Source organism: Perognathus longimembris, chromosome 1 (genome assembly GCF_023159225.1).
Source record: "Perognathus longimembris pacificus isolate PPM17 chromosome 1, ASM2315922v1, whole genome shotgun sequence".
In the NCBI taxonomy this organism is placed as follows: Eukaryota; Metazoa; Chordata; class Mammalia; order Rodentia; family Heteromyidae; genus Perognathus; species Perognathus longimembris.
The window spans coordinates 22,267,892-22,339,980 of NC_063161.1; the positions used below are offsets into that span (position 1 = coordinate 22,267,892).

A 72,089-nucleotide genomic window follows, 5' to 3' on the forward strand; every position below is an offset into this window, starting at 1 on the left:
ATACTAGTTCTTAAGAAGGCTGAGATCTGAAGGATCAGGGTTCAAGGCTAGAAAGAGTGATAGACCCTATCTCAACCAGCCAAAGCAGTATTGGAGATATGGCTCAAGTCACAGAGTACCTGCTTAGCCAGCCTAGCAAGCCTGAGGCCATAAGTTCAAACCCCAATTCAACACACACACACACACACACACACACACACACACACACACACACACACTCTTAGACTTTGAATTCCTTTATGTTTAAAGTATGTGAGTTACTAATATATTCACAATTTTCTGTTGACTTTCACTCAGTCAGTAGTGGTTGTTGGGGGGGAGGCGTACTGAAGCTTAAATTCAGTCTCTTATCTCTTAGTAAGATTCTCTATTTCTGAGTCTTGATTCTGGCCCTGAGTTTTGACTGGTTAGTTTCAAAATTTAATCTCACTGTCTGTCCTGGAAGCTAGCACTAGGCTGTTACCTGCTTATTTTAAACTTTCCATTTTCCTAGGCTGACAGCTATATGTTACATTCAGCTACCTTCGATTAAGATGTGTAGTTTCACAGACTTTTCTCACCGGCTTGGAGCTGTGATCCTTCCAATATCAGCTTCTCATATAGTTTAGAATAACAAGATGCACTACTGTGCACAACTGTTGAGAAAGGTAGCTCGGGAACTTTTCTGCCCGGGCTGAACTCAAACCCCTGTCCTTTAGTTTTCAGCCTTTCAATTAGCTAGGATCACAGATATGAGCTATTAGTGCCTGGCCATCTTATTTGTTTTATGTAGAATAACTGTTCCTGAGCCCAGAGAATGCATATAAATTAATAGAATTGATCTAGTAGAAGGGACAATACTGAGGAGGAGGAGATAACTGGACATCATAGGCTTTGTCAAAATGAGAGTAATACCTGAAGCATTATTTAGAAAATATATTTTTAAAGGTTTGCATAGTCACAGAAGGAAAGTCCAAAAAATGTATTCTGCATAAAGTTTAGATGGCTTTAAGCATAAAATGTGGTTTCTTTGATGATTTTGCTCTTTCTCAGTTACAAGAAAAGCTATATGGGAAGTTTGACAATGAAAGGGACCTTACAAAATAGTCTTCAAATTGTTAGAAAAATCAACCTCAGAAATATAGTAGATTTCCAGCCAACACTGAAACGTCTCTGTAAGAATTTAGAGTGAAACTAAAACAGCCATGGTAGGGTATGATTTTTTACTATTTCATATTTTCACTATGCAGCTTTTCAGAAGCAGAAAGGATAAAATCATCAGTTGGACTCAATCATGGCTGATGTTTGACCATATTAATTAAACTGGAGAAGGGGAAAGAGAGAAGAAAGTGTCATAACTGTCTATCTACTATGAGGGTAAGGACAAAGGGAAGATGGGAGATGTAGTAGACAGTGAACACAATAAAGAGATCCATGGAATGATGAGTTTATGAGGTCAAAGACAGTGCTTGCAATGCCACATGAGCTGGATAGGAAAACAGTTGTGTGACTATACAGGGAACTTAAAACCAAGCCACTTGGACAGATGTGTTATGCACCTGGAGGGTTATGTCATTGGTCATGTGAACCAGATGTGTTCTGCAACTTTGCAAGCCACAAAGTTATCAATAACAAGAGGAAGTTCTCTCAAAGAAGTCCAGCAGACAGGAAAGTTACCGGCGAGGAAGTCACATGTAATGAGTTTCAGAGTGAAGAGAAGTTGCTTGGACAAGAAAATTTTGAGAAGAGAATCCCTTCTGTCGTTGATCTGAGTGAGGGGAGCAGCCATAATGTTAGAAAGACAGTAACAAAACAACAACAAAACTTTTTCTGGTGACTAGTGCCTAAAATCCTAAATCCTCAAGAGGTTAAGATTGGAGGATCCTGATTCAAAGGTAGAGTGTTTATGAGAAACTTGTATCTCCAATTAACCAGCAAAATGCTGGACATGGAGGTAAGGCTCAAGAAGTAGAGCACAAGACTTGAGCAAAAAAGCCAAGGAAGAGGGTGAGTTCTCGAATTCAAGCCCCAGGACCCCCCCTCCCCCCCACACACCCCTTTATCAGGAGATATAATTCTTTTCAGTAGAGGAGAATTTTCCTATGGAAACAGAAGTTGTGAGTTTGTAGATTGCAGCTCAGGCTTTAAAGCTCCTGGGACAAGACAATGTGATTCACAGGGATGGGCAACACAGTTCCTATGTGCTTATGGTGACACCAAAGGCCTGGAGATTTGGACTTCCTCTGGTAAGAAGAAAGCTTCTGTACTAGTTCATGACAAGAAAATAGCAAAACATCACAGGCAATGCTGTTATTACTTATAATCAATGCAACTATTATGATGTAGTGTTTTGGGCTCAGAGTAGAGCAGACAAGGTTATTCTCAGAGTGATGACCGTCTTGAATCATCATTGTCAAATAGGAAGAAACAACCATTAGCAAACAACTGTCACGTTTAAAGCTAATTCTGTAAAAACCAATTCAGTGTGCTATTTTTTTCATTTCATAGAGAATTATATCCAAAAGGTTTTTATAAAATGTTTTCAGGCTTAAAAGGTAAATAGCAATAAAAACTCAGTTATTAGAAAATGCAACTAGTCATAACAACTGATCCTTTGAGGCTTTTTTTTTTTTGTGTGTACTAACCAAGCTTGGGGCCTATTAAGAAAATTATCATGAGGCTAGAAGATAGTTTACCAAGGATAAAAGCCAGCCAGAATGGTAAGTCATGCTTTTTCAATGCTCAATGTTAATTAGGCCCTTATGAGACTGTCTCAAACTGGAGCCCTAACAGTTCAAAACAGTCAGTAAAATATTGGAGGACAACTAGACAAGACCAATGGAAATGACTTAGCTACTTATAAATTTTATAAGGAAAGTGAAAATCTTATTCATTTGGAAGAATAAAAGTTGGAGGAATTATTATTTCTGCTTTCAAATTCTCCAGTAATGAGTGGCTTGACTTTTAAATTGTCATGAACATAGGGTGCCCACATCATGTGTAGAGAGAGCACTGAAGCCTAAGGCAGGCCTCATTGAAATGCAAACAGTTCACCAAAGGATAGGATGACGATATTATTTCTGAAATAACCTTATAGGTTCATCTAAATTCCTGCAGATGCTTGGGGACTAGAAGATCCCGCCCCTTTGTCACCTGACAGTGTGCAGAGGACTGAATAATGAAAGGAGAAAGAAATGTTAGGTATTTCAAAGATGTTCTACATAACTATTTTTATTTTTAAATATCTGGAAGACTTCAAAAGCTACTGAGGTACACAGATTTTTTTAACCAGAATATGGCTACCTCCATCTCAAATGACCTCAGTGATATCTGGGGACATGAGCCCAGGAAAAAGCCAATGTGGTGAGCTGTTTCTTTGTGTTGCATGTAATATTTGCATCATGTTTCTTTGTGTTGCATCATGTAATAGTTGAGGTTTGTTTCCTCACAGTGAAAGTCTCTCTGAATAGTGAAATGCATTCTGCTTAAGAACTTGTGGAGAGCGTTCACAATGACATCTGACATAATTTAACTCAGTGTGGGACATTGCTGCTACCCAGTGTGGGCAGAGGAATTCAGGTTTAATCTGTCTTTTCAATCAATTACAGTGACATAGACATTAAGAATGCTGGGAAGAAATCTGTGATTTCAAGACAGCCTCTATGCTTTTTGAATGATCTTAGTAGGTGTCCCGCTGTATCCATTATCACTGTTCCCATTCCAAATAAAATTGATTCCAAGAAAAATAATACGTACTGAAAACAAGTCATTTGCAAACAAGACAGTTTGGTGGAGATAATGAATGATAATGCCCTGGATAGACTAGATGGACAAAGACTAGAAAGTGGAATAAAAGAAGCCTAAAGATAGGATTCCTCTCCAATCAGTTGGCCCCAAACCAAACTTAACTTCAAATTCAGTATAGTCATTCACTTCAGTCATGAAGGAAAGAGTCTTAATGCATAAAAACAAGAATCCTAGATTCATGTAAAATATATCAGAATATGAGATGCAAGCTAGTTTTCTTTTTTCTCTAGGACCTTTACATTTGTGAAAGTAAGAGATGGGAATGTAATATACATAGTTTTTCTCCCCATATCTTTACCTACTTGGTTTCTTTCACAAATCACACCAGGTATTAGGAGCCTAAAACAAAGCTTGCATTTGGGGGAAAACTTTTCCTCTTAGGTAATTTGATTTGTTTGGCTCTGATAAGAGTAAAAAGAGACCCCCCACACCAGTCCCAGAACACTTAAACTGCCACCCCTCCACCTCAAACACTTAAATTGTATTTATGCATTCTTTCTAGAAATAAGCCCTTTTCTTTTCAAATTTTCAGACAAAAGTTTCATTGTTCTCTGCTATCAAAGCATTCCAGAAATTAAAATAGTTTAGATATCTTTTTTAATATTACTTACACAAAGCTAAACAGGTAAGGCTTTTGCAACATTTATTAGATTTCAGTTAATATTAATAAAAATGAAGAAACAAGTTGAAGACATGAAAAATATACAGAAATTATTTCTTACTAGAATGCTAGTGAAATATCCATCTGTATATTGCTGTGTGTACTATGTTTCTGCTAGCTTGTTATAGATATGAATTTGAGTTAAATTTTTATAGGTGAGATATATTAAAGCCAACATTTTCCACTAGAAAAAATTGATAGTTATACATTGGTAGTTATAACTATGTTAACATAAATTCAAAAACTAGGGTTGGGTGGCTATAAAATAATTTGGAGATTTTGGAGACTGAGAAGCCTTTATGAAGGTTAGATTTTCCAAACAGAAAGCTGAGTGTTATAAATTCCACCTCCCACTGACCAGGATTCATATCCATTGGTCAGGGGACAAATACCCCTGGCTCTACACTCTCAGTCACGTTGTGCCACTCTACCAAGTCGGAGCCAAAGGTAAGTTTTTACACTTGCTTTTTCTTGGATTAGAGACTTTTTTCCTCCACTATAAAATAACCTTTAAAAAAATTTAACTTGCTTTAATAATCTCTTATTGAACTTTTATCCTACAGGATTGGTTTGATTTTGTTGTTGACATTTTTATATTAATATTGGAAGAGCAAACATTATGAATTACCTTAGGAGTTAATAACATAGGGCAAAAGAGTTGACATAAATAGTCATAGCAGATGCCAATAAAACTATAGTAGTTTCCAATATATGCCTTAAATCAAGAGCCCTGACATAAACCACAACTTAGTCAGTAAAAGACTGACACTACTGATTAATATGAATAGAAATATTATTGCAAGGAGAGGAAATAATATTTTGATATTTTAATTATTTCTAATATGTCTATTATATTTATAGATATATCTATGATTCTAAATTTAGAATTTGTAAATAGTTTTAAATAAGCCTAAGTTTTCAATGTATTCTAGAATGATGCAAAGTGGTCAACACATTTTCAACTAATATACCACTAGATACACAATAGTTATGTTGTAGTTCCTTCCTCCATACATTTTTAAATAAATGCACTTAAGTAGACAGTCTTCACATTTTTTTTTCACTACCTGATTGCTGGTAGCTCTAGAAGCTATTCCAAATACAAGTAACTCTGAGGTGTAGCTATTTATAATCAAATGGTTATAAATTTACAATCATTTATAGACTATAAAGTAAGATAAGGTTTCAGCAAGTGCATGATTTCTTTGAACAATGAAAGTTGTCAGGAAAGTACAAGGAAAGCACAGTTGTGGTTTAGTGGCCATGGTTAATGGCTCCCACTTGAATATAGAAGAATGGTTCATGGAAGATTTGCAAGTCACACTGTTTTATTAAGTCTGACTTGGTTAGTAATTGCCTACAACAGCTCTGCCATCCAGCAAAGATCTCTGAAATGGCAGGTGACATCAAGACCAAGTTTATCCAGTGTAAATTTTTTTAAAACGCATTTGAAGAAAGCATAGGAGGAGAGGAAAAAGAGCTCCTTGTCCTGCTTCTTATTCTCAGAGGAATTTCCTATCCTTCTGACTGAATCTGCCTCATAAAGACTTCCTTTCAACTTCCTGAAGGTCAGTTTGTCTGCCAATAAATTTAAGTTTAAGAGCAGCAGTTATAATGAAATCATTTTTATACTAATACCACAAATGGTGTTAGTATTTGAGCACATCCAAAATAGAAACTTTTAAAATGTATGTTTGATAAAACCATTTACAATATTTTGTCACTTGAGTATACCATCACTAGGTAACAGTTTTTAGCCATACCCACTTAAATGTTTATTTTGCTCCCAAACTAAAATGCATTCCGAGGAAAACACACAGAACAACTAAAACTGTAAGCTCTTGATTTAACACACAAGAGCTTGAAGTTACTGTGGGAAAAATCATTGTACTTATGTAAAGTTTAAAGAATCAATATAATCCTATGTGTGCAAATACTTTACTCAGGGAGCCTTGAAAAAGAGTAATCTTTTAGACCTCAGTGCTCCTGATTCCTGTTAAGAATTAAAATGAAATACCAAGGAGTAGAGGATTACATAATTTAAATTTTACTCCTATATTTAGGGAATTTTGCATGAAATCATTATATATAATGTATATATAGTACAGATATTGTAACATATATATTAAATATATTCTATACCCAAAGTAAAGGATTGAACAAAACTTGCTTATTTTGTTTTAGAAAAATCCTTAATCTTGAAAGTATAAGAAAGAGGTAGGAATATAGCTATATTACTAGTGAACTCTGTCTCAATATCCACTTCTTTGTTTTGTGGAGGTTTTTTGATTTTGGTTTTGGTTTATTTTTGCCAGTCCTGGGGCTTGAACTGTCCCTGGCTTCTTTTCTCACGGCTAGCACTCTACCACTTGAGCCATAGCACCACTTCTGCTTTTTCTATATATGTGGTTCTGAGGAATCGAATCCAGGGCTTCATGTATGCCAGGGAAGCACTTTACCACTAGTCCATATTCCCAGCCCAGTTCCCACTTCTTTAAAAGGTGGAATAGTTATAGCCGTCATAATACAATCACCACCTTTATCATTAAGTATATATTCCAGAGATAGTGAAAGGAACGTAATCCTAATGGAGTGGGAAGACCCTTAGATGATGAAAATGCTTTTGTGATTATGATAGTCTTTCTGTATCTCACTCTTTCCATTTTCTCCCCAATGTGGCATAGATTTCACTGCTATTAAAATATCCATTTTGGGCTGGGGATATAGCCTAGTGGCAAGAGTGCCTGCCTCGGATACACGAGGCCCTAGGTTCTATTTCCCAGCACCACATATACAGAAAACGGCCAGAAGCGGCGCTGTGGCTCAAGTGGCAGAGTGCTAGCCTTGAGCGGGAAGAAGCCAGGGACAGTGCTCAGGCCCTGAGTCCAAGGCCCAGGACTGGCCAAAAAAAAAAAAAAAAATATATATATATATATATATATATATATATCCATTTTAAAAATGTGAATATATAAATTTATTTGAACACCTCATACCAGTGACTTCAGAAGTCATCTAATAAATTATTCATGAAAAGAGAGTTACCAGCTTGAGTTCCTTGATGTTGACATTGATGTATTATGCCTATTTGGTGCAAGCCATTCCTGAGCTCTTGCCAATTAAATATGTATGCATTTTCATATTTTATAACTAGAAAAGTTTGAAAGATGAAGATATTAGCAAGACTTATTCTAGGACTTGTCATCTTTGATGCTGCTGTGACAGCCCCCACTCCAGAGTCCATCAACTATGATTCAGAATCCTATGACGCCACTCTAGAAGACCTAGATGACTTCTACAATTATGAAAACATACCTATTAATCAAGCAAAGGTAATGGATTCTACCCATTCTTTACACTTTCAACAGCATCAAATAAGGGATGATTGAAACTTGCTCTCATTTGAGATAGGTTTTTGCTTATTTCTAAATAGAGAGATTTTTTTGTCTCTGGATGTACAATCACCATTTATCCAGAACAGAGTAATCTTTTAGAAGCTAATGCTAAGGATGGTTTTTGGTTTCTACCAGTTTGCCTTATTTACTTCAAATATCTTCATCAAAATGGGGGAAAAATACAGGAATTTCTTTCCAGTTATAACAGGGAAGTTTAAAGAGAAGGCAATTAGCAAAAAAAAAAAGGAAAAAATACTACTTGTAGATTGAACAGAAAAGTTTGGGGTACAGATATATTACTAGAGTAAATTAAAAGAAAAAAACACAGAAAGGACAATGGTTTGGGCGCACTTTGCATCAGAATGGTTGATTGCCTTTCCAGCAGTAGTGTAAATGTGGTAAGAGTACACAATATTTCAGAACTTAGGCATTTCACACTTTTATATAACTAAAAGATAAGGTAATTTGCATGGATCAGTGATCAAGCAGACTCTGATATACTAAGGACCAATTAATATACTCTGTTGATAAAATTTAACTACAAACAACAAAAGCATAACATTGCCTTTAGAAGGTGATTAAAATTTTGGAGCAACTAATTTTGGCTGCAAAGAATAAGAAAATGTTTAGACAAATTACATAGCCAACTTATACAGAACTTAAATCTTTATCAAGAAAATTACAGTATAAAGATTCAATATTGTTTGTTAATCTGTGAAATGTGAAACATATTTCCTACTACAACAATTTGTACAAGTCACACTCTATCACCTTGACTCAGTTTCTCCTCAACTTCTCCATCTCTGCAAGTGTTTTTCCTTGTTTCAAGTAGTTTCAATGCCACAGAACATGCATATAGTTACAAACCAAATTAAATATGTTAAACAAAGAGAAATATGTTAGATGAAGGATCTAATGAGGATTACTATAAATCAGACATTTTGAATAAGGTTGAGCAGTGAATTGCAAGCTTATCTTTTGAGAAGACCCAATGTACAATAGAAGAACTATTAGGTTTTCCTACGCAAAATTATGAAAGAGATGCCCTTTATCTGCACTATTTTTAAACTCATTTCTTGCTGTCAGGATCCTTCTCATTGCCTGCAAACCCCTGGACATTCTCAAAAAAGGTACTGAAGTTCTTCTGGCCATCAAGAAACCTAAGCTGATAAACATTTATACAATGATAATTTAATGTAGAATGTTACCTCAGTATTTTCATATTCTATAGTAGCAAAATCCCTGTAAGGCATAGCATTGTATCCTGAAATGGCTCAGGTCTTACCCCATACAAACTAATTTTGCACCCAAATATTTCTTTTTTTTTTGGCCAGTCCTGGGCCCTGGACTCAGGGCCTGAGCACCTTCCCTGGCTTCTTCCCGCTCAAGGCTAGCACTCTACCACCTGAGCCACAGCGCCCCTTCTGGCCGTTTTCCATACATATGGTGCTGGGGAATCGAACCGAGAGCTTCATGTGTAGGAGGCAAGCGCTCTTGCCACTAGGCCATATTCCCAGCCCCACCCAAATATTTCTTAACAAACTAGGGCTCCTGACAACCACTAACAACTTCCTGTGGTAGACTGAAATATAGTAATTATTCCTTTATGATGAATTTATCATCAGAAACCTGGTTTTCAAAGAGATGTTATGAGTATAGATATGAATATACATAAGCACATGCTTTGATAAAAAATGATGCATTTTAAAGTATAAATTATATGTAATTAAAAACATTTCCAGGATTATTTCAAAAGCAAATATATAAACCAATACAATACTTTCATCATCTTTTTATGAAATTACAAATGGGAAAGAATACAGAGTAAATGACCATGCCTTTCTAATATTTAGCATCATGGATAAATTGGGATATCACTCTTCAAATATGGTTATATGTTATGGCACAGGTGAATTTTTTTAAAAGTGATATTAAATGGTGGGACTGGCCTAAATTATTGAGACATTTACATTAACATCTCGAGTAAGGGACAACATTTAAATCATTTGAGGAATTCCACACATAAGAACTTCTATGGAGGCTGGGGATATGGCCTAGTGGCAAGAGTGCTTGCCACATATACATGAGGCCCTGGGTTCGATTCCCCAGCACCACATATACAGAAAATGGCCAGAAGTGGCGCTGTGGCTCTAGTGGCAGAGTGCTAGCCTTGAGCAAGAAGAAGCCAGGGACAGTGCTCAGGCCCTGAGTCCAAGCCCCAGGACTAGCCAAAAAAAAAAAAAAAAAAAAAAAGAACTTCTGTGGAGTAAGCAACACAAGAGACGTCTAGATTCTAGAAACTAATAGTCAGCCACCACAGAGGAACTTCAGTCCTCCACAAGCAAGGAACATGGAGTTCTATATGACACCACAGCTCTGTCTTCACTGTGTGTGTGTGTGTGGTGTGTGTGTGTGTGTGTGTGTGTGTGTGTTTGTGTGTGTGTGGTATGCAATGATCCTGGGCTTGAACTCAGAGCCTAGGCAGTATCCCTGAGCCTCTTTGTGCTCACAGTTAGTACCCAACCACTTGAACCACGGCACATTGCCACTTCTGGCTTTTTCTGAGTAATTTACTGGAGATAGAGTCTTATGGACTTTTCTGCTTGGGCTGTCTTTGAACTGTGATCCTCAGATCTCAGCCTTCTGAGTAGCTAGAATGACAGGTGTGAACCACTGGGCCCCATTTCAGCCCTGGATTTTTTTAACCACAGAAAATTATGAGTTAAAAACCTAGCAACATGGCCAGGCAGTGTGATGCACATCTGTAATTCTATCTATTCAGGAGGAAGGGACTTAAAGATCATGGTATGAGAGCAGTCAAAATAAGACCTAAGTGTGACCTTGTTTAAGCAAAACAAAACAAACCTTGGGGCAAACACAAGTCTACTCTAGCTAATGATGGAGAACTATGACCCATTGCCTAACAAATACACAGGAGCTCTATCTAAAAACAAACAAAAGCAACAACAGTGCTACCCAGGCTGTGGCTCAAGTAGTAGAACACTTACCTACCCAACATGAGGTCTTGCATTCCAAATTCACTGCAGAATAAAAGGCAATTCATCTGATTTTTTAGTTCTAATATACTAAGGTCACAATAACATGGTTAAGCAGCAAGAGAAAATAAATACAACATACAGTAACAAACATTGCTGTGACAGCCGAACTTGAAATGTGCTACTACATGTTTGGCATTGTGAGTCTAGCAATTTTCCAGGCCAATAAGCCAAACACCTTCACAGACTCAATGTTGGGATCACAATTAAGTCCCATTGACTTCTTAGTGGCTGGAAGAAAGCTAGTAAACTATTTTTGTTTGGATATTTCCATGCAGTAATAGTATACTGCTTTATTTATAAGATTTCTGATAGCATTCCAGGTTAAAAGGTTTTATATCTAGCTTTCCAATCATAGTTCTGTATATTACCAAGTGAATAAGACACATGGGAATGACATCAAATGAAGTTTCTACTGGGTTCTTTTTAATTTAAAGGTAGGATAAGTAATGGATTATAGGCCACATGATCAAAATATGAACCTCTTAATTTCTGATGCACAACAGCTAACTTAAGCTAAGTTAGTTTTAGCCACATTACATATTAACTCGTTTGGTTGTTACAACAAAATTATCAAATGCTACTGTTATTTCATTGAGTAGATGAATATATTAAGGCAGTACAGTTAAGTACCTTACTTAATAATAAACAGCAATCATAGTCATAATGATACTATCTTCTCATAACTGAAAATGGCTTCCAACAGAGTAATAAAAGACTGCATTGTCTTCCTGTTTCTTTCTATGGTTTCCAAACTATCGTTTTAACTTGATATTGTTTTCAGTTGATGTAGATGCCAGAAATTTTTTGTGGGTAATGTGAACTACAGATAACTGACTTTGATATCTAATTATTGTAAGAAAGAACCTATTGAGTTACTTCCAAGAGCAATATAGATAGGCATTTTCCAATATTCATTTAAGTGCTAGACAAAAGATAAATACATGTATATATGTGTTTGTGGGATGTATGCTTGCATATCACATTGTTTGGGGAAACATTTCTCTATTTGTCCTAAAAGTTTTTTCAGAAAACAACACTTTTCAAAAGTTTTCTTTTTCTTAGCATGGCTTAATTCAAGGGTGTTTTGCTGGACATATGTATTTGGTGTTTTCTGTTTCTAATATTTAGTTTGGGAGTTGCAAATATTCCATTTCTCTTAGGTTGGAGGGGGCTTTTCCTGAACCTGGCCTGGACTTCAATTCCCCTAATTATGCCTCCCATATAGTTGAGATTAGAGGCATGAATCACACACAGTTTATTGGTTGAGGGGTTTCTTTATCTTTTTACCACAACTGACCACTATCATCCTAATCTCTACCTCTGGAATTAAAGTGGTAAGCCACCAAACAATCAGAGACTCACTGAAGAAAGAAATTCTGATAGTCTTTGCCAATGATTCTTCACGTGTATTGCATATTATTTATAAGATCACACATATATTCAATTAAACAATATTGGAAACACAAATACTATACTCACAGAATAACCAGGAGCTGCAATGTTTGTCAAGGTTATTCAGCTAATAAATTGTAGAGAAAAATTTAAACCACATTCTTTCAACACCAACAAAGATTAAGGGTAGTGAAAAGCCTCCTTGTTTTTGTTTTTGTTTTTTTTTTGCTTTTCTATAATCTTGACTTCTTTTAACTGTGTATAGTATAGAGGTTTCTATTCCTTGACATTAAGTAATGTAATTACTAGAAATCAGACAAACAAAAATTTTCAAGCATTTATAATCAACACAATATCCAGTTCTCGGTATGAACTGTCAAAGCACTTAAAGGAACAAGAAGTAACATAATACTTCTGAACTTTTAAAAGCACCTCTGTTAGAAAAGTGGGGATTGAGAAATCTTTTCAGACACATTTGTGCCTCACCTACCTCAAGGTTAACACAGAATAAAATACAGTCTTATTGCCTGATGTCCACAGTGGCACTCCTTTAGATAATGAGTAAAATACACTTGAGCCCTAGAATTCTGTTCAAATTCCATTGTGCTTAACTTGTCTGGTGCCATATGTTAAACCCATATGAGTGCATCCTTAGACAGTCTGAAAACCTTTTTCCCTTTTAATACCTCTAGAAGGCAATTGTTATAACAATCACAAGAAATAACATCAAGATTTATCTATACAATGGTGGAAAATGATTTTAGGAGATAGTTGGTTTCTTTTTTTAACAAATAACCTCAAACCTTTGTTGTTTTTTCTTTTTTTATTGTCAAAGTGTGATACAGAGGGGTTACAGGTTCATATGAAAGGCAATGAGTATATTTCTTGTTCTACTTTTTACCTCCTTCCTCATTTGCCCCCTCCCCCTTCCCCCTTCCTCTCTCCTCCCAAGAGTTGTGCAGTTGGTTTACACCAAATGGTTTCTAAGTGTTGTTTTTTGAATGGTTTGTCTTTTTGTTCTTTGTCTCTCGATTTTGGTATTCCCTCTCCCTTCCCCAGTTCTATTACCCCAAACCTTTGCTTATGATTAGACATGACATTTTGATTTACGTATGGTTTTCTAAAAATAAATGAAGGACTGATCTACAGTTTCAATATTTGCAGATGGTCTCGGCTTTCTGGTTAGGAATTGGTTGAGAGAGTCGGTACCCCACACATACAGCAACTTCTATATGTATTTGTCACACTAGAGCGTTGAGTGACACATACTCTAGAGTCAGAATCCCAACATGTAGGTTCAGTCTGTCACACCTACTACAAGTACTGTTGATTCACTCTGTACTACAATTCCTCTGAGCCTCAGCCTCTTATTATAATAAAGTTGTGAGAATTCATTTAAATATATTACCTTATTAATATAGAACTTGGGGCATAGTAAATATAGAAAGTCATCAACACAAATACATTTATGATAGAATTATTCAGATATGAGCCCCTGAAGTTTTTCTGTTGGTGATAACAGTTTCTTAATGGAAAAAATGGGATTTATGCTATGATGAAGACAAAACTTTATTGATCTCAGGTTTAAATTTGGTCTTTTGATAAAAATTAGAAATTAGGACAGATAAATTAGACCAAGCCCCTCTGTCCCTCAAAATTTTCAGAAAGCAGGCTAATACATAAGTAATTTAATACAAATTTGGAAGATAAAAATATGAAGAAAATATGTATGTAAGATTTATAGGTACCTATTTGGATGTAGGTCTATGAGTTTATTCACAAAGTACTTATTGCTGTAACGTTAAATTCTCAAATTAGGTATTAGTTGTAAATCTGATAGTTAACATGAGATATAGTTATTACACTTTTTTTTGTCAGTTGTGGGGTTTGAATTCAGGACCTGGGCACTATCCTTGAGCTTTTTCACTCAAGGGTAGTGCTCTACCACTTTAAGCCACACTGCCACTACTGGTTTTCTGGTAGTTAATCGGAGATAAGAGTCACATTATTACATCATGAGACAAATGAAATTTAATTATGGAAGACAGAAAAGGAGCAACAAAGGTTAGGAGCACACTAAGAAGCCAACATTCAGTTACAGAAAGCAAAATATATCTTGTATTCTATTACAGCTCAGATAGACACTTGTAATATTGACATTTTTCAAGGCAATGGTATTAAGTGTTAATGGACCCCTTTGGACATTTTCCCTTATGCCTTATCTAATTTCAGGATTAGTTGTGAAGCAGAAATGAGATTCAGACAAAATAGTTCAAATATTCCCTTTAAGGTATGTCTTAAGTGTGAAGCAACTCTAGGCTCTTCCATAGAAAAGTCCACAAGTACACAAACACAAAGAGTCAGAAGCCATATTCCTCCAGCCATATGCCTCAGAACAGAGACTATTCTAGTGAATCATAGAGTGGACAGTGACAAATCAGAATATGTTCTCTTGACAGGTCAGCAATTTCCCCAGAAAGGAAGATGAAACATCTTGGCCAATTCATTCTCCCACTCCTTAATCAATGTAGTCTTTCTCTCTTTCCTTCGGCAGGATGTCCCCTCTCATAGAATGATGTCTATTCAAGCCATCAGTTTTAGTCATGAAGCCTAGCATGGGTTTTCCTTTCAGTAATCTATTTTAGAACAGACATGCTCCCAACATTCTGAGACCCAGAACTATGCCAAGGATCATTGCCAAGTATTTGGAGTTTCCTTAGAGAAACACTAAAATAGATAAAAGAACACATTGATGAATTTATCTCAATCCAAGTCAATATCAGACATTTGATGTTCTACTCTAGATTCTGTGTTCTCCATGAAATTGTACCACAACACATCAATGAAAAGAAGAAAGTTCTGTGATATAATTAATTGCTAAACGAATGTCCTCTGATACACCTGTGGAAACACAAAAATGATATAAACTTGTAAATAACTCCTCGCCAATAGTTAAGTTTGTGAGGAAAGATTAAATACATCAGATTACCCCTTCTGGGGTTTGGTTATGGGTTGAATGTGTCGTGAAAGTGTTCATGTGGAAGTATGTAATGTGACATATAATAAACACCTGGGGCCTGGCTAGATAGAGTCTTAATGTTTGATTCAAGTTGAGTTATTTTGTCTGTTACTAGTCAAGTACCTGTTTCCAGGCACAGTTTCTTCCAATGCACAATAAATTTATGAGTTTAGTGCCAAGTCTTTTGTTACCTACACACTTAGAGAACAAAGTCTTACTTGCCTCACAACACTAAATTTAAAGGACAGACTAATTATGAATCTTCCCCAAATAGTTATGTTTATGAAAGAGCCTATTCTCAGAAATCAGTAGAGAGAGTTGCCAGAAACTCATGGCTCATCAAAACCTGAGTAAAATCAGAAAATGGAGAAAAAAGAATCTTAATCTCACACTATCCAAATGCTGTTTCATTGTCTTTGGCCTACAACATATATATTTAAGCACAATTTCTACAATCTCTCACCAGCAGTTAAATGATATCATCTTTTATCAATCTTAGAGCAACTCTTCCATAGGCATGTCCCATCATGAAAAACAGCCTGTCACAAGAGATTTAGTCAGATGTATAGGTAGTCTATTTCTTTCTAGAAAGCCAAACTTCTAGAAAGATGCCAAATGTTCAGTGGTTTACCACACACTGCACTTGATTTGGTCTAACCTAAAATTCAGAGTCATTTGGAAAAATTCTCTTCTCTCTAAGTAACATTTGAGATCTTGCCTCTCTGTCTAGGGCAATGTGCAACTCCACAATGGTGGCTTTTTCAGTCACCAGGTCTCATTTGAAGCTTCTTTGTTGTACTGTACATCCAAGCCTTTGATTTGCAAACTATGCTAAGTTCAGAGTTTTGAGTACTTGCTGTTGCATTGTGTGTGTGTGGTCAGGTGACAAACTGCTGGATAGCCTATGCCCAGTGCCTTCGCAATTGTTTTCTGCCATGGAACTCAAGAAGTCTACCTCCTGGGGTTTCACCATTACTTGTGCCTTCTTTTGTTATTTTTCCTGGCTCACAATCCTCCTCAGCAGAGGCTGATGTGGGAAGGATCCCTTTTCAACAATCTTCTCCTATTAGAAGGGTGATTTCTATTTTGCAACAAAGTCTTAGTAAAAAAACAACTCATAAAAGTCAACAACTTGTGATACTTTTTAATCCCTTGGAAAACAGTCCTTTCTGATAAGGTTGACTTATCTGGAGTCTTTTGTTGTTATGCCTCATTAAAGGCTGTATTAGAAGAGACAGTTTGTTTTGTGCTCACATGGGAAAGATTGATTTACAAAAAAAAAAAAACAACCCCACACCCACAAACTAAATTACTCCATCAAAAATAAAGGTCTAAAATATGGATGGTTCCAGATATGGTTTTCAGTCTAATTTGCGTTCAGTTGCTATGACTGCCTCCCACCTCCTTCCTGTATCTTCATGAAATTACTGATTTTAGATTACAATATATTTTCTAAATTGTCCTTCTGGCATCTGTAGGTGGGGAACAAGGACATGAAGGGGAAAGAGAAGATAATGATTCTGCTATTAGATATTGCTCTACAGCCTCTGCCAAAGTCTTCTTTATAATAATTGGACACATCCAATTAGAACTAGATGACTAACACATTAGTTCCCAGAGCTGAAGGAGATGTTGTGAGTCCAGTATTAAATAAACTAGGAGAAAACTGAAGAAGAAAAATCTTTTTTGGCAACGAAAGCTGGAATGTAGCCATTTTCAAAACAGGGAAGAAAATCGACAATGGAGTAAAGAAAAAAAAAACCACCATGATCCCAAAAGAGACAAAGATTAGAGAGTCTGACTAAATAAAAGTTAAATCAGTTATTATTTGTTCTGTAATGAATTTTCTTGAGTTATGAATAACCACATATAAAGAAAGATTGAAAACAACCTAATATGTAACCCTGATACAAGAGATCCTGTCAAGTGAATATCAAATATGATGTAATGATATTATGCTGCCAGCAAAGTATATTAACTGATTTTTATATTTCAATTACAGTGATTCATTATATAAGTTTGGACTTATATGAACAAATGTTAAAATTTAGAAATAGAAAGTCTTTTATAGTTTTCAATGCATTCAAATGTAGCAAACAGGATATTTCAGTACTATACCCAATAACCAAGATCATTGAATGACTGCTTATATAAGAGTAGCCAGGGAAGTTCCAGAAACAAACAGCAAAATAATGTGCATTCCTGTTATTCTAGTGTTATGACACTATGACACTATGTGCTTAATAAGTCAACCCATAGGAATGTTTTACCGTCAGGAAACTGATAAGGTTGGAGCAGTTGAGCGAGTCTGAGAACTCACCTCTCCAGGGTGGTATTTGCTGAGATCTCTCCTAATCACTACCTCTGGGATATGCACTTGTCAGTTCTGGTCTACACTCTTCTGTGGACATTGAATATACTCTTAGACATATTCTGTCCTGACATAAGCAACAGTCCTAGTGACAGGTAAAGAAAAGAGTAGGCATAAAATTTACTGCAAAGCAGTTAAACATGAGTCTTGCTAACGCTAACTAATGATATACATATATTTGAAGGAACAAGATGAAAATCATCTATAGGAATGACCTTTTCATGTTGTTAAAGCTTAGGAAAACATAAAACACAAAATAAACAGTCAATTCATAAGAAACTTAATGAAAAGGATAGATAGAAATGAAAAAGGATAGAGACAAACTGGAAAAATAAATTAAGGCTCAATTGAAGGAAAAAACTGAATTACATTTCTATTTGAGTGTTCTTGATTGTAGCTGAGAAAAAGAGGGCAGAGATGTTTTATGGCTCTTTTTATATTTAATATAGGTTTCCGTAGCATGAGCATAAAATCAGCCACATGGACAGACAGGTGTTCATGAGTCCTTGACATCATATTTTTCATATGATGTTTCACAAGTTCAAATGACAGTTTAAAGATGATTAAAAGAAGGGAAAAGACAAGCCCAAATAAATTCTTCTTAATAGTAAGAATAAATGTGTCTATAATACAAAGTCTCTCCAGGCACAGTACAATGGAGTTATAGTTTCTTCAAATTTATTGAATCAAAAAGGCTTTTTTCTTGCCCTGGTTTTAAAAGTTGCTTATTATATTTGCAAGCAAGCATGAACAAAACAGCTTCTGATAAACCCAAAAGCTATTTTGCCTCATTATATTGGATGACAAATGAGAATCTTACAACTTAACATCAAACCAGTGGAAAAACAGTTATCTATAAAAGCAAATATGGGCTGAAATTTCCCTACAAAGTTAAAGATTCAAGGCAATGCTTCTGGAATGTATTTCTCCCTTTAGGCTGCTTCTAGTCCATGAAACATCTGTTTCAATTTCCTCCCTTCCTGGAGCCTCCTTTTGGTTTCTCTGCAAATCCATTCCATCTGAATTGGCCTCATTCTGCCGCTCCCACCCCTTGCTCTGATGAGATTCATATGTCTCTCCATAGATTCACTTAGATTTCTCTGCCAGAGATCTGGCTAGGCTGTATCATATCTTTCTAGAGCATCAAATGCAAAATGATTTCCCTTCTTATTGATTTCATTCTTGAAATGTTTTAAAGGAGTTAGTATTCACGCATCCATTGAATCATTTCAGGAAAATGCTTATAGTTGAGCATAAAACCGTGACTTAAATGTATCTTAGATGAAAAAAAATTAAAAATTATGCTTTGTGAGTGTTTGTTATTCGCCTATTAGGCTATAATGTAATGATGTAAAGGTCAAAGACATAACTGAGTTTACCATCCAATAGATTTGGATATGCATAAAGCTCCTAGGTTTGTTGTTTCTTTGAAAGGATTTTTGTTTGTTTGTTTCTGATGTGATGTGTTCAAATGTATTCAAATCTATTAAATATGTTATAAAATAATAAGTGTCTTTAAACTCACATAGTTATTTAAAACAGTCAGAAAATATCCAGTCTAACTACCTATCCCACAGATTGTAGTGGTGGTTCATGCATCATTTGACATTAAGTAACTTAGAAAGCAATCTGTGTGGGTTTTGCTCTTGGAAAGTAAGCAAATAAAGCAGAGATGAAGTCCATATTAGAGAGGGTTTGTTCTGAATGCAAACAGTATTCTTACAAACAAAAGTTATAACATCAAATGTACAACTCAAAACAGAGAAGCAAACTTAATGTGAGAGAAGCATGACTTGAAAACGTATTTTTGCAATTTCCCAAATTCCTATTGGCAGAACTCAAAAAGGTCAATTTAAACATAGTTTGTTATTCAAATAATATTTGAATACATGAAAAGTTCATGAAATAATAAGTTCACTCAGTTTTCATGTTACTATATACATTATTTTAGAAGAAAAGGTACTTTCTGGTAAGATACCAAAGGATACTCTAAACTGTTGGTGAAGAGAATGCTTACATAGAAGGAATGAGAAATGAGAAAAACAAAACAAAACGAAAGAAACTACACGTCAGGCTGGCAATATGGCCTAGTGGCAAGAGTGCTTGCCTCATATACATGAAGCCCTGGGTTCAATTCCCCAGCACCACATATATAGGAAATGACCGGAAGTGGCGCTGTGGCTCAAGTGGCAGAGTGCTAGCCTTGAGCAAAAAGAAGCCAGGGACAATGTTCAGGCCCTGAGTCCAAGTGCCAGGACTAGCCAAAAAAAAAAAAAAAAAAAAAGAAAAGAAAAAAAAACTACACATCATTTTTCATCCATCTTTTTCTTCAAGGGAGTAGAATGACAGTTTAGGAGTGAAGGGCATTTTTGAGGTTTTACTTTGAAGCAGTATCGAATTAATCCGAATCATTCACAACAATAATTCAATTCTTGTAAATCTCTGCATCATTACAACGTTTAAACACTATGAAATGAAACAAAAAACATATAGGATGTTAAACGTCAAGAACAAGGAGAAAATTTCTAAGGTTTAAGAAACACAATTCATCCAAAGCAACATTTGATAGTTCACAGATCTGTTGTGCACTTGCACAAGCCAGCAGGCCAGACAGCCTGTTGAACACAAGAACACGAGTGACATCTTGTGGCAAAGAAGTTACACTTCACATTCCTGTCCGACACGGGCAAGTGGCTGGGAAGACTATCTGATGATTGATTTTTCTTTTGTGTTCAGATTGAAAGAGGGACGGTGATGCCATCTGGGAACAGAGAGCTCCTCCGTCTAGGCCCAGAGATGGGGGAGATCCAGGAGGAGGAAGATGATGAGGAATCCACCCCCAGGATGATCGATGGCTCTTTCCCACAGGAGCCAGAATTCACAGGGGTTCTAGGCCCACACACCAATGAAGGTCAGGCACCTCAAATATACATCATAGTTGAGTCTCCTTGGTCATCTCCCAAAGCTGCCAAGTTTCAACCACACAGTTGTCTTGTGTGATTCAGAATATACTCAGTTTAAAGCAGGAGCTACATACATGTATTTGCATTCAAATATAAAGCAGTTTTAACTATTTATCTTTGGCCTAATGGGGGGAAAATCAAAGACTCAATGATATGTGGTAGAAATCTTTGTGTGTTTATATGACTCAAAACCTTGGTGGTGATTCGGATTTCTAAAACAATGAGCATTGCAATAGGAAGATGAAATCTATGCCTTCATTCAAAGTGACAAAGTGATGACAGATGAGGGTGAGGAGATAATGGTATTTTTCACTGACTAAACATGCGCCACTTATGCCCCACCATACTGAGCCCTTCTACTATTAAATCGATCACAACCTCCTATGAGAGTGTTAATAAGACTTCTTTCATTATCCATGAGAAAACTAATTGAAGAGAGTAACTTACAAGGTGGATGTAGAGCTGGACTATTGTGATTCTGGACTGTGTATTTATTGGAAAGGCTTTCTTTCCTTATCAATAAAAAATCTCTAGAATTTACTTATTCTGCATTACTGCAACTTGACTCCTTTTGAAAAAATATCTTCATCTCTAGTCTTCTTCTTTTTGGGGGTGGGGTGGAGGCAGGTCCTGGGGCTTAAACTCATGACTGAGTCCCTGTAGCTAAGCTTTTTGCTTAAAGAAGTGTGTCCTGCCTTTTCATTTTGAAAATGGTTTTCATTCCTGTAACTGATTGTCCTACTTAATGCTGCCAATGAAACCTTTGTAGGCACATGATTAGTTCTTGATCACCAACTACAAGTGGGGCCCTTCTATCAAACTGAATGATATATATATATAATATATATATATTAAACAAACATACTATGTGCACTATTTTAACTATATAACAAAACAGTTACATCCATAATTGCATTTTGAAAACAGTTCTGAATCATTATAAAACAACAACCATGATATAACCACTCCAAAAGTTAAAGTTGATCTTTAGAATGTTATCAGGGCAGATTTAATCAAGATATTCCAATTTGATACTTACTAATTTTTTTAAATCTATGGTAAAATAAGAAATGTGCCGGGTGAGAGATTTTAATCTTCCTGACTATTGCTATCCACACTACTTCTAGAAAGATGCTGTTACTCACATTTATTACTCTTTTCACAATTATTACTCACAATTATTACTCACAATTATTTCCCTTTCCCTCTCAGACTTTCCCACCTGTCTCCTATGTACTTGCATAAGCACCACAGTGTATTGCGATGATCATGAACTGGATTCCATCCCTCCATTGCCCAAGAACACGGCTTACTTCTACTCCCGCTTTAACAGAATCCAAAAGATCGACAGGAATGACTTTGCAAGCCTGAGTATGGATGCTAGAATTGTGATGTTATTTCTTTATTGACTTCCCTGAGTGTTTTAGATTATAATGAGACAGGATATACCTCATAAATCAATTGATTTTCCTACTTGAACATTTGAGTTTGTTTGGATAGTGATAAGAATAAACAATGAATGGCCACGAAGAAACTTTTTTCAACTGAATATAAATCATAAACAATTATATGGACTATTTTCAACTAAATATAAATCACAAATAATTGTATACTAGTACTAGTATACTAGTATACTAGTATACTAGTACATGTTACAAATGACATTCAGAAGAAAATGCAATGGTCATATATTAACTGGGATTTAGCTGTTTTGAATAAGCTTCTATGAAAGTTTAGTGGCGTTATGATTGGTGAATATAAGCTTACATTTTGACTTTTTAGTTATTGCCGATTTAGAGTGTGAGTTAGCATTTTTGTATAGTATTTTAATTACTTGAAGATTTATTTTTATTGCCTGTATCTTTGGCTATTAGCAAATATTTCACATAGGAAAATATGTGTAATGGAAAAACAATCTAGATAAAGTTTATGAAAAGAGTGAAGACCAATTTTTTAAAAGACAATGTACCAATTTATTTGCTCATGCTATGATTTCTTATAAGCATATGAATACAAAGTAAACTTGGAACAAACAATTTTTTTATAAAATAGGTAATTACTTCACTAGCTGTCCAAAATTGGAGCAATACTTACTCTTATTTTCAACATGTATAAATTTTTATATTTATATTTTACAGAAGTAAATCCTCAATAAGAGTTCTTAGCTATTTTATGCATTTCTCCTTCTAGACAATTTAAAAAGGATTGATTTGACTTCCAATTTAATATCTGAGATTGATGAAGATGCATTCCGAAAGCTGCCTCAACTTCGAGAGCTTGTCCTGCGGGATAACCATATAAGACAGCTCCCAGAATTGCCAACCACTTTGACATTTATTGATATTAGTAACAATAGACTTGGAAGGAAAGGGATTAAGCAGGAAGCATTTAAAGTAAGTTTTAAGTTTGAGATGTCTTTTATCCTGTCCTTTCATTTGCTGTCCATTGCAAGTCTTTTTATTACTTTGAGCAGATTTAATTTAATGAAACTTTTAACCTCTAAAATAAACTTCTTATCCCACCATCATACTTTTGAAAAATTCTACATTCTGGAATCTTCTGAGGGTGCTCAAACACCCACCGACAGGGAGATTCTAGAGGTATATAAACCAGCAAATAGGATTTACCTAAAACTCTACTCCAGAAGAAAAATTGATGTGGTTAAAAGATAATTAAATGAGTAAGGTATGGGTGTTGTTTCAAGGACAGAAAGCTTCTAAATTAACCTATAAGATGTGTTGGCTTCAGTTAACCTTGATGATTTTGTTTTGTTGAAGATAGTAAGTGTGGTATTGGAGTACTTGCTTAAAAAAAAAGCCATAAACAAAACCAGTAACCAAATAACTTTGTCACACAATCTTACAACATTGGAGCTACTCTTCTAAATATACCTTATCTAAACAATTTCAAAGTGCTCTCAGTTCAAGGGCAGTCATAGGCCATGTTGCCACTGTTATCTGCCTGTGGGGGATAGAGGTGTCATCATAGCTGGAGAAAGGATGAAATCTTTAGGCATGGGTGGTGGCAAGTCACTGGTTTTGTGGGATGGTTGGACAGTAGACCAACTGTTGTCTAAATCTCTCCTGTCTTGTTATGCTGCCTTTTTCTTTGCTAAGTAAGTAAGTCTTTTGTGAAGGAACAATCTCTACACTATAAAGAAAACTCTGTACCTTACCCAAATCCAAATGCAGAATGCCCTCCATGGGAAATAACTTCCTTGGCTAAACAGAGAAAATCGTACTGAGAGATGGAGAAATCATGTTTTCTACATTTTAATAAAGAAATATTTGACAACAGCCAATGTTTTCCAAAATTGGGTTACATTATCTAGAAAACTTAGGAAAAAGGCCTAGACAGACACATAGTCTTTTTAAAGTAGTTGCAAGAAGATGCTTCAATTAAGTACTGCATTTGAAATACTTACAGGACATGTATGAACTCCACCATCTCTATCTGACGGATAACAACTTGGACCACATTCCTCTGCCACTCCCAGAAAACCTACGCGCCCTGCACCTCCAGGTAGGCTTCTAAACATATGGTGAGCCTGAAGCTCCAGGAAAAACACCACCAAACTGATGGATGTCTGGACATATGACCTGCATACCTGGGACAGATTTTCTGCTTCCTTCGCTTTCATTACTTCTATCTGATAACATAATATTTATACATGCATGGCATGATCTTGCTTATTTTATAGTAATAGCCATTCTTTCCATATTTTCAAGATCAAATGCACCTTTTGGATACACAGAGGTTCATAATGCAAGAAAAAGAAAAGTAAAAGGTTCACATAAGGAAAACATGTACAAGAATTAAAGATGAAAGAGAAATACAATAGAAAAAGATGAAATATTGGTACAGACTATAATATATTTGGATTTTGAAAACATGGATGGTAGATTACAAAACTCAGTCACAATGTGGTTTAATGATTCCATTTATATAAGTTCTGGAGAATAGAAAAGTCTATAGAAACAGAAAGTAGACTAATAGTTGTCAGGAGCTTGGGAAAGGAAGTGATAGTTACTGTTACTATACTTGGAGTTGCTTTAGTTGATACTGAAAATATTCTACATGTTATATTGTTGGAAATCCAGTTTCATTCACATTACACATTATTTTTTGTTGTTCGTGGGACTTGAACTCAGGACCTGGGTGCTACCTCTGAGCTTTCACTCTCAAGGCTAGTGTTCTCCACTTGGATCCACAGCAACTCTTCCAGTTTTCTGGTGGATAATTGGACAAAGAGTCCCATAGACTTTCCTGCCCAGGCTGGTTTGGAACTGCAATTCCTGATATTTTCTCCCTCCCTCTTTCATTTATCTTCAACCTAGTTAACTTGAATGGTAAATGTGAAGAGAGCTGTGTTCCTTACCAGTTCATGAGGATTTGAACTTCAGAGTCTCTCTTTTAGTCTTCTTTTGGTTCTCCCAGTCCCCTGCCTCCTTGTCTTTCATTCTCAGCCCAGTTGCTATCTCTTAAAGTAACTTCACAGCCTCTGTCCTTTCTTCATACTACTCGGAGTTTTTGGAAGTACTTCTTTTATTCAGTTGGTTTTCTGATATACTCATTTTATATTCCCATGACTAACTTATAAGCCCCGTAAAGACAGGAATATGCTTTTGTATGCTCCTTCATTTATATATGATTAGCATGTAATAATCACATGGTGCAAAGTCTTGATTGAGGAATGAAAAGAGAGTTGAAGCAAAATAGGTCACACACAGTCAATACTGAGGATATGATATATCTTGTCTTATAATTTTTTTATGTTTTTTAGAATAACAACATTTTGGAGATGCATGAAGATACCTTTTGTAATACTAAAAATGTAACTTATATTCGTAAGGCATTAGAGGACATTCGATTGGATGGAAACCCTATCAATCTCAGCAAAACGCCACAAGCATATATATGCCTACCTCGTCTGCCTATCGGGAGTCTTATATAATTCCAGATAAGGATTGGAACCATGGAACTTGCTTTCACAAATCAATCTTTAATGTTGTCTTCAGAAAACAAAAACCAACATGCTTTCAAAAATGCTAAAATATGATGAAAATGTATTACTTTAAGTAAATATCAAAAGAATTAGGAATAACCCAACAAAGTAATGGAATGAGAAAACTATATGATAGAAAAGATTTCACAGTGGTCTTATAATTCATATTAACTTGCAAGTTTCGGTGATTCATAGCCTATCTCATTTCAAATTAAGTATATGATAAATAACAATTGAATACAAACATGTTAGGTAGTTTGCCAAGGCTTAGACAGTTTTAATAAAATTTACACACATTTTTACTCACTGATGCATGTTTTCCCCTAATACAAATATATAAAGATCATAAATAAACAGTACATGTGTTAGAAAGTTACCATGGACTCATAGGGAATATTAGTTATAATTGCAATTTTTAAAGATGATGTTTTATGATGTTAAACACTTGAAAGCTCATTTTAGACTAGTCGTAAATTGCCTATATGATGTGTTTTTGTGCATGTGTAAAACTAGAATATGGAAAACTGAACCTATAATGTGATGATAATCACACTAGGGAAGAAGCTAAAGAAGGCTTTCTAAAGAAATGTTAAAAATGAATATCCATAACAAAGACACAATTCAAGATCCTAAGACATCAAAAAAAGATAGCAATGAAAAGTAAGTTTCCTTTCAGGTTCAAAATCTCAAGGTTCACTCACTATAAATAATGGTTTCTAACATATATCTTTCAAGTTTTCCCTGAGAAACAAAAACTTTCCTATAAGCAAGTTTCCTTTTTACATAACATGTGTATGCATGTGATATCATCATACATATTATGTTACATATATAAAAATTATGCATCTATACACAAATGCTTGTAGTTTGAATACAATAGATCACTTCTATACTCTTCTTGCTTTTTCATTTTAAAATACTTTTGGTGATATTTACTTACCAACATAGCTCTAGTGATCCTGAAAACTGCCAATTATTCAATTACATGGATCTATTTGCATTTATTCCCAAATGATGATAACATATATCCTTGATTGTATGTAAACACACTGTGTACTTGTGAAAGTACTTCTATTCATAGAAGTAGAATTCTTGGTCAAATACTATCTCAAGTGTTAATAAACTTTACCAAATTACTCTTACCTCAAATGTTAATAGACTTTGCCAAATCAAACATCCTTTCAACAACAATGTGAGAGAGTACATGATTCTGGACAATCTCACTATCATGGTCTAACATCCAACATGGTATAGTCAACTTTTTAGTTCCTATGTTAAAGTTAAAACATGAAGCAATTGTTGGAACACCTCTAACATTTAAAACTCAACCCATAATATTCAGCTATTTCTATCTTTCAATAAAATGCATTTCTATACCTAAATTAACTGATTTCTTTTTCATTGTTTTACTTGTTCTAAGCCATTATTTGCAGAGACTCTAATAAAGTCCAACCTTTGAAAGAGCATTTCTCTAATGCATCTCCTCTTCAGGTATAAAAATATTTTCTTGATTCAAGTTAAATCTATAAACTCCAATACATCTTTGATAAGAAAATACACATGTTGACTTTGCTTGAAACTTATGGTTTCAAAAATCAAAATACTGGGGCTGGGGATATGGCCTAGTGGCAAGAGAGCTTACCTCCCATATATGAAGCCCTAGGTTTGATTCCCCAGCACCATGTATACGGAAAACGGCCAGAGGGGGCGCTGTGGCTCAAGTGGCAGAGTGCTAGCCTTGAGCAAAAAGAAGCCAGGGACAGTGCTCAGTCCCTGAGTCCAAGGCCCAGGACTGGCAAAAATAAAAATAAAAAAATAAATCAAAATACTCAGAAAATAAAATAACCATCCCAACATTAGGCACCATGAGCTAGTGACATTAAAAACTTGAGTTTTTGTTTGGGTTTCATAGATATACTCTTTTATTACTACATTATGTGAACAAGACAAAATAAAATCATCACAAAAACTAAAATCTTATTATAATACCTATATTAGTTTTCTATCATGGCTTTTTAAAACAGGCAATGAAATCATGAGCCTAGACAATGTCTATTTATTATCTCTCAGTTTCAGTAGAGTAGAAATCCCACAGACTTACCTAGTGATCTGCATGCGTTCTGATCAGGCTGAATCCAATTGTTAATAGGTTTTGCTCTTACACAATGAGAAATCACCTACTTCCAACACATGTAGACCACTGGAAGAGTTGCTTCTTTGTGGTTGTAGATTTGAGGTCAGTGATTCCATGCTGTGAGCCATGGAACACCTTCTAGAGCTTCTCTATATAACTTCTCTACTTGGTTTCTTCCATCTTCAATTCTAGGAATAGCATGGTGATTTCAGCTAATGTTTCTAATCTCTCTGGTTTGCTTTTCTGCTGCTATCTGGAGAAAGTGATCAAGCACCAGCCCAGCAAGTGTGAAGCCTAGAGTTCAAGCCACAGTACTGCCAAAAGAAGAAAAAGCAAAGTATCTGTTTTTAAAGTGCTCGTTTAATAGTCATGTCCACATACATCACAGCCATATTTTAAAGTCAGTTTGCTTGGGACTTTAAGAACTATACAAACATTTAACAACAGTAGCTACATAAATTTTGAATGCTCATAGGCTAGAAATCTTTGAAAGTCTGCTTGCCACCATCTCCAAATCACAGAAGAATTAAATCACAGAGAATGGTCTTATTTCTTATCCTTAAATCTCCATAAAATGCCATAGGTGGTAGTAGTGGAAAGATAAGAAAACATTAAGAGTATTTAGTGAAGCCACTTTATTATTACATCTATAAATGGCGTAAGCAGTGATTATTTGGTCACATCTCCACATGGACAAGGAAACATAAATAATATCACAGACTTCTCTCATTCAGAACATCTATTCTGATGAGGCCATTGAACCACTTTGGTTTCGATTCATTTGTTATGGTACAAGAAAAAGAACTGTAACAAACTAGCTATTTCTAACATATATCCATATGTCCTTCTATCCAAAAGCATATTTTAGTGTTCTTTGAGGTTGGAGATTTGAAAAATATGAAGAAAAGTAATATGAGAGAGAGAAAAATCATATGGCAGATCTTATCATATATCCATTTTAATGAAACTAAACAATAAACATATTAGTAGCTCTAAAATATTCAAAGAATTTTGATGACATTGTACAATGTGATGTAAAATGTTCAAAGCTAGAGCACCTTAGAAAAATAGATGTAGGTAAAATAAAAGAGACCATAGAGTGGTTTTATTTTAATACATGTCATAAAATTACTTTTGAAGGACAGTAAATGTTCTCTTAAAGATACTTATTATTATTATTATCAATTGTACAGAGACTTCAATTCCATAAATTAGCTTGTGAGTACAAAGCATCTTGATCAATGCTACCCCTTCAATCATTCTCCCCATCTTTCCTCATTCCATCGCTACCCTAAAGTTAGGTAATTCAATTTTTATACAATGTCTATTGAATATAATGGCTGCATTTACTCAGCCTTTCTTCTTGCATTTATGTCCTTCTTTTGCCCCATCCCCCTCCTTGTTTTAATTTCTAGTATTAATTTTGCTAAGTACAACAGTAATTATTTATTGTATCAAAGTATGTTCCAGGCATTCTGCATGAGTTAGCTCCCAACAAACTAAGAATTGAGACAGCCACCATCCCAAACCATAGAAATCAGAGGTTGGAACTTGGCTTGCTTGTGCTGTCAAGTGCTCACTCCTCAGTTCTTTCCCCCCATTCCACTGATGTGCTCAAATACCACAGGTACACCAGCAGTCTTCCTGACTTAGCCTGTGATCACAATGCACAGAATGGACAGGGGTGCAAAGATGACTGTTTTTTTAAGACTGCTCAGCCTGCCAGTACTGAGGTTCTAGGCCTGCGCCAGTGTGTGCAGTTCATCAAGGTTTCCTCTATGTGATAATGACTACCAAATGATCTCTGATTCTTCTCCAAGTCACAATAGAGGAACTATTTCTGGGGACAAAACCTACAACTATTCTTTGCTTCTAGAAAATCAGTGGGAAGATGGACTGAGACTTTTAGGGCTTCTAGGAAGCTCACAACTATCATTAGGAACATAGCAAAATACTTTTTCAGGGACTTATGTGTGTGCTTTTTTAATAAAAAGGAGAACACGGTAATGATAAGGCATGAAGTAATCAATCTATTGTGTGTTCATTATAGCAGTAGTCACAAAACATAATCTTATTTTACTATTTTTACCCTGGAGATGAGCAATCTCATGAAATTATACTAAAGCTCAGCCTAGCAAAATATTATGGATACGTACGCCTCCATGTCCTCACAGCTTTCTCAGGATATCATTATTACAAAATCAGGGGGATTTTAAAAAATAAGTAAAATAAAATACTAGAATCAAAAAGGCACTACTATGCAAATCTGAAATGTGAATTAACAATTGGATAAATATGATCACTTACTCAGTTGCCTTGTTGTTGTTTTTCATTTTTATTTTGTCCCAGAGCTGAGGACTGAACTCAGGGCCATGCACTTGCCAGGCTAATGCCTCAACCCATGGCTGCTAACTCAGAAGGCTATTTGGCAGAAGTCCGTTGCCGTCAACTCTGGACAGGAAAAGTATTAACAATTTCATAGAATTGTGATAATGATATCGTAGCAGTGCTTCTAACTGTAGTATATTTAAATGGCCTCATACTCTCAAACCATAGTTATAATTCTAAAGCTGATTCCAAATTAAACACAATACAAAAAATTTAAACAATTCAACTTTTTTTCTTATTAATTGCTACATTTTTATTTTTCTGTAACTATTGCAGGTCATTTGCTAAAGAAAAAGACCGCATTTAATTCTCCTGGGTAAGAATACTGTATTCTTTAAATTTGATTTGTAAGCCAACATGTTCAGGCCAGCAATACCTATTTAGTTATTACTAATTAATCCTGTGTTTTAAATCACTATGTACAGTTTTGTTTTCATTCTATGAAAATCTTCAGTTGCTAAAGGATTGACAATATACTCCAATGGTGCAAATCATACCTCTACATAGAAATATTAGAAATGTAAAACTGGAAGTATAAAACAGACATTCTTGTCTTTAAATTGGGAGAAACACAGTTTTAGTAACTATAAATGTAATTTTCTCTTCACAATTTATTGAGATAATTTGGAGGCTACAGAATGGAAAAAATATCCTAATGATGTTCTCTGGTCTACAGGATATCTCACTTCCCAAATTACTAACAGAAAATAATGAATGACTTTAAAATTCTTTCTCTAACATCTGAAAAACTAGAAAAACTTAATACCTTGCACTTAGTCTTAGTGACCACAAGATGGTGTTGATATTTTGATTTTTAAATATAAGTATGTGGGGTTCTTTGCTGTGGTAAAAGACAAGGCTTTTGGAAATATATGTGTTCCAGTTATTTATTTACATTGTACCCCATAGGACAAAAGTGATTGTGCCAATAAATCTGAATTAAATTTGTTCAAGTTCATTTTTCTGGCAAAGTATATCAGGATTAGACAACTTTTCCCTGAGACATTTTATTTATCAAATCAATCAGCTGAGGTTTGCTTTTAGAAAGCCAAATATAAAATGTTCAAATCTACTACATATATCTGATTCCACTGTACCAGAATAAATGAGATCTAATCTTGTCAACCTGGAACTGTTTAAGATGGAATTTGTTATGAAACACAAAAAGGAGTTTGCTCCTTATTGTTTTGAAGACTTGCTGAGTGAAATGGGCTACTACTGCCACCAAGTGTTAGAACTTTAAAACTGACATTGGAATGTATTTTAATTTTAGAAAACACTACTATGCACAATTGAAAGTAAAACCAATGTCATCATATCATGTTTAATGGATGTTTTAAATACTAATGTCTTTAATCGTCAAATTAAGGTAGTAAACATGGAGGACATATCTGGGACATAGTTTAACGCTAGATTTCCTTCATACACATGGCAAATACATTACAAGGTAACCTCCTAGTATTCCAAGCTTGGTGCTTTCTCCATCCCCACTTTTTTTTCTCATGTTTTCCTTTTCACAAATCACAAATAGAGGAAAGATTTTAGAGGGCCATTACTGTCTCCAAGGGATCTGGATCTTGCTTCTAACCAACAGAATATGCCATAGATAGGGGGAGGGACAAATGTCTTGGCTGTGGTTATAAAAGGAACACACACACACACACATACACACACACATCCATACATAGACACAGATTATGTATATGCATACCTATATGTGTTCATCTTGCTGGAAGAACTGCAAAGATCTCTTTGCTGGCTTGATAAGAGGAGCAAACACATCACAGTAGCCCATGACAAGGATCTGTGGCTAAGACTTATGTTTGGCCCGTTAAGTCTTAAAGATGGCTTCGAGTAAGAGATAACACATGGGAAGACATATACTTACAAATTGTGGAGTGAATTTTCCCATATCTTGACTACAGCTTATCTCTACTCTGAGCAGAGGAATAAGTGAAGCTATTCCTGAATCCCTACTACTGGGGTCTTTCAGATAATAAAAGGCTTTTAAATTTTAATCAGAATATTTCATTTTGTAGTATTTAAATCATAAAAGCCAAATAAAAATGTACCTTTAACTCCTAAATTACATTTCTATTATGTTATCTTCAGCAATTAACTGGCATACTTTAAAAATTTGTATTACAATCCCAATCTTTGAAGGAGGGGGTAAGTTTGGGTATGACAAGAAAATACTAAAGCATTTAGTAGAGAGAATAAACAAGATAAGTAAACACTATTTTTATACAAGTCACACTACATGATCAAAAATGTTGCCAGTCACATGTAAATTGAATCCATCATCTTCTTTAAAATGAAAAAAGAGAGTGAGAATCCCTCTAGACTAATATGGTCAACTTAAAAAGCTCTCATTTAAAGTCCATACTGGATGATTAACTTGTCATTAGAGAAATAGACCACGACTGTCACCCGGCCATTCTGAGTTAAGCAGAGCAAGGCTAGAATAACTGTATCTGGAAGGGGACAATAGAGCCTAAGTATGTCAGCATTTTGCACTTTGAGTCAAGTAGGCTTCATCTTCAACCAACCACAGACCCAGTAAAATCGAATGGAGCTCATGGAGTGGACGAGTCCCAAGGCGATGACTGGAGTCCTGATCTAGGAAGCCCAGTGCTGGTCTCAATTTTCAGCCAGGAATGAATAAATGACCTTTATAAACTTCGCTACTTTCCCACACATGGTTCTTTTGGCATTTAATGGACTGATGCTCTCAGTGGGCCCTGTTCTGCTTTGCACAAAGCACTTCCCACAGGAAAGTAACAGAGGGAATTTACCTCAGAATTGTTCCTCTGGCTTCAAGCCCTGAATTTCCCACAAAGTGAGACAAAAACAGGACATAGGACTTGGGGGTAGTAAAATGCCTATTGTTGCATCAGGCACAAGGCTAGGTGTCTGCCTATACTGTGTATCACCCCTTTAAAAGCTCTAAAGTACTTAAATATGGTGATGATATGTTACTGCTATGTAAGGGATGGCTTGTGTTAACTACCTTGATAGAGGAACCTGATTCTCTCACAACCCTGTGTGATGCTACTGTATAACATAGCTATAATGATAGTATGGATAAGAAGCTCACAGAGGTAACAAAGATGAAGTTAAATCACATCTATTTAAATCAAACTTCATATATTTAAGCAGGATATTTTACAGGTTCCTATGTACATCTGGTATGGTCTATGGAGGACAAAAGAAAAGATATAATGCCATGAAGAAAGCCACGGTTTTCCCCTAGAACTAATGATTTTAACCAATGGAACATTGTAATGGGTAGTGTGCTTTCATATGTATTTGATCTGCCACAAGAGTTTTACTGAAGGTGGGGTGGTGATGGTACAGAGAGTCGTTCAGAACTTTGTACTGAGGCTGACGGAGGTTGGAGGTTTAAAGTTCATCAGCCCCACCAGCTTGGATGAAACCTCCAGCTCACTTTCCTAAGCTGAGAAAGGCGGGCACCACCTTCCAGGGTAGACTTGAGGATGGCATGACATGACATGACATGAGTGTACTTGCTCTTTAAAGAAGCATGTGCAGTGTGGTCATGTTTCCTGCATGATGGACCTCAGCTCCCAGCGGGAAAAGACTGGACATGGGTCAGAAGATAAGGCCAATGTTCCTACTCGACAGGGTCTTCCTTATTGCTATTCCCCACAAACGTGTAGAACACGAGTGTGTTCACATGTGTGTTTCCCACTCTACGGGCTTTAACTGAAAGCCCATCGGGTTCCAACCACCCCTCCCCCACCGCGTGCCTCAAGACTCCGGGGTTGCCTGGGCTGGACATCCTACACCCAGGTCTGAACCCCTCTCCCCGCCCCGCCCCTCAAACATCACGTCACAAGCCCCCTGAGAACGTTCACTGGACACCTAGTTTAGGCCGGAACACCAAGGCGAGACCATCTCGACTCTGATTGGCTGGTGTCCAGGGCAACCAAGGACGCAGTGGTCACGTGGGGGCCCCCAGCCGGTATTTAAAGGCTGCCCCGGGCGGGTGCCCACTTAGTCCGGCCAGGACGGCAACGGTGAAGCACCTGGGTTGAGAGGGAGCAACGAGGTAACGCGCGCAACCCCTGCCTCCCCAGTCCCCAGCCCGCACCTCTGCCGAGGCGGGGGTGCGTGGGACCCGGGAGAGGCTCTCACTGCGTGTCGCCCACCAACACCTTCCTCCCACCTCCACCATCCTTACCCAGCCCTAGTCCCACCCAACCCACCTGGGCAAGACAAACCCGGGTGCCAAGGAGAAAGAGATTACGAGGGAAGAGCGAGTGAGTGGAGGAGGAGAGAGAGAGTGGGTCCTCGTGGAAGGAAAGGCGTGATCCCGGCGACAGGCACGTGGGGCTGCGCTGAGCCCCAGGTGGACCAGGCTCTTCAGACTCGTGGATCTGGTCAGACTTGAGGACAGCTTCTGGGACGCTACCATTTAAGACTTCTCCGAGCTCCCGGAACCATGACCCAGACCCTCAACAAGAAGGAAGACCCTCTTAATCTGGGCGGCGGCTGGTCCTCCTCTGTCCCCTTCCGCACCTGGTCATCCTACCATCGAAGACGCAGAGGCGCGCCGATCTACAAGCGGCGGTACCACTATGGCCCCAAGCCTGAGTTTCAGCCACCCAGGAAGCAGCCCAAGCCACAGCACTGCTCCGATCCTTGGTTCCAGCCACCTCAGCAGCAGCCCTACTGGGCCACGTGCTCCGACTGGGAGCGCTGTGGAGGCCCCTGGCACCCTCCTCTGGCGGGGTTCCGAAACCCCCTTTGCCCGGGGCAAATGATACGGGTGTATGGTCTGCACCCTTTCTGCCTGTGTTGTTGTTCCTGCTGGCGTGAGCCCTGGAACCCCGGCTGGATGAGACCCCCCAGCAGGAAGAAGCGCTGGGGCCACCACCGGGGTCGCGGCGTACGTCGACACCCTGGCCGGTCCTTCCCGAGGAGCCAACAGGTCGACCTGAGCAAGCTGCTGCGGCCTGTCAACCTGTACGGTTGGCGGGCGCCTGGCATGAGAGCGCCGAGGAACACCACCCAGTTCATCATGAACCAGGTCTACCAAGACATGCGCGAGCAGGAGAAGCTGGAGCACCAGCAGGAGGCGCTGCGGGCACAGCAGGCCCAGGCTGGGGAGCTGCCCTCCCCACCGGGCTCCCCCCTAGGTAACTACGTGCCCCTTACCGGAGGCGAGGAAGAAAGTCTCTATAGCTTACTGCAGGATCCGTCTCTAGCCTTGAGTCCTATCCCGGTGGAGGAGAACGAGTCTCCCTTCCTGCCATTGTTGGAGGAAGAGAGAGAGGAGAAGAATGATGAGTGTGAGCAGGCAGGGTGTGATGAAAAAGAGGAGGAAGAGGAGGAGGAGGAGGAGGTGGAGGAGGAGGAGGAGGAAGAGGAGGAGGAAGAGGAGGAAGAGGAGGAAGAAGAGAGCGAGGAGGAAGGGGAGGATGAAGGAAGTGGAGAGTCAGAGTCGGACACAGAGGAGGAAGAGATGGAGGAGGAAGAGGGCCAAGAGACTGAGCAGGGCGAGGAGGGAGAAGAGGAGGAAGAGGAGGATGGGATGGAAGAGGAAGGCCTGGAGGAGCAGCAGCAGAGAAGGGAAGAAAATCACTTGCCTCTGGAAATGCCTTTATCAATCCTAGTTGCAGCGGAAGAAGAGCGAGATGATTTTATAAACTATTCTTATTTAAACTCAGAGCAGATCATTCCCAAAGTGCCACAGGAAGCGCTATTCATGCTACCAGACATTAACAAACATCTGGATGGGAATTAAAGAATGGGATGGAACTGATTGGAGGCTAAAATGGATTGGCAGCTTATTAAAAAAAAAAAAAGCGAATTCAGAAGTGAGTCCCATTAATAAAACATGTCTATGTAAACCCTTCTTTGGCCGTTATAAAGTATTTAAAAATTGGTGTGGATCTGTATGTCAGGGGGTGGGGAGAGGGAAGCCTTCAGATACTTTACTGGAAATAAAGGCCAAATATTTTATTACTGCAGTTTGAATATTTTCGTTTTTCTTTCTAGACAATTGAGATTTCAAAGTCAGACAAGGCTGAAAAGAATACAAATTAGCTACCGAGCTTCAAATCAATTTGATAAACATTCTTAAGCACAAACAGTGCAGATTGTCTCCCTACCTTTTTTTTCTTTTAGATTTTGTACAACCAAGAGCGTTTTGGGTTTTTGGGGTTTTTTTTGGTTGGTTTTTGAGTTGTTGGTGCTGATCTTGGGATCCTAAACTTTCATGCTTAAGGCTAGTTATTACTTGATAAGGCTAGTTTTCTATGGAAAATGGAGGCTTTTGGAGGGGACAGTAAATTGGAGATGAATCTACAGACTTTGCTGCCCAGGCTGACTCTGAACTGAGATACTCAGACTTCAGCCTCCTTAGTTGCTAGGATTACAAGTGTGAGCCATTGGCACTTGGCACAGTGTTCATTTTTGAGGATTGTATTTGGTTATCCCATCTGCAGTGTCTTATGGCAATGCTCATCTATATTCCTTGTTCCACAGTGTTATGGATCTTCCTCAGAAGAACATGAAGTTCCTTCTGTGGAACTGGTTATCTGCCATGGCCTCAGCAATCCATAATCCATCATGGAGAGGATTCCCCATGGTCAGAAGTCAGCTCCAAGGTAACTGCATACCATGGAACATGGCTTAGGTTTTGAAGCCTTGTTCTTGGATATAATCCTCGCCTGAGTTCAGAGGAACTCTATAGGTTTTGCAGAATGGTTACCTTTTGGAGGTTAATAACATTATGCTTTTTCTTATAAAGGAGATTAAAGCCAAGATGTGCATGTGAGCCTGTGTGAGCTATTTTTTGATACTATCTAAACTATTACCTATGATAAATCCTTTCTAGAAAGTGAAATATTTCTTCCTGCGCATTGAATAAAACATCCTAACTGTAGCACATTTCCAGAGTACTTCCACATCAAGAATTTGAAGCTTTGTTCTCAAAAATTACACTTTTTAAACAAAAATAATACTTCTTAGTTTGAACCACCACTTAGTATTTATTGCTGGAAGAGAAGACACATTGGCAATATCTTACCTGGGTATTGATTTCATTCATATGCCAGAGTACATTGAAGTTTTTATAGTGATAAACGGAAATGAAAGTAGTCTACTCATTTAAAAATCAGAAAACTGTGTAGCAGCACTTTAATGTCCAACAAGATGCACAAAAGAAGAGACAAGCTCAACTACTGTGAAAAAAATCACCCACTACAAGTTACCTCAACAAGTAACATGTTATACACTAAGAAAGCTTTAAGATATATCTAAATAGCCTATTTAAATGATTCAATTTTCCACCTGTGTGTCTATTACTGTTCCAGTGGATATGTAGAGAGAAGCCAATATTCCATGCAGACCATTCCTCTTAAGTATAACCCATTCACACTAACCTCATGAAATAGATCAAATTTAAGTGTATTCTTATTAAGGCCATTCATCAAAGATTTGCATTTCCTCACAGTCATATCTGAATAATTTTGATCTTTCCTTCTAAGAAATTATAATTAACACATGCCAATTGCTTCTTTATGTACTACAGAACATTATTCACGAAGGGATATGAAAACCATGGGACATCATTCAAAGTTACTGTATTGCAAAGAGGTAAAGACTGAATAGAAAAAATGACACAATGATGAATCCACAGAATTCCCAGTCATGTAGCACAGACAATAATTAAACCAATTGGTCCCTGCAGTTCTGAAGAAACACTGTGAGTGGTAACTTATGAGAATGTCATCCCCCATGTACCTGATGTCTACTGTATGAGAAGAGGGAGGATCACTAAGTATAGAAGAGCTAGGAGGAGCATGGTGAATTTAAGGCCTGAACGTGGGAGGTTTAGTCTTGCTGCAAGGAACAGACAATTAGGATTGAAAGGGACAGGAAGAAGCCATATTATCTGAAAATTACATAAATACCAGCAAAAGTTAATGAAGGAAATCAGGTTTTGCACCTAAGCTTGATATGTGTGTAAGTGGGTGTGTGGTAGGGCAGGGGAAGTTCTGGGGCTTAAATTTAGGGCCTGGACATGTTCCCTGAGCTTTTATACTCAAGCTTTATACTACAAGCTTTTATACTCAAGCTTTATACTCAAGCTTTTATACTACAGCTTTACATTTTGTTATGTCTGTACTACTGGTTTTTGAATAGTTCATTGGAAATAATTTAACGAATTTTCTTGCCTTGGCTGGCCTTGAACCACAATGCTCAGATCTCAGCCTCCTGTGTTACTAGGATTACAGGTGTGAGCCAATGTTGCCAACAGGGCTTGGTTTTTGTTAGCCAGATAGTTTTTTTTGTTGTTGTTGTTTTGCCAGTCCTGGGCCTTGGACTCAGGGACTGAGCACTGTCCCTGGCTTCTTTTTGCTCAAGGCTAGCACTCTGCCACTTGAGCCACAGCACCCCTTCTGGCCGTTTTCCATATACATGGTGCTGGGGAATCAAACCTAGGGCTTCATGTATGGGAGGCAAGCTCTCTTGCCACTAGGCCATATCCCCAGCCCCCAAAGCCAGATATTGTTATAGTCCCTTTGTATGTGGGGGGGAGATGCTAAGTGAGTCTCACCAAAGAATGAATTTAGAGGTCCAAAGAATGAATTTAGACGACACACAGAGAAGTCTTTAACAGAGCCAATGTAATTAAGCAAAAGCTAGAGTTGATTAAAGAAGTAGTACTCATAATACCCAAGTACACCTACAAAGGAAATGGATGGTAAAAGCTTGAGCAAATGGTCAAGTGCCCCATAATGATTATGGTTAGGCTAAATGTATGTACATCCTTGTGGAGTTTTCCAAGAAATGGAAAACGGAGTAGTTTGCCTAATAAAGTGTCCTCAGAGCTGAGATGGCAAATTGAGGAGAAATGTGAAACAGCAGCTACAAATGACTTAATAGGTCTCTGGCTAATCTCTAGAATCTGGAAAATCCCACTTATCATGAAGTAGCTTCATCGATACTCAACTGTGACTCTAGGACAATGGAACCGGATGCTTGGAAGAATGTACTAGGACACACTGTGTAATACCTGCTCACTGTGTCCTTTCTGTTATTACTCTAGTTTTGCCTTCCTTTTCCATATCTCACACTCCCCTTCAAGGACACTATATCTTTAATAACATTGTTTCTTTTTTTTTCTCCTGAAACTGAACTTAGGAAAAGACTAACAAGGGGACCCATCTTCCCCAGTCAAATACTAGATGGTGGTAATGGATTGGATCTGATTGTGACTTGGTACCTGTTTGTTCAGAGAAAGCAACTAGAATATCTCATAGACACAAGTACATATGAAGCCTCTTTATCCTGGAAAGTAGGAATTAAATTCAGCATTTAAAAATGATAGGTTGAACAATCAGTGCTGGAAGGATTTAGGTTAGGAGTGGGAGTAGCCAGCTGAGGCTGTTCTGTTATAATCCTGGGAAAATCACCATCCTGAAGAGCCCTGTTCCTTTTGTTAAAGTGACTTTATCAAGCAGACCTATTAAATTACTTTGAATCAGAATAGATTTTTTTTTTTACTCAAATAGCAGTAGTCTTCCTGAAGGAAGAACATGTATCAGCTTGAGTAGCTCAAAGTATGATGGAAATTATAGACGACAGTTCCTGCTAAGGAATGGATCTGGTCTTGTAAAGCAGACAGAACCTTGGCAGTTTCTTGCAGGTTAAGGCTGCATGCACACCTTTGAGAGACTGGAATGGATTACTGATACTTAAATGGTTTCTGACACTTGCTTAGAAATCCCTACTAAAATTCCCAAGAGAATAAGAAAAAGTATCACTTGGACAGCCAGATGGTGAGAAGGGGAAATTCAGAGAAAGGGAGATAGAAGCATCTCTGGAAATCAGAGTAAGAGGAGGGGACAAGCATACCAAGGAATATATACCTGACCATCAAGGTAAAAGGTTAAATAGACATTATTTCCACAGAGAAATACTTTGACTATGTATCTACAGGAAATGTAGTTCTGAGAATGATTACATGTCACTTGACAGAGTCAAACACTTGGTGATTATACAGCCTTGGTATACATCAGGGAAAAATGTGAACATTTGGAGTCTCGCCTATTTCCTCTCTCTTTTCCAGAACAAATAATATAATGGTCTTGTAATTTAAACTGCCATTGTTGGGCAAAATTTCTACATCCTCCAATATATATTGAGGCTAAGCAGACTTATAAAAATTCCTTTTAGGAGAATCTATAGATAACTATCTATAGGTACTACTTTCAGCAACCAATCATAAATGGTTCTCAGTGGAGAGTCAATTCAGGTTGGCTGAGAAACTCCCTAGCATGATCTATAAAGGACAGGACAGAGGCCAGGAAGGAAATAGAGGGACCTAATATGTTAAGCAAATGAAGGGAGTTTGTTGTTCCAACCCCTTTACACACACGTTGGGAGAAGATACCTCTCACCTAAATAGACACCCAGTGACCTTAATCTGTACTCCAATCCAGTCACCACCACCTCAAGTGTGGAGAATTCCTGAGCCTATGCAGGGACCCTCAGTTGTGTTTCCTAAACAACTTTATCTTGTTCTCCTCCTCCTTCTCTTCCTTCTCCTCCTCCATCTAGTTTTTGACCAGTTGTGGGGCTTGAACTCTGGGCCTAGGGATTGTCCCTTAGCTTTTGAGTCCCTGAACTCTTGAGTCATAGCTGTACTTCTAGATTTTGGTGGTTAATTGAAGATAAGATTTTCAATAACATTCTTGCATGTGCTGACTTCAAACCGTGACCCTCAGATCTCTTTCAGCCCTCTGAATAGCTAGGATTGGGCATAAGGCACCAGTTGCTGGCCTACTGTCCTTTTCATTTTTGTTGTGGCTGTTTGCCCATACTTGGGCTTGAATTTAGGGCCTGAACACTGTCCTTGAGCCTCTTTGTGATCAAAGCTAGCACTTTACTGCTTGAAACACAGTGCCACTTCCAGCTATTTCAGAATAGTTGAATGAAGAGTCACTCAGACTTTACTGCCCAGGCTGACTTCGAACCATAATCTTCAGATCTCAGCCTCCTGAGTAGCTAGGACTACAAGTGTGAACCACCGACACCAGGCTTAGAATCCTTGATATATGATTGCATTGGGTCCCAGGTTCCATTTTGGAAACTTCTCTGCCAGCAGAAATTAGACCTATGCTTCCAAGAAAGGTGTCTGGTCTCTAAAGACCCTAATTTCACTTTGTGAATAAACCTAGACTCCCTTGAAACTCACCGTAAATTCAAGTTAGAACTCTGGAATGATGCTACAGTTTTCTTTTATGGTATATAAGACAAGCACATGAGAGGAAAGCATTTCTCTGCACATCTTTCCATAGCTAATGGAGTGGTTAGAGCAAAGTACTCAAATGTCCAGTACAAATCACCCCACTGCCCTTCAGGGAAATGGCTGATTGATGTGTGGCAAAAAAATTTACATTTTTTCCCCTAAAACCAGGCCAAAAAAAAAATGAGATGGGCATAAGATGAATGGGCTGCTTTAGGATGGGATGACCTGAAATCCCTGAAAAGACTTGTAAATGTCAGGATATGAGGAGTGGGTGTCATTGATCGAGATGCACCATATTCATAAACTGCTCCCAGCAGTGGCAACTAAGTTGTGCAACTACTTACACTTTTTAAAGCCTGGAAAAAAATCCTAATAAGGATGAAATTGCAAGGATCGGATGTTGGGTGATTTCTACTGTGTTGTTCTGCTATCGAGGGAGACTGACACACAGAGGCAGCAGGTCTAACCCATGTCTAGGTTGCTTGGTGAGTAAGGCCTACCCCTTTGTTTTGGGGCCTTTAAAGATGGTTATCTTAAGTATAAGTACCTTACCTATAAGTTCAGCATATGGCAGTTTGGCTTTTGTCTTAAAAGGAGAGAGATATTGAAGGAAAAGAAATTAAAAGAGAATTTCAGTGTCAAGTTAGCAAAGCAAGGTAATTATTAAAAATAAATAAATAAATAAGCGAACCAGTACCTTGAGAGCACAGTTATCTCTGCTAGATCTGAGAGATCTCAAGTGAATCCTGCCACAGTCACTAAGATGTCATGGGAAATAGATGGCAAGTGTTGTTTCAGTGAAGAATGAATTCAGGGGTGGACATAGAGAGGAGCCTTACAAAATGAGTTAGCCATGTTGAGGGTTGGAGGGGTTAGCATCGCAGTACTGTGGCCATTACAGTTATCAGATACTGTCCTTCCTTGGATGACACACTGGAGATTTTGGAGGCTGTTACTTAACATTACTGAAGCACTCCGGCTCTCAGCTGTCATTGAGACACTCTTCATAGCTTATTCTTGCCCACTTGAGGATGATCCAGTAGTCTCTCCAATCTTGACTCCTAAGAGACTCAATCTTTACTTGTAGAGGAAAGTAGGCACTTGACAAATAAATAAATAAATAAATAAATACGGTTTTCTGAAAGAAACACATCCACTTTAAGTCATTTCAAAGGCTGACAGAGAAGACACTGAAAAAGAAGGGCCATGTAGGCATTTTTTTTCAGAAACAACTATGATTTTATCAGTTGTAAGAAATATAAATCCTAAACATATCAAGAAAGTCAAGGTTTGATAAACACAACTGCTCTCTATTATGGGGTACTCTTTGTTTTACATTTAGACATTCTAGTATTTTCTTCTAGTTATTGACAGTGCTTTGTAACTTGCTTTCAGTACATTATCTCTGTAGTAACTGAGAAAGAATTTTGCACAGAAAACATTGCCCTCTGAGGATGGCAAATGCACTTGGCACTTAGGGATCAACTTTGAGCTCTGAAAAGGTCCCATTATATTTTATAATATTTCCAGGGTGAACAAATGCAGCAGTGACACTTGCTAGACACCATGTTGAAAACTAACTATCAAACTTATGGAGGAAAGGGGTTGAGAAGGAGAAAAACTGGAAGGGAATGATGGAAGAAGTGACACTGTTTTAAAACAAATGTACTCATTACAAGACTTAAGTAACATTAGCCCCTCTGTACATCACCTTTAAAATAAAAAGAAAGAAGGACGAATAAAGAATATGGTATATCTAATACATTTAGTTCCATTAAAATAAATACAAAAGGCAACCTATCTCTTGCCATCTATACCAGCCATACAAATCTGGGAAATAAATGATAGAAATATCACCTTTTAGTCACTTTTGGTATGAACACGTACATAAATAAGAAAAGAGATACTTTAAATGTAATTTTAACAGCATAATGACATGATACACAAAGCTGTTTATCCTAACTGATAAATTTATATTAGAGTAAAACAACTGATAATTTCTTCTAAAGCTTCAGAATCACTTTGGCCTTATCTATAAATTTAAAACAAAATCAGAGTATGGCTATGCCTCATAATAGCTTTGCAAAATTGTATTGGTTTTTTTTTTGCCAGTCCTTGGCCTTGAACTCAGGGCCTAAGCACTATCCCTGCCTTCTTTTTTGCTCAAGGCTAGCACTCTGCCACTTGAGCCACAGCGCCACTCTGGCCATTTTCTATATATGTTGTGCTGAGCAATCGAACCCAGGGCTTCATGTATATGAGGCAAGAACTCTTGCCACTAGGCCATATTCCCAGCCCCTGTATTTAGTTTTAGATAATTATTGGCACACAGTTTACCACCAAGCTGATCTGGAAGAAAAGTAAAAAGATCTTGGCATGAGGAAGGAAGGACCGGATGTGTAATTTTCTGCTCCATTAGTTACCCATAGCAGGATCCTGGGTCTGTTTCCCCAATGGTACAGATCCATTCTCATTACACCTGTTGTGAGAACCAAACAGTTTAGGAATTGTACTTGGATTTTGTACTGATGTTAGTCATTATATGCTGAACTGCATTTTGCAGAGTGAACCCTCTTAAATTCTATCTATCTAGATTCATTAGCAAGACCCAGGAAATCATATCCCATTGCAATTCTACTCATTAGCATTTTATGTGTCCATGTCTCAATACACACATATATGGTAAGGAAAAATATCCAAATGATATAAAATAGACTACTTTTTGTGTTACAACAGCTATAATTAAGACAAAACATTTTATTTTAGAAGAATACTTACAATAATTTATAGATGATTTTATAGACATACTGAATAATATTTATATTACTATTTTATTGAAAATGTCATTTCATGTTATGCTAAGAGAGCTAACCAAGAATGACATGCGAATTTGTGAAGCATTACATTAAAATGGGAGATTTATCTTATTAAAATACATATGGATAAGAACGTCAAAATATATTAAATACTTTTTCATGTCACCTAAGGAGAACACTTAAAACTTTAAGAACATAGACCTTAGATTTCAAAAATCCTCTTAGCCAAGGATCAAGAGACAAAGAACAACAAGACAAACCATTCAAAAAGCAACACTTATAAACCATTTGGTGTAAACCAACTGCACAACTCTTGGGGGGAGAGGGAAAAGGGAAGGGGGAGGGGGAAAATTAGGGAGGAGGTAACAAGTAGAACAAGAAATGTACTCACTGCCCTTATTAGCTTAAACATACAACTCTTCTGAGAATGCTTCATTTTCCTTTCATGGATGAAGGGAGTGATAAACAAAGGAAATTGTTTTGGAACCTAAGTTGCCAGTGAGTACTTCAAACTTCTCTCTCCCTACAGCCTTACCTAAACCACCTTTTAATAAACAAAACTGTATTTAATCTTAACCTGCATTTTCTCAGTAGGATAGAAATCATCAGTCTCTTTAATACCAGATTGATAAATGAGCACTTGGAGAGGAAAACTCTCATTCCTCAGATACTTCTTGTGGTCACACACATCACCTGAGTGGAATAAAAGGTTGATTTGCCTTGCCAGGTCATTAGACTGAAATCATTCCTACAGAGGAGGAATACTTTTTTATATGGCCAAGAGAAGTTGAAAGTGATTTATTTGGAACTATCATGATATAGAATCAGGATGTGTTGCTGTAACTCTACACTGCTATATAGTATATCATATAATCAATTGTTCTACTACAGGGTGAGGAGGGGTGCAGGAGGAGGAGTTTTTTGGACTAATTTATTCCTGAAGCAGACTACACACTTAAATATTCTCTGGCAATTCCTCAAATAGAGCATGTTTCTCTCCTGTAGAATATATTCAGTCCCAGTATGAATGATAAATGTAGAACTTAACTTCCATAGGCCAACAATTTTAGAAAATTTACCAATGCAAGAATACAGGTCTAAATAGAGACACACAGGAGGAGTCCAAGAGGAAGGGCTTGACACTTGCCCTCCCCATGAGACATTTGTGACAGGATGCTTTATAATAACTTAATCACTACTTCTCAGTTCTTCTGTCATTTGCTTCATAACACTGTGTCACACTGGTTAAGTTTGTACTGTATGAATTCAATTCAGTACTAGGATTTTATAAAATGAATGCAATGCAATAATCAGAGCCATAATAAAAATTAATGACTAGTCATATTCTTTTACATTGTCCTTTTGTTCAAAATATGCTGGTAATATTTAAACATTCCCATAAAGTAGCTTTGAGTACACTTTTATGTCCAAGCATAGACATTTATATTTCTCTTTCAAGTTTTTAGCTGACATTAATTAATATTCATAACTTGTTTAAGCTGACGTCTCCTGATAGTATCTTCTGGTGCTTTTGCATCATATTTGAAATGTTTATGATTGATAATCTTGTTTTTATTTATTTATTGAGTATTCTTTACTAAGATGATGTTTACATTTTGACCATGCTACTTTTGATTCTAGGAATTTAAATCTTCTAATTTGTATTTGTCAGTTCACACAAACAGCACAATTGAATTATTTAATTGGGTATTTGCCAATCCATATTACAACCAAAGACAGAATTTTAATACTGTCCCCATAACTGTACCAATTACTTTTGTCAGTTTCTTTGGCAGTACTAGGGATTGAACTCAGAGCCCAATGATTATTAGACATGCATTTGACCATGTAAGTCACTCCCACAGTCTTTCTTGTCTTATTTTTAGGATAACATTTTACAATTTTTTGCTCAAGGGTAGGCTTGCCACAATCCTAATACTTGTACCTCCTGTGTGGCTGGGATTGAAAGTATGAACCACCATGTCTTTCCTGATTGCCTTCTAATTATCATCCTCCAACCTCTGCCTCCTATTTTAACATTTTATTGATTATAAAATTTTCTTGGACTAAAAGATTGTATCGATTTCCAAAGAGAAACTAAGACTAATGCTGGTATATGTTATGTTCTTGCCTTACAATTTTTTCATTCAATGTTCACCCTTCAAAATATGACATTTTGTTTTCCTCTCAATGAAAATACAGCTTTCCACTATTTCTTGTACAAATATTTGAAGTTAAATGAGGTTAATATATTTTTTCTTTGCCTCATCTACTATTTTTCCTTGTAATGAAGAACTTAATCTTTACAAAATAATATGTAGGTGCCACCTAGTGGCCAACATAAAAAAATTAAATGTGAACTAATAAGTTCTTGTATTTGTGGAGGTGTTTGTAACACATAATTCATTACTGTGATGGTATTGGTACAAAGCAGACTAGTAAGGTATATTATTTATTCAAATATGTTACAATGTGTGACTTGCTTGTTAAATGAGTGCCTTGCTGCTTAATAATTAAGGCTTTCTTTAAGCCTTAAAACTAAGCAATGGAGAAAGAAATATTAGCCTATAAAAGTCCTTGGACTTCTGTGGTTTTTTATTCAGTTATAACATTTTTACATTGCTATACTATTTTATTCAGAATTATTCCCAGAGAAAGTCTGTGTTGAATTCTTGTTGACATTAATGCCAGTAATTAACATCAGCAGTCAGCATGGATACTATTTTTATTTTGCTTTTACTGGTGAGAGTAGTACAAAAGACAATCAGCAAGTCTGTGATTTTCTTTTTAATGTTTAATCCCTTTTTAGTGTTTAGGACTTTGATCCGAAGAAATAAAAATGAGAACATGTTCAATGGCCAGTTTTTTAAGAGCAGAATGTGTGGCAATCACCTCTTGGGACTTGAGAATCATTTAATTTATTAATGGCCACAGCCACTAATTAGAACAACAACTTATTAGAGAAGGATACAAACCTGCTTGTTTGCTGATCTCACACCCTGAGGATAATTCATATTTTTATTACTATTGTATATCCAGCTCTTTCCAGCTGCTTAACTACTGATCTGAGATCATTATTCTGGAATAAGGATGGACTGACTCTGCCTTAACCTCCCAGGCAATCTCTGTATTACAACTTGCTCAGTAGTGCATTCACTAATTGCAACACAACATCTCTAGAAATGGCAGATATCCATGCTTTCTAGTTCCTTAACACGCCATATGAGTGCTTCTATAAGCCTTGTGAAAAGATACTTAGCTGTCTGTGATTCACTTTTGCCTCAAATGACTGCAGGGCAAAGAATATTTCATCATCTACTTCCAGAGGAGAGTGTTGCACATAGAATCCCTAAATAGTGACAGTGCTTATGAAAAGTAAATAACATTTTTTAAAATGTGTTCGAATGGTGAGTGATAGGTAATTCTAGTTAAGGACCATAGTGACTTATTTTGGGACGCACTGAACCCAGTTTAAATAGCCAATCACATTGAAGAGTGAATAGGGAATGAATCACATTTCATGTATGCTAAACACATGTTGGCAGGTCCTTGTGGATAGATGGATCGTCATAGCAAATGAATACAAATCTTTGGTGGCTTTGGATCCCTAAATTTGGTGATTGCCAGGCCACAGAATCACCTTGAAGATAAATAAGCTATCTTTAAAATGTTTGCAGCACCTGAAAACCTGTTTTAAGATTATTGTTACTGTACTATTTGAATTACCTCCTTTAGAAATTTAACACAAGTAACACTTTATTCTATGCTCACTTTTTTTGTACTCTTATCTGGGGTTACAGATTTTTGGTGTATTAACATAGATTATTGGTGTATTGGTGGACCAAAAAAACCCTCTAGATTATAAAAATAGAGGTAAGAGGAGCTGAGCTGGAAGCTTTGTAATTTGTTTCATTAACTGATTAACTTTCACAGTGAGTAGGATGAAATGTTAGATTTCTTTCAGAGTATTCAAGAACATAAGTTTGAGTCAATAGCTAAGCCAAGCTTTATGTTGTCCTACTGCATAGTGTGTCCTGGAATAATCTTGTCCTATAAAAATGCTGAATCTCATTGATTGATGTCCTAAGGTTTCCTAAACAATTAATTTATAGGATGGGATTTCTTTTCTTTGTCAGTCACAGGGCTTGAACTTAGGTCCTGGGAGCTGTCCCTGAGCTCTTTTGCTCAAGAATAGCACTCTATGAAATGGAGCCCAAGCACACTTCAGGTTTTCTGGGGGTTAATTGGATATAAGAGTCTCAGGGATTTTACTGCCCAGGCTGAATTCAAACTCTGATCCTCTGATCTCAGCCTCCTGAGTAGCTAGGATTACAAACATGAGCCACTTGCACCTGGCTGATGGAATGTTTTAAAAACAGAAAGGTAACGTGTTTGTCATTAAAGTTACCATCACACCTAGTCTGGGGTATGGGCAGTAAGCATAGATTTCAAGTTTAGCATATTTAAACCTTTAATTTCTTCAAAAGCAGCTGTGGTCAATAGCATGTTCTCATTCTATCTTAAGCATCTTACCTTGCCACTCTTTTAGTTTAGTGTTAAATTGTAAATCAACCATTAGATGTTACCTTTATCAAGCGACAGGAGACAATTGATTCCCAATGAATATATTATCATGGATTAGTTTATCCAGTGTAGCAGAATTCTTGACTTAGAGGAAAGTAGGGTCCATAGGGAATGGAGCCAGATAAAAATGTGATGAGAATCTAAGGAGGTGAGGTTGCACTGAAGGAAAGATGTCTGGCCTAGATAACATTCACAAGGAAGATAGTCAGATTTTGCTAAAATCCTAGAACCCAAAAATGATTCAGAAAATTTCAGCATGTTTACAACACCTTTTTGCACTTTATGTACATAGCCATGTAATTTAAATAGTTTTACCAGACAGTGGCCAAATGTCATTTCTATTTATCTCTGTCCATAAACTTATTGTAATTAACCTAAGAACCATGACCAACAAGATCAGTGATTCACACAATTTTCTCTACATAGATGTGTGTGTATAAAGATGAACATCTAATGAGCCATGAAATACTGATTATTTGGAAATAATGGAGGTATCAATAATCTCTAAGGGGATATGGAGGAGTACCAGCTATTTCTTCTACAGTAGATTCACTTCTTGGTTGTTGTTTCTTTCTATTTTTGTGTGATAGTAGTATATATCCTAAACACACACTTACAGTGCTGTCAGACCTAACTCAGAGAGCCATGAGTTCCTCAGCCAAATCATTGGGTTTTGTGTCTCTATTAAATGTCAGGCATTAGTCCCTACTAGATGTTAGGTATTCTTATAAATATAGCAGATATATAAAAAGATTATATTAGAATGTTTATAATCACCCATTATTTGAACACCAGTTAAATAGAACAATTAATACCCCAGAAATAGCTGTGTATGTAGCAACTTACTAATAGGGATGTTGGGGAATGAACAGGACATCACCAAACATTGATTGATAAAATAATTATATTCACATTTAGCATATTTTCTCCCCCATAATTGTTGTTGCATTAAAAATCCATAGTATAAAAGTATCTGCTAACCAAAAACTGTTATTTTCAGAGTAAATCATTACATTTAAAATAAAAACAATTAGGACTTTAGAAAAAGAATTAACTTTTGAAACTTATAATATTCCTCAGCCATGACACTGAATTTATGTGAATTTTTGTATCATATAAATAATCTAAAATTACCAAAGTGTTTTACTTTCCCTCAAATTACCTTTCCTAGATGATAGCAGATAAAGATTAGCATTAAATTTCTAATAAAGATTACATTAAATTTCATTTTAAATATGCCTTCAGAAAGTAACGTGATTCTCTAAGACATTTATCAGAAACATAAGAAATTGAAACATAGATTTATTTTCCAAATACATAATCTGCTATTTTACTTTCTTCTCTTTTGGAAGTTGAATTAAAAATTCCAAGGAACAAATAATCAAATTTAAAAAAAGTACATTTTTAAAGGAATATTTTTGCCAATTTTTAAGTTATGTTAGGACCTTAAAACTTCCAGGTAATGATCAAAATCATTATTTTCAAATTTGCCACAAGTAAGTGTTTTTTTCTCATTTTAACATACACATATTTTTTTCTAAATATATTTATTCTCTAATTTTCCTTATTAAGAAGGAAGGAACTAGAAATCATACACTAATTAATAAATAAAAATCTGTATGCTGATCTGGTGTTAAGAATCAGATAAAAAAATGATTACAAAACACTTTCAGGACCTAGGAGACAGTCTATGCCCCCCAAGTGATTTAACTTATTTTCTGAGAAATAGTTTGCTTTTTTTTTCTTCTTACATATGTCATACGTCATTAGGTATTAACATGCCAAATGTGGTGCATTGCAGGTATTGCATTGACTCTGAATTTCCCATAGGTGGCAACATTTTCCAAAAAGCTGTGCAAGCATGTCAGTCTAAGAATTGAGCTGTGTTAACCACTGTGTGTGTGTATGTGTGTGTGTGTGTGTGTGTGTGTGTGTGTGTGTGTGTGTGTGTTATGTATCCCATCTGGGGAAGAAATACAATTTTGAGATATAAGATGATTTGAAAGTCTATTCTGAAAAGATTTCCAAACTATAGAGGTTTAACCTTTCAAAGTTTAAATACACATTTGAGAAAAGGTATTTCCAAAGCAAAGGAATTCAGGGGTTTTGTTAATTATGGAAGAGACTGTGAAAAACTACATACGAATGCTAAGTTTCTGGACTAAATAGCATAGATCTTTTCCTAAAACTTTTACAATGTTATTTAAGGAAACCTTTATTGGTCCTTTTTGATTAACAATTTTATTTTTCTGCTGTTTTGTGATAACTTTTCTTATGTACAAATCCACAGGTATATGAAAAGAAGTAGCCAGGTAAGCTATACAGCCAATTACATTTTAGGCCTTTCCATAAGTTATAGAAACAGAGGAAGATATCATAACATAAAACAATAGACAATGTAGATATAGGTGATAGATGAAAACTAGCATAAAACTGAAAAAAAAGATAACACCTTTTTTCTTCCAGTCTTGTTTCTTCAACATATCAATCTTCTCACACACACACACATACACTTGACAGTTGTGTATAGAAACCTAGCATTCTCTCTCCTTTGGAGCTGACCCTTTCATTTTGTTCTTTAAAAGTTTCCAATGCACCCTAAGGCTTTAACCTTCAAGAAGTGGGAGCTAGAGGTCATAAAACAGGACTGCAAGTCTCTCTCCTAAACCCTGTGCCAGGGTAATTAGAAGCATCCTACAATCCTTCAAAAGCAAAGATACTGAATTAAAGTAGCAAGAAACAAGATCAACATAGCAAAACACAAGGAACCTTCACGTGAATTATGTAATGCTGTTGTTTTCAAACAACCTAGGTATTCTCAACACAGGAATTGCAATAATTTCCATTTTATACATAAACCCACAAGAAAATAAGAGTTTTCAGAGATTAAAGAAAAAATAACGTTTCTTCTCCTCTTCCTCTTCCCCCTCCTCCTCCCACTCCTCCTCCTTCTTTTTTGGTAATTAATATGTTTGAGGGTAATAACCAACTTTTTAAAGATACCCAAATTGTCTCTGTTGTCTTGCTTGGCCTCTCTATCCAACCACTTATAGTGTGAAGTAACCACTGTGTTCCATGTGAAGTGCTGTTTCAAAATTGAAGTGATCTTTCTCTAAGTGCATAGCCCCTGGGAATAGATTTATTGAGCCAACTTATAAGAACCTTTCAACTTTTTGTTTGGTCCCCTGAGCAGAGGCCATCCGCAATAAAGTTAAGCACTGGAGTTCCGTGCACTCACTAAAATGTTGGCCAGAGTTTCATTTGGATCTTTGACAGCCTAACCTCCCAGGCTCTCACAAATGTATCTTTGGCCACTGATCAAAAACATAGTTCCTCATCTCTCATTAACTTGATTTATCCATCTCTCATCTAAAGCTTCACTCATTTCACTTCTTGCCGCGTCTTGCTGTCTGTGTCCTTTAGTAGTCTTTTCACTGTGACTTCTGCATTCAGTCAATCAAAAGCAATGAGATTATTTGTGCACCTCAATGGGAAACACCAAGGCAGGGCTCTTTGTGGCTATCTATTCTGAGATTTCTTGCAAAATGGCGGGATTTTTTTCTCTTTATGTCATGTTTTGCAATGTTACGGGGATACACGCAAGGCACGTGTAGATGGGATAGATGCTTCGGTCTTGCCAGCTCTGTGGTTCACTTGCCTGACTGTGGGACTCCCCTAACCACCTCTCTGTGTGGATAACACATAGAGGAATCACTATGTCAAAGACCCTGACCTCAACTTCACTGACCCACACACCTCTGATTGCTCAGTGCTCTACTCAGATCCTGGGCTTTTCCCTAGGCAGGAGCCATCCACCAATTTTGAAATGAGCTTCCCTTCTTTGGTCTTTTTTTAAAAAAAATATTCTATTGCCTCTACTGTTACAAAGGCATTTAACTTTGGAGGAGATAGAAACTGTTGGATGTAGTAGAGACAGAGTTTTATTTCTTTTGAGGGTTTTTTTTTAATTGTGCATTGTTTTATGCTTTACAAAACTTGCAGCTGGTTTCATATGTTTTAGTAGTATTAACACATTTCCAGTAATTTTTACACGCACACACACAGACACACACACACACACACACAATATCATTCTAGAAATTTGAGGCTGGAGAAGACAGACAGGGAAGAAGATTTTTCATCATGCCAACTGTCCACACAAGCTTGTGGCACGTTTTTTCTTTGGCTTCATTGAAACTGTCAGATCATCCAACACTCACTGATCTTTTCCCTTTGCCAAAATTTTTTGGCTTCATTATAATCAGTGATGTGTCTAAATTTCATGCTCTATTACTGGGATCATTTTCTTAAAATACCTCCCTATCTTTTCTTTTTCCTTTGATATATACTTAGGAAACTGCAAATGCTAGGTCCAAAGACTGATAAAGAAACAGCAAACCTTATATGTCTCGAATGGATCTATCAGCTGAAACTTCCTCAGTGTGTCAAAGACATGAATCTCATGCAGAATCTACAAACAAGGAACAAAGGAATACATTTGAATAATCTGTTCACATTATCCCTTCATAATCTTTTACATATATGATCTTACGATGTCTGGGTCCCACTTCAGAATTCTGACTTGGAAGGGTGTGCATGTAAGAAAAGACTCTGCTTGTTAAACACTGTCCAGATGATTTTAAAAGTGAGATTCAGTAGTAACTTCCATTGCTATCATTTTATGAGTTTTTTATCCGGATTTCAAGAGTAGAGGGGAGATTTTCCTGAAGGAGAAAGATGCACCGCAAAATCTTATTCTTGAGGGGCTGTGACAGTCCTGTTAATATTGCAATCTCTTAAGCAAATGAAGAATTATCTGTGACCAAACCAAATTGATCTTGAAACTAAATCATTAAAGTAAAATATCAACTCTTCTAGAAAATTCTAGATAAAAACTTTTCTTTAAGTTATTGACAACTTGAATGCATTTAACATGAAAAGTATATGTTATATGTATGTTATATATGTTATGTATATGATATAAAATGTACATACATTGTATATTTATACATGTAAAATGTACATACATAAAATGTATATATACATTGAATACATACATGCACATTTTATGTCATATACATTTTATAACATATACATTGAATGTATAACATGAACTGTTATAATACTTCTAATTCTGTACATGAAGGAAAAATACATGGGAGTTGGGGCCTATTTAATTGTTCACATAACATTCAAAGCTAGAAGAACAAGATTACAAATCTTGGTACAATGACATCTTACACAAAATTGTTATAAACTATTTTTTTAATCAATGACTGAAACAACTCTCATTTTGTTTTTGTTTAGTAGCCTAAAATTTGTCAGTCTTGTAAGTAGTGTTGCCTTTGCAAGTCTGAAACCATACAATATGCATTTTGGATTTTCATTCTTCCATGATTTCCTATATTTGCCTGTTCACTAGATTTAATTGCACTCATATTATTCCCAAGTCCTCCATGTGCCCAAGGAACCTCTGAAATGTTATATTCCACCCCTTTTTATTCCCTTATGTCAGTAGTTGCTTTATTAGACATAGACAGCTGGGAGAGCATATGTTTCTTTAAAGGAAACCTTTATATTTTAAAATTTGGAGAGCACATTTAAAAAAAAAACCCACCAGGGTAAATTTTCTTTCTTATGAGATCTGGGCAATATCTGGTAGAAAGTAGAAGTCAACAAGAATCCTCACCTTACATTTGAAAGACACTGAATTAGGAGTTGAATCAAGAGATGTTTTCATTAACTTAAAATTATTTACATATTTATTACTGTAAAAGAGTTGTATAGGGCTGGGGATATAGCCTAGTGGCAAGAGTGCCTGCCTCGGATACACGAGGCCCTAGGTTCGATTCCCCAGCACCACATATACAGAAAACGGCCAGAAGCGGCGCTGTGGCTCAAGTGGCAGAGTGCTAGCCTTGAGCGGGAAGAAGCCAGGGACAGTGCTCAGGCCCTGAGTCCAAGGCCCAGGACTGGCCAAAAAAAAAAAAAAAAAAGAGTTGTATAAAAGGCTTTCAGTTCAACAAATAGATATTTTAGGCACAATGCATCATTCTTTCCCTATCCCAAATTCTACCAATCCCCTCAAGTTTCCTAGTTTGGTTTTCACATATGTTTATTGAATATTATTACTGCATCTGCCCATCATTCATCTCTCTGTCTGTCCCCCTGCTCTTAAGTTTCATTAACTTTTTTTTTTTTTTTTGGTCCTGGGGCTGGATACTGTCCCTCAGCTCCTTTTGCTCAAGGCTAGAGATCTACCACTTTGAGCCACAGCTCCACTTCCAGTTTTTGAGCAATTAATTGAAGATTAGAGTCTCAAGGGGACTTTCCTGCCCAGGCTGGCTTCAAATCTTGATTCTCAGATCTCAGGCTCCTGAATAGCTAGGATTATAGGCATGAGCCATGGGAGCCCAGCTAAATTTAATTAACTTTTGAAGCAATTTTATGTGAACCATACTAAATACTATTCACATTGTGTTTTCTCAATTAAGATTGAAGTGATTACCTTGAAACAGGATATTTATGACCACATTAAAAAACAAAAGAAAAACTATACTGAAAAAGGCTGAAGACAAAAGCAGAAGCAGTATTAGACATCCATTGTGTTTCGGATGCAATGCCAAACACATCTTACACATTCTCCTAGTTAATTCTCAGAAGCTGCTCTGTAGACTGCAGCTGTTATCTGCATTTTGAAGAAATGATAGAAAGGCTCTGGGAAATTAAGTAGTTTACTTAAGGACAAATAGTAAATTATACAGCCTTGGTTGTCAAACTGTCGAGTTCACTTTCCAGATACATAAAAGACTCTAACCACTTCTTACTCTTCCATCTTTGACAGAAACTCAGCTAGACTACAGAAAAAATTGAAATTTTACCCTATTTTTTACTTTGTCTCCCTATATACAAGTCTATTAACCCATGAGATGGAACTTTTAATAAAGCCAGCCCAGGGCTGGGGATATGGCCTAGTGGCAAGAGCGCTTGCCTCCTATACATGAGGCCCTGGGTTCAATTCCCCAGCACCACATGTACAAAAAATGGCCAGAAGTGGCGCTGTGGCTCAAGCAGCAGAGTGCTAGCCTTGAGCAAAAAGAAGCCAGGGACAGTGCTCAGACCCTGAGGCCAAGCCCCAGGACTGGCAAAAAAAAAAAAAAAAAATAATAATAATAAAGCCAGCCCATTCACAACTTTCTGTAAAACCCTCAGGTAAATTCCTAATTCATTCAGAATATCAGTCCTTAATGTGTTAAATAGACCCTTTGTTATCTCTCTGACATTGCTTTCAACTTTTATAGCATATCCTTCTACTGTTCGCAGGCTGAGTTAGCCACATTGACCGGTGGTTCCCACTTACAGTACATATCACATTGCAGGAATGTTCTCTTTCCCTTAAACTTCATGCATGCATCAGTTTCCTGCCAGTGTCTCTTCACTTAGAGGTTTTTCTGTAACTTCTCATCTTGTTCAGCTCTGCCTTACCTACCTCTAGTACCTTACCCAGTGGGCCCTAATCCTTGAACCTCCCTCTTGTCTCCTTTATTTTTCTCCTTACAAGGGAAAGAATACAAATCAAAAAGCAATTGTGAGTCAAAGATATGTTTTCGAATTCCCACTCTTCCAGAAAGACATGGTAATAGTAGCTTTTTCTGAGAAAGTATCTAGAAGAATGAGACAAAGCATTTAAGTCCCCTTTCCTAGGGCTTATACCTGTAAGTCCTTACAAGTAACATAGGGATTCTGGATATTACATATGCAAGAATGAGATACAATGCATTTTACTATATTAACATTTTTTTCTAGTAACTTGGCTTAAATCTATGACCAGAAAACAAAGGAGTATATAAATTGAGGCAGTTTTGATCATCTGTAAGGAAATACTTGAAGGCAGAAATGAAAAAGTTAGAAGTTGTCATGACAGGGATAGGCTAAATGGATTTAAAAAAATAAAAAGAAGTCATAGACTTCTAAACCATAAGACACTCTTAGTGTAATATACCAGCAGGCATTAGAATTCTCAGAAAGACCCACAGGCCCCATCCCAGTGTCTAGGCAGAGATTTTAAGCAGCTTATAGTAGTTATTCAAATGGCTCTAAGAATGGCTATGGACAAAGGAATACTTCAAGATCTCACACTGAAGACTGTTATAAGGATTTATCACTTTTCAGAATCAAGAGGTTCTACTTTAAACTGCATTAATCTATCTGTAGAAAATTTAATTTATTTTTTCCAGTTTTGGCCAGAATTACTAATGTAGGACTACTGAACTCTGTCCTTTGAGCCTCAATTTAAGTACTTTAATTAATCAAAGACTATTTTTATTGCGCTTTGTGCCAAGTAATGGGCTGGGCTTGATGACAAGCTTTAATTCATGATGCTTCTTGGTGCTCTTTGACTTTGCTAGAGTCCCAAAATCTCTTTTATCTTTTCTAGCAGTCTTACTTTCATTTGTCTTGATCATCTTTGAGTAAGTTCCAATTTCTCTACAACTTACATAAATACCTCAAGAAAGGCTTGATTATTGCCAAATATGGAAGAAAGATTATTACTTATGATACACTAGTCAAACTATTAATATATTCCAGCACAATGTTAGCTTTTAAGGTAATTGCTTTCTGCTGCTGAATCATCCAATTTGTATGATCTGATGAAAAGCATTTCCCTCTCAGTACTAGAACACACAAATGTTTTTCTTTCTGAAATAAATGGTATTTCCAATGAATCCTCATTGTATTGCATATAAAATATTACATTCAGTTCTAGGCTTAAAAATACTTTTCATTTTATATCATATACATTGTATATGTATATACACACATATATAATGTATGTATATACAATGTATATAAAATTGTATATGTATATATAGTATATGTTATACATCTATATATCATATATTCAGACAGAAGTGACAGAAAATGTGTGCATTTCTAAATGTCAAGCTAGAGGATTAGATTAATTCAAAGGGCAGTTCTTTGGTCAGGCTGGCTTTCTGGTTTATGACTTGGTGGAGATGACGCTAAACTGAGATTGTATAGATTAAATGAAGTAAGATGAAAGTAGTGCATCCTATACAGAACAAAGTCAGAATTATTTTGGAGGCCCTTAATAATAATGTGTCAGTGCCAATGATTTTTTTTCTTTTTTCCTTTTCTTTGTTGGTTACAGGGCTTGAACTCCAGGCCTGGGCACTGTCCTTGAGCTCTTTTGCTCAAGGCTAGTGCTCTACAACTTTGAGCCACAGCTCCAATTTTTTTTTTTTTTTTGGCCAGTCCTGGGCCTTGGACTCAGGGCCTAAGCACTGTCCCTGGCTTCTTCCCGCTCAAGGCTAGCACTCTGCCACTTGAGCCACAGCGCCGCTTCTGGCCGTTTTCTATATATGTGGTGCTGGGGAATCGAACCTAGGGCCTCGGGTATACCGAGGCAGGCACTCTTGCCACTAGGCTATATCCCCAGCCCCTCAATTTTGGTTTTTTGAGTGGTTAATTGGAGATAATAGTCTCGTGGGGACTTTTCTGCCTGGGGTGGCTTTGGACCTCAATCCTCATATCTCAGCCTCTTGAGTAGCTAGGATTACAGGAGTGAGCCACTGGCATTGGATGCTAAAGGTTATCTTAACACTGGTATAAAATGTGAGCTGAAAAATACTGTGAATTTTCCTACATTTTGATCTAACAAAGGAACTAATAAAATATGATCTAATCTTTGGATATATAGTAACTGAATTGTTTTTGTATAGTCCAGTTTCAAGAACTATCCATTCTGAAGTGCATATACTGCAATTAAATTTTTTTCGTGATTTTAGTGGATGATATTTGGTCCTTAAATGATACCCAATGCTTCTAAACACAAGCAGGAAGAAATGTGGTCTGTGGCGAAAATGCAACTATTAAATACAATTTCTTAAGTCAAGAGTTATATGGAGTTGAGTGTGAACTAATGTTAATGAGTCAACACTACCCCTTAAATAAGGTGGTTTGGAACAGACACACACATAACCTAGACTTATACCTTGATTGGTTGCAAAAAATATTGTAATCAGATGTTGGCAGAAACCTAGCTAAGAACACTGGTTCAACATTACTAATTCAGTATTTTTGGTAACTTCACTGACTATAACTACCATGAATAATGAGAATCAACTGTGTGTTGTGCAATATGCCAGCTGGTAAAGAAGAAATCAATTAAAAACACTGAAATTACAAGTAAGCTGCATCTCTAAACAAAAGCATGGCAGTGCCTACATTCTAAATTGTATCAACATGTCTGGTCTTTCCATTTAAAGACATTGTCTAACACATTGTGCCTTCCTTGAATGTATATGCATTCTGAGTCTATATAAACAGTGAATAACAATGGTTGTGAGGCTGATGAGTAAAGGGAGAGGTGCGTAAGCAATGTGGCACAATCATCTATAATGGGACCTTCAATATATGCTGGGAAAACACATGTTCAGTAAGTATATCTGATCTAGAAGTGTTTCTCCATACATGGTTCTCCACTCAATTAATTGTAGATAATAGAGCTTCCATCTGAGAGGATTTTACAATTTAATAGAGTTTGGAAGTGAAGACAACTCCTTAGCATAATATAAACTAAAGGAAGAGGTACAAAAGGGAAGGGATTAAAATCCCTTGAGACTCTATGTCATAACTGAGAAAATATCAACATAGAGAAGATATTTTTGCGTAGAAAGGATATTCCAGCTGAATTTCGAATGGTAATATCCTAAATCAGGAAAATTCAAAAGCATATTGATAAGAAAGAATACTGATTCCAGTATAATATAGACTTTGGGAAGGTTAGGAGCTGGAAATATGACCAGCAAATTATACATCTTAAAACATTTATGGTTTCAAGCAAGTCTAATATCAAGCACTATTTCGAAAGCCTCCAAGCAATGTACAGGAAGAGACCCATGGAACTATACCTCGTACCAGAAAGTGTTCTCGATGTAATTCCTGAGAGAGATTTTGAGGCCTAAGAAATGGGGAAGTAGAGACAGAAAAGACAGACATGTGACCAGGCAGACTATGCATAGATGGCAAACCAAGCCTTCCAATCATTGTTACTAGAAGAATGTGCCATCCATTATCAGGAATTTTAAGAGGAACAAGTGAGCAAGTTCCATTTTATACAAGTTGAATTCAGTGCCCACAGGAATTTAAGAGAAAATATAAAAGTTATGGCTACAGTGGGAATGTGTCAAGTGATTAGAACAGGGTTATTCAGAATACATCTGCCTAAAATATACCCTGGAAAGTCCTACAAAGTGAAAACAATAAAACTATGTCTATGCTCTGGTTTAGTTCTTCAATGTTCCTTAAAGGCACATGTTAAAGACTTGCTCTTCAGCCACTGTCACTGGGAGGCTAGCAACCTAAGGTAGATGCAGCCTAGAAGAAAAAAGTTATTAGAGGTGTGCCTTCAAGGGGGATAATGGAACCTCAGCAACTTCCATGCTCTCTCTCTGTCTCCTTCCTGGTCATCATGAGGTGAGCAGCTTTGCTCTACAATCTGCTCTCTGCCGTAATGTTGTGCTACAAACCCTTCAAAAACAAGACTGAGCTTGGGTTGAAGCTTCTGAAATTATGAGTCAAAACATTTCCATCTCTTATGCTAAATTATCTTAGGTTGCTGTCATAGTAACCATAAGCTGACCAATTTAATTATAACCATAAGTATATATGGGGAAGTTCTATAAAGCACACATGTGTTACTTTAAGTATGTTCAAATGTGCTGTTTCATCAAATTCTCAGTGTGAGCCTGTGTGTCAGTGGCAATAGAAATAAATAAAAGAGAAGAAGAAATCTTTTATTTAGAAATCAGGGAGTAAAAAAAACCCCTAAGTGATAGAAATTAAAATGATGGGATTTTGGGTGTTGGAAATTTTGCTTCAATATCAGATCTTTTTTCTCTGTTTTTGGTCTCTATATGCCTATTCATGTTTACCTAGATTCTTTCTATAGAATTCTATTTTCCTATCTACCAGTTTATTAATGTCCATTGAGTTGCTAACCTGATCCTTTAAACCTTCAGATATAACTTTTTACAACTCTGTCTAAGCACCTTCAGTGGCTCCTCCTTTCTTATACCAAACATTAAATTTTCCTCCAGTATCATTCTCAACACATGAAGCTCCATGCTCACCTCACAGTGCTTGGCATTTCTCACCCTCTCAATTTATGTTTAAATCTGTGAAACTTCTCTGGTGTTACTGTACTATTGCTGCCCAGAGTTTGTGTCCTCCAAAGTACTGCTAACAAAATCATATTTAATGCACTAATATCAAATAAAATGGCTTTCCTGAGATCCTTTTGTGACCTCCAGCCCCTAAGCTGATGCTCAATTCTTTATTGTTCAAGTAGCCCAGGTTGATGTTGGATTAATAATTTCAAGTGAGTCTCTATGCTCAAGGGAGTTTATCTGAACTCGTTATCATCTGAAAGTGTTATACAAAATTAGGCAGAAATGGGAAAACTGCTTGTTTGGCTCTTATTTATTTTCTTTCTCTTTCTTTCCTTGTTCTTTCAGAAAAGTGTGGCAATTAACTGCCCCCAGAAAAGAAGAGAGAATGGAGAAAGGAACAAAGGAAAGGAAAAAAAATGCAAAGGAAAAGAAAAGGCTAGAAGTGGCTGGGGCTTGAGTGATAGAACACTACTCTTGAGCAAAAAAGCTGAGGGAGAGTGCCCAGCAAGTCCAAGGACAGGCACGCACACACATGTATGCAGGTATATGCACTCACATACATCCCCAACAACAACAAAACAAACATTATCCCTGTTTCTTCTTCAGTTTGTTCATTGCATTAATATTATACATTATAACACCCAATTTCCTTAAGACTGCTGAACCCTCCCTGCATATGTCTACTCATGACACACCATACTGCAGGTAACCATTATAAACTGTGTTCACTAAAACCTCTAACTGTACCATAAATGATTTGTAATTTCATATTGTCACTTCCCTGCTACCTCATTCTAATAAGCAAACTATAATTAAAACCCTTAGAATTATAGTGAGAACTCCATTTTCAGTCTCCTCTTCTTTTGAGTTACTATAGCAGTAACCCTGTATCTTTTTCAAGCTTTTGGCTCACTGATTTCAGGACTAGCACCGTCATCTTCCTAAATCTGTCCAAATTATGTGACTTTCAAAATAGGACTCCTTCCTGTGAAGTACTGCTTCTGGTATACTAACAAGTTGTCTTATGCATACTATAATAAAAAAATCAATATAACTTGTTGGCTCAAATATCAGACATCTACTTCTCACAAATCTAATGACTCAGAAGCTCAAGGTCCAGGCAGGCTGTGTCTAGTGAGGGTCCTTTTGGTTCGCAGATATTCATCTTTATAACTATGTTGTGACATGTAGAGAACACAGAGAATAGAAACAAGCTCTCTCCTGTCTCTTCTAATAAGGGCAGCAATTTCATCATAAAATGTCCACTTCATGACTTAATTAATGTGCTAAAAGACTTACCTAATCAAATTACTTATCAGTTAGAATTTCAATGTATTGTGAGGACATAGGTGTATGATTTAAGTTTGCAGTAATCCTTAGGTTAGTATAAGTTACTAAAGATAGAAATATGGATAACTTCTTGTTTTCCATTTGCAACTGGCCATTTTCATTGCCTAGTACTCTTTATCTCTGTGTCTTAGTAACTCCCTGCTAATTTTTCATGTCTTTGATTCCATGTCACTTGAAGGACTACAAGAGGTTTGAATGTTATGATTCTGTATATCCTTCCAGTTGACATTTTGATTCTGTATTACATCAATGAGATTATTTGCCAATCAATACTAAGACAAGAGGTGTTACTATATAAAGCCAAAAAGGGACTGGGGTGGAAACCACATCCCACAAAATATGATTAAAGTATGGGCAACAAGGATTATGGCTGGAATTCAATTCATAAAGAGAAAGAGATTAAACAAATATTCAGCTCAGAGATTGAGAGGGGATTCCAGACCATCAGTATGGGAAAAGAGGTTTAAGTATAAAATAAATAGATCCACTTTGAGGGAGTGGGTTAGACTCCTTCATGTTAGTTTTTATTTTGAAGATGTTGCTTTTTATTTGCATGCATTACTTATACAAAAGACTTGATTGTGCATGATGTTTCCATACGTGTGTATAGATATGGAAACATCACACCATACATCATATAATGCACTTTTATGAGATTTTTATATATAATGTACTTTTATTAAATTTTCTTTCTTGTCCCCTTCAAGACCCCTTTTAATATTTTCATGAGTTTCCTTAGTTTATTGTTTTTTCTTATTTATTAGCTGGGGGCATTTTTTTGAGATAGAATTCTTCTATGTGTTCAAGCCTGGCTTACACCTGATGCTTCTCCTGTTTTTCTCTGGAGTACTAGGATTACAAGCATGTATCTCCATACTGTAAGACCTCAACTGTGGTCATATTATTTAGTTTTTTTAATGTTCTGGAGACTGAAGTCAGGACTTTGCATATGCTAGGCAAGTTGCTCTACTGCTGCGTTACATCTTAGCTTTAGAAGAATCTTAAAATCCTCAGCCTAGACCTTAAACAAAGCTCAAGAATATGGGAGAAGAGCCAAAAAATTAAAGTGTGATTACTCAGTTCCAGAGAAAGTTAGTGTATTATTCAACAGTGTGAGCAAGAGATAAGAATCATCTCAAATGCCAAGCCAAGTCTTTCAGGAGGAAAAAAATTAGAGCTAAGCTAGGTCCAAGAGGCAGGGGATAGATAAGATCCACAATACAAGTACAAAATAATCCTGCAGTGCAAGTAAATAAATGCTAAGCATGAAATAAGGAGCATGGAACCACAAAGCATTTTGGCAGAGGTAGCATTACCCCCACTCCCTCTTGTTTATGTAGCAACATGTATTTTGAATCATTTTCAATACTTTTTTTTCAGACTCACAGAGAAATGTTCTGTAAAGGAAATAGTTTAATAGGTCCTTTGCAGGAACAATCTTTAGTCTTGAAAAGTCCATGAAGATTTCTCAAAAATACTTTCTCTGCTCAAGAGCTATGTCTGACATAGCTACAATTTCATTATGATATCACTTTCTAGCACATGGTATTTTGAGAGTCATGTCACAAAGAGGAAATCAACCAGAAATTCACAGCCCATGGTATTTCAAAATCATCACTTGACCTAAGGAAGACTGAACAAAGATTCTGACTTGATAATCATTTGTCTCTTGAGAATGTTTGAATTCATACCAGCCCCTGTTTCACTGATTTACTTTCCAATGCTGGATACGATTTACTTGCAGTAGACAATTTAAATTATTTTAAAAAACTAAGAGCTTTGTTGGAAAGTAATTGCTAAAATGAATAAAAATAGGCTTTTGTATCATCACTTTCAACAGAGGCCCTACTTTTAGTACTTAACGAATCTATATATTCATGGCCCACAATGTTATTATGAACCACATATCTGATACTTCCTTCTGGAATCTTCCTCTCCCAATATGCTGTGAACACTACATTCTTGTCACCATCGTTTTCAAAACTAGGAGATCTGATATGGCAGGGTTGTGGGTGGAGGTAGGGAGTGGGGGAGTGGTCATTAGTTGTTCTTTAAGATATTATTTCTCAGAGAAGCAATAGAAAAGACCATCTCTAGAATCGCCATCTATACCTATGGAATTAGAAATTCTGGGAGTGGGGCCTACTCATCTGTGTATAGGAAATCATCTTTCATAAGAGGAGTTTTTGCAGCACTTGCTTACCCAAAGGAATAAAGGATTGCAATGTTTACTAATTTGTATCCACATGGATATTTAGATCATCAAATTAACATAATCTGTTCCATATGATATTCTTTCCAAACATAGAATATATCCCTGACTTTTTAGCCCAGGATTGGCACAGTATTTTTTGACAGCTCCTTTGTACTTTCAGATGACATTCTAGCTTGACACAGATTCTGTTTCCCTATAGTTTGCTCAGGGAGTCATGTATTTATCCCTTTGGGAATGCTGTGCTCGGCTCCAGTGGCTGATGTGTAAATTCAGTAGGATATTCTTTTATTTCTTTTAAGTTTTATTGTACATCATGTGAAACTCCCAGAATCTCCACTACTATCCATGTAAAAATTATGAACACCAAATTCTGAGACAGGTTATTGAGAGACATGTTTAGTAAACATTGGGCATTTTCTGGAAATGTCCCATGAAAGCATTATCACTGTTCTGTAACAAGAGGATCAAACATTTTATTCCTAAATGTTTCCTTGACTCTCAGAAGCTAGAAATCTCATAGATAAAAGAAGGTGGTATGTCATCTTTTCATATCAGGCATTTAGATCATCCCTAATAAAATACATATTAATATGTTTCCACAGAGTGTATTCTGCTGGAAATCAATATGCTGCAAAGACAAGTATCATTGATGTAGATAATATTAGTTTTAAGAGTAGAAGTAATAGATCACCAGCTATTTTGTTCTATAATTTAAAGCTTATCATCATTCATGTGTTGTTTCATAGCTTGATAATGCACATGTAAGCTTTCCCTTACCACATGCAACATTGCTGCAAATGGCACACACAAGCCACATATTTGCATCATGTCTATGTAACAAAGCTTACCCAAATCCAGCTATTCTTGGTAGAAGTCTTCTAAGAAAAAAATATTTAGGTATGCCAGGTGCTGGTGGTTCATGTCTATAAGCGTTGCTACTCAGGAGTCTGAGATCTGAGGATCGTGATTCAAAGTCAGCCCCAACAGGAATATCTGTAATACTCTCATCTCCAATAAACTATTCAGAAAAAGCTGGAAATGGCACTGTGGCTCAAGTGGTAGAGAGCCAGCCTTGAGCACAAAATGGCCCAGGGACAGCACTCAGGCCCAGAGTTCAAGAAAAAAAAAAGAACCAGAAAAAAAAAGAAAAGAAAAGGGAGAGAGAGAGAGAGTGAGAGAGAGAAGTTTAGGTGTTACAAGAAATACATTTTTCCTCTTTTAATTAAAGATATCATGGTATTTTTATTTTTTTCTTCAAATGCTATGATAGAAATTCCCTTTATGCATCTATTTTGGATTTACTGTTTCTGTTGACCTCACAGTTTACTAAAATCAGATTTGAGCACTTACTATTGTTCCAAATATTGATTTTGTACCTGGAGGATACTGTAAGGTAATAGCCTATGGGAAAATAGGAGGTGGCCTAGATTTTGGCTTGATGTGTACATAGTTAAAAGTCTAAAAATGGTGATTATGATATTTCCATTCACATACACTGTAGGAAACCCTGTGTGGGGATAACTTTATCCCCTCATAGTTCCTGGGCATGTATTAGCTCTTTATGCTCTAGAACCTTCTGGGCCTAACCATCACTCATTTTGTTCTTCAAGTCTGCCTCCTTTTTAGCATTTAGGTATTCTCCTTTGGGCTTTCTTTATTCCCAGAGTATTTTGTGTTCCCTACACCTACTAACTTTTTACCCTGCCACGCAAAACATGTCTTCTTTACTGTGGCTTGCCTGTGGACCACAGGGTGAAGCCTGCTTGGTCATTCAAACTTGAATTCCCATAGAACTATGCACTGCATAATGACATCAGTCAACAATTGATCACACATATCATTATGCACCTAGAAGATGCTAATGAGCTGACATTTTTGTCTTGTAACACCATAGTCATTGTAATTTTATAGCACAGCAAGACACATTTCTGATAATATAAACAAATCTACTTCTATTGTCCGTTTTACAAAAACATGGTACATATTTTTTACATGATAAAGAAAATAAATAGGAAGCTACTGATTTAGTTTACTACACTGTGGCTTTGGTTGTTTTAACATGTAATCTTACGTATAAAATAGGTTCACTATAAGATAAAATGCTGTGGTTTTCAGGTAGAAGCAATGTATACCTGGAGTTTGTCATATCTCTAGATCACGTACAGAGGCCACATCAAGCACCTGCCCTACACCCTCTAGGTTTGTGAAAGTATACTCAATGATGTTAATTGCCTCAATGTATGATGTATTTGTCCAAACTGGACACATTTTTTCAGAACTTACTCCTTCGTTAAATAACAAAGCTCTATTTTTATGGCTATAATTTTAGTGGCAAAAAATCCCTCCTCTATTCCCACTAGAGGGCAGTGAGAGCTCAGTATTACTAAAGACAAGTCACTAGTATCCATAAGGATGATCTTGGGATTCTTGTGGGGGCTTCATTCTGAGGATTTATTCTAGAAAGGGTTCCAGAAAAGGTGAGGAGGTCTTAGAAAATGCAAACCAGATGCAACAACCTCCTCCTCTACTTGGAGAAATGATACATCCCCAATATGTAGTCAACAGGCCTTTCTACTTACCACATCTAGTATATAAACAGAGGAAGCCATGGATTGTACACTAGCGAAGGGTTCTGAGGGCATGAGAGAAAACTTCAACTGGTATTCTCATAGCTTCTCTCTGGAGTACCATATCTGGCCACACCCATTTTTTTAAACAAGTAAGTTGTGACAACACTGGGTACTGAAGCTGTTATGTAACAAATGGTCCCTTTCTGTAGGCTGCCAGGGGCAACAAAGAATTCTGTGGCTGAATGAAAAGAGGACACAAGATGATCAGATTCTAGCTTGGGATGAGAAGCACCTTAATGCCTTCTACTTAGTACTGAGAACTTAAAGTGAAAAGTTATAATGTATAGAAAAGGTTCAAAGAAGTCAAGTAGAAACTGAAGGTGCAGGAAACCCTAAGACAATGGATGTACACATAGAAGCAGGCACCACATAAGGATGGGTGAACAGGGAACGTTAGTTTCCTATTGACTAAATAGATGATAGGTAGGTAGATATACAGATCGAGAATATCTATATAAAGACACATATCCCTATAAAATATATAGATATAGGGCTAGGAATATGGCCTAGTGGTAGCTCTGGCATACATGAAGCCCTGGGTTCAATTCCTCAGCACCACATATATAGAAAAAGCCAGAAATGGTGCTGTGGCTCTAGTGGTAGAGTGATAGCCTTGAACAAAAGAAGTCAGGGACAGTGCTTAGGCCCTGAGTCCAAGCCCCAGGACTGGCAGAAATAAAAGAAAGATAGATAGATAGATAGATAGATAGATAGATAGAGAGATAGATAGATAGATAGATCGCATATCTGGTATATACATAGATATTTAGTTATTTATATATCTTTAGTTTGTTTGTTTTATGCCAGTCCCGGGCTTGAATTCAGAGCCTGAGTACTGTCCCTTTTCGCTCAAGGTAGCACTGTACTACTTGAGCCACCGTACTACTTCTGACTTTTTCTATATATGTGGTAATGAAGAATCAAACCCAGGGCTTTAGGTATACGAGGCAAGCACTCTATCACTAGGTCATATTCCCAGCCCCCATCTATATATCTTTATGTAGTAAGATGTGCATTTTCAACTAGTTTGACTTAAAAGCACTTTATAAAGATATATTTCAAAATCATTTGGTCCTTCTTCAGTACTTTCTTTTTTTCACACTATTTTGAGATTCTCCAGTATTTTCATATTGCGAAACACTTTCCCTCAATAATTGAAGTCTTTTAAAGGCTGCTTGTTCTCGGCTGGTGACAACACCCTCTTGTCTGTACTCTGCTGATGGCCCTTGTTAAGTGTTCTCTTAGGAGAAGTTTGAGAATTCTCAAATCACCACTGAGATCAGAGTATTTGTTTGGATGATCTTATGATGATTGCCTAAAATGGTGACTCTCCACCATGAAGCTCTTAGTTCCTTTCTTATAATGTTTCTACCTCCTGCAAGTGTCTTGTCTTCAAGACTGGCTTGCTCTGGAAAGTTTTCATTAATACCTAGCATTCTCTTCTCAGATCCTTCAAGATCTGATGTGAGGCCATGGACATTTCACTTCAGTTATTAGCTCACTTTCCTTGCAGGTTTGCATCCCTACTGCCTGAATTTGCATATACCATCAAAACTTGGAAATGATCTCAGTGTTCTTTTGTCATTCTATGTCCTTCAAACCAGTTTGTCCTCTACTACAGGGAAACTGCAGATAGAACATACAAAGGCATATCCACATATTTTATCCTAGTGGTAAGGCACATGAAATTAAACCTTCCTAATTCATGTAGAAACCTTTAACGCCATTGCAGTTCACCATGTAATTCTATGCTGCTTCTACTTTGACTGTAACCTGTCTGCTTTAGAAGGCTCCTTTCATCGAAGTACAAGTCTTATGTTGTGTTTGTGGTCTCTACTCTTTTGGTGAGGTTTACCATGTAAGAATCTGTTCAAAGATGTCATGGTTAAGTCATGTAGAAATATGCGCTTAAATAAAGAATAATTCTTGTGATGAATTAAACCTCAAGCCAAGAATAAACTGAAATGTGATTAGTAATTTGAACCTTGATAATAATTTAAATACCATGGTTCCATCTACAAATCTATATAATAAGATTTTTTCTTTAGCAACACATTATTGATGAGAATGCTATTTTACATAGTGTTCTAAGTGGTTTTAAAAATCTGTGATTCATTTACCACCATTTTCTACAAAAATATAAACAAGATAAAACCAGTTTTCTCTACAGAAACTTGCTTGGATTTTTCCATTGTCAAACAAGGTCATACCTATATTCATGACCTTTTCATGTCTTTCAGTTACTCCAACCTGCAGACTCTTTAAAATGCAAAGCTCATCCAGTTTCTAGTATAAGCTAAGATTTAGTGACTGCAGGCCTGTATGGGGTCATGACCCTGAAACCATACAATTATTTACAATCCACACTACCTGAGACTACCGTCATCCACAGATATTTTTGTTTTAGTTTGTGAAACTTGTAAGCTGACAAATTAAATTTATATGTATTTATTGCTGAATGTATTGAATATATATTACATATCATTAAACATGTTACATATAAATATATTACATGTGCATTATATACCATATATAGTTAGATTATATATTTGAATATTTAATTATATGCAATATATTAATAATATAGATACTGAGTGCAAATCTGCCTATAGTTACTAAATACAATGCGATTATAAGTCAAGCACATTGACATGTAAATCACTTCACATCCTAATTTTTTTCTTAGGTGAACACTTGGAAACATAAGCCAGTCATGGAATGAGCAGTATCACATGCTCAGCTTCTTCATTGTGTTTAAAATAATGAAAATCAAAGAAGTAGAGTGTAGAATACTGACAAATACCAAGAATGGGACATAGGAATTAGGAAGTGATTTTAAAGGGTATACAGTCTCAATTAAGCGTGAAGAACAAAGTTAGAAGGTTTCCCCCCTTTGAGGTATATTGAACAGCAAAGCAAATATAGTTAATTTATTTTGTGTTCTACATTTCAAAACTGCCAAAGGAATAAAATTTATATAAACTAAGTATATTGAAAATTTTTAATACAAATTTCATCATATAGATATTTTGCTGTGTTTATTTTTGCTTATGATTCACCATTTGGAATATTCTTCCTTTTTCCTTGGATAATTTCTTTCCCTCCATTCTCAGGATGACTCTTATCTCCCAAGTGGCAGAACAAGACTACTTTGCTCCCCAAAGTTGGAGAAACTCTTTAGCCACCTCTGTGCCCAGCAGAGTGTCTTAGATATCATTCTTGGCAGTGTGATTCATTGAAGGACAAAAACAGGGAGGCATGCTCAGATGTTAGGATCTACAGGGCTTCTTCAGGTAATGAAAAACAGTTATGTACTCACTGCCTTCCATATGAAAATGTAACCCCCCTGCACATCACTTTCAGAATAAATGAATTGATTAAAAAAAGAAAAACAATTATGACCTCAACAAAGGTCATACCCCTTCAGGGGTTCCCCATTCAATGAAGATATGAAAACAAGCATACAGACAAATAAGCTTACTCTAACACAGCTTCCAGTTTTGTGATGGGAACAGAGATAGCAATTTAATTAATTATTATTGAATCAGAGAATACACTGAAAAATGCACAAAATAAGGCAATGAAAAAATGAGTATATAAGGGTCAAATATTTGGGGGATGCTTGCAATTTGAAAAGAAGAGGTTTTGAGGGACATCTCATTTTGAAGGTAACATGCATTCAAAAAATTGAATAAAATGAAACAGAAATGCATATATTTGGGGCAGAATGCTTAGATAATGTAGCAGGATCTATGAGGGGAATATGCAGTGCATTTGAAAAATAACAAGAAATCTTTTTCCTCTGAGCAGACTGAGTACAGTAATAAAGAAGATATATTTACACCTTACCTGGACCAAGAACCCACCACAGTCATTCAACTATTAGGAAATTTCAATGTCATTATTTGTTTTTGGGGTGTTTTTTTTTCCCCCAGTCCTGGGGCTTGGACTTGGGGCCTGAGCACTGTCCCTGGCTTCTTTTTGCTCAAGGCTAGTTCTCTACCACTTGAGCCACAGCGCCACTTCCGGATTTTTCTATATATGTAGTGCTGAGGAATCAAACCCAGGGCTTCATATATATGAGGCAAACACTTTACCACTAGGCCACATTCCCAGCCCAATAAGTCATTATTGAATGGACACTGTACTTGGGTTTTATTCAGATTATAGATTGTACACTGAATCCACATACAAAATATTCCTAATTAAATAATTTTTTTTAGCTCGAACGCACTCCCCCACTTCCGCAAATTCTGCAGTCAAGTTTCCCACGTTTGGGGAAATCAGAGGGATCAACACATCTGGAGTACAATGGATAAGCCTCACCCTGGGAAAACCACCTTCGTGATCATGGGATCTCCCCTGACAGGTAAGTATTTTTTAAATACTTTTATGAAATATGTTGTGGACCTGATACCTTTTCTACATTTCAGAGAAATTTTCTAAGACAATGACAGGCTCACCTATTCTCATTTAATTTAGGCTTATTCTAGTCAAGGTTATCTCCAGATCTTTGATTCATCAATTCGAGGCTGGAAGATATCATCCTGTATCTAGGACTAAAATAAACCGTAAGTCGTAAAATGGACAATACAAAGAAAAACGCTTTCCTATGGATTATAAACTACTGCTCACATCCAACCCAGTCCTTTTAACTTCAGGTTATGCACGGTCAGGTGAGTCATTAGGTAATATTCTAAATGAAAGGACATCTTGGCTTCACTGTCGTCATCATTCCATTGCAATTGTTGCTACAATTTTTCTGCTGGTTATTTTGGAGAGGGGTGTCTCACACATTTTTTTTTCTGCAAGGGCTGGATTTGAACTCTGGAACCTTTGG

General features: G+C 36.7%; 2 protein-coding genes and 1 non-coding gene across 3 annotated transcripts; 2 read left to right on the forward strand and 1 right to left on the reverse strand.

The window, feature by feature from the left end:
* Nucleotides 1-4,800: 4,800 nt before the first annotated feature.
* On the forward strand, nt 4,801-25,600 carry Epyc (epiphycan). Its single transcript, XM_048349602.1, has 7 exons — nt 4,801-4,898; nt 7,607-7,779; nt 20,420-20,594; nt 21,859-22,017; nt 22,837-23,039; nt 24,073-24,168; nt 25,430-25,600. The coding sequence occupies exons 2-7, from the start codon at nt 7,615-7,617 to the stop codon at nt 25,598-25,600; spliced, it is 969 nt and encodes a 322-aa protein (XP_048205559.1). The 5' UTR covers nt 4,801-4,898; nt 7,607-7,614.
* A 9,038-nt stretch (nt 25,601-34,638) lies between these two features.
* Ccer1 (coiled-coil glutamate rich protein 1) lies at nt 34,639-35,943 on the forward strand. Its single transcript, XM_048340568.1, has 2 exons — nt 34,639-35,541; nt 35,641-35,943. The coding sequence occupies exons 1-2, from the start codon at nt 34,639-34,641 to the stop codon at nt 35,941-35,943; spliced, it is 1,206 nt and encodes a 401-aa protein (XP_048196525.1).
* A 35,524-nt stretch (nt 35,944-71,467) lies between these two features.
* Nucleotides 71,468-71,626, reverse strand: LOC125341851. The gene has a single exon (XR_007209098.1). It is a non-coding gene; the product is annotated as a U1 spliceosomal RNA (small nuclear RNA).
* Nucleotides 71,627-72,089: the final 463 nt, after the last annotated feature.

What these genes read in the sequence shown, in the direction of transcription:
- Ccer1 (XM_048340568.1), top strand. Translation starts at nt 34,639, where the DNA reads ATGACCCAGACCCTCAACAAGAAGGAAGACCCTCTTAATCTGGGCGGC. An exon ending in AAGAGGAGGAGGAGGAGGAG is followed by an intron (nt 35,542 to 35,640) that starts GTGGAGGAGGAG and finishes GGAGAGTCAGAG; the next exon opens with TCGGACACAGAGGAGGAAGA.
- Epyc (XM_048349602.1), top strand. Translation starts at nt 7,615, where the DNA reads ATGAAGATATTAGCAAGACTTATTCTAGGACTTGTCATCTTTGATGCT. An exon ending in GAATGACTTTGCAAGCCTGA is followed by an intron (nt 22,018 to 22,836) that starts GTATGGATGCTA and finishes TTCTCCTTCTAG; the next exon opens with ACAATTTAAAAAGGATTGAT. An exon ending in TACGCGCCCTGCACCTCCAG is followed by an intron (nt 24,169 to 25,429) that starts GTAGGCTTCTAA and finishes TATGTTTTTTAG; the next exon opens with AATAACAACATTTTGGAGAT.